This window comes from Lactuca virosa, chromosome 9, assembly GCF_052849685.1.
Source record: "Lactuca virosa cultivar CGN04683 chromosome 9, Lactuca_virosa_CGN04683_v6, whole genome shotgun sequence".
Lineage (NCBI taxonomy): Eukaryota > Viridiplantae > Streptophyta > Magnoliopsida > Asterales > Asteraceae > Lactuca > Lactuca virosa.
In genome coordinates this window covers 31,409,793-31,481,881 of record NC_136434.1, presented here as the reverse complement: position 1 = coordinate 31,481,881, position 72,089 = coordinate 31,409,793, and the positions used below count along the sequence as shown (strand labels likewise).

At 37.2% G+C, this 72,089-nt stretch overlaps 3 protein-coding genes and 1 long non-coding RNA gene across 5 annotated transcripts; 1 reads left to right on the top strand and 3 right to left on the bottom strand.

The window, feature by feature from the left end:
• The first annotated feature begins 39,784 nt into the window (after positions 1 to 39,784).
• LOC145137347 (zinc finger CCCH domain-containing protein 66-like) lies at positions 39,785 to 42,384 on the top strand. The gene is made up of 2 exons (XM_079071490.1): positions 39,785 to 39,932; positions 40,278 to 42,384. Exon 2 carries the CDS (start codon positions 40,320 to 40,322, stop codon positions 41,964 to 41,966), a length of 1,647 nt encoding a protein of 548 aa, XP_078927616.1. The 5' UTR covers positions 39,785 to 39,932; positions 40,278 to 40,319; the 3' UTR covers positions 41,967 to 42,384.
• A 17,935-nt stretch (positions 42,385 to 60,319) lies between these two features.
• LOC145138839 (uncharacterized) lies at positions 60,320 to 61,299 on the bottom strand. The gene is made up of 2 exons (XR_013721757.1): positions 60,833 to 61,299; positions 60,320 to 60,686 (listed from the first exon to the last, which is right to left on the bottom strand). It is a non-coding gene; the product is annotated as an uncharacterized LOC145138839 (long non-coding RNA).
• A 1,163-nt stretch (positions 61,300 to 62,462) lies between these two features.
• LOC145138567 (PHF5-like protein) lies at positions 62,463 to 63,410 on the bottom strand. 2 transcript variants are annotated; one of them, XM_079072632.1, is made up of 3 exons: positions 63,336 to 63,410; positions 63,039 to 63,066; positions 62,463 to 62,906 (listed from the first exon to the last, which is right to left on the bottom strand). In XM_079072632.1, the coding sequence occupies exon 3, from the start codon at positions 62,863 to 62,865 to the stop codon at positions 62,533 to 62,535; it is 333 nt and encodes a 110-aa protein (XP_078928758.1). In that variant the 5' UTR covers positions 62,866 to 62,906; positions 63,039 to 63,066; positions 63,336 to 63,410; the 3' UTR covers positions 62,463 to 62,532. The 2 variants fall into 2 exon arrangements, with proteins under 2 accessions (XP_078928758.1, XP_078928759.1); XM_079072633.1 differs by lacking the exon at positions 63,039 to 63,066 and having other exon boundaries at positions 63,336 to 63,389.
• A 1,439-nt stretch (positions 63,411 to 64,849) lies between these two features.
• LOC145136718 (asparagine synthetase [glutamine-hydrolyzing]) lies at positions 64,850 to 67,890 on the bottom strand. Its single transcript, XM_079070827.1, has 11 exons — positions 67,680 to 67,890; positions 67,419 to 67,557; positions 67,234 to 67,329; positions 67,011 to 67,152; positions 66,726 to 66,916; positions 66,472 to 66,633; positions 66,076 to 66,378; positions 65,843 to 65,977; positions 65,686 to 65,766; positions 65,388 to 65,582; positions 64,850 to 65,301 (listed from the first exon to the last, which is right to left on the bottom strand). The coding sequence occupies exons 1-11, from the start codon at positions 67,757 to 67,759 to the stop codon at positions 65,050 to 65,052; spliced, it is 1,776 nt and encodes a 591-aa protein (XP_078926953.1). The 5' UTR covers positions 67,760 to 67,890; the 3' UTR covers positions 64,850 to 65,049.
• Between the last annotated feature and the right edge of the window lie 4,199 nt (positions 67,891 to 72,089).

Below are 72,089 nucleotides of genomic sequence, written 5' to 3'. Positions count from 1 at the left end.
TTAGTTAGACGACATACCTTTTGGAGTTGTTGAAACCTTGAAGCTTTAAGAGCCTAGCACCAATAATGTGAATGCCTCAAATGGAACCACAAATCACCACCAATAATTGGAAGGACTAGAGGAAGGTTACTTGCACTCAAATTTCATCTAGCACTCTTGTGTGTGTACTTAGTGGCCGATTTCATGCAATAGAGGGTTCCTTATATAGTGTGGCTACATTAGGGTTACACCATGCAAACCCTAATGTGCATGACTTTCAACATTCCTCATGCTCCATGGATTTTAACCTCCATGGAGTATCCATGGGTCACCACATGGGTTTATCCCAACATAAGGAATCATGGATCATTAGCCCACTTTATAAGAATGAATGATTTACACAATCAATCCCCATATATTTTATTAGTCTCTTTTGATCACAAAATTAATTCCAAATTAATTCTTGATCAATATTAATTAAATAATATGATTTCATATTAATATATTAGAACTTATAATATATTAATAAATCATAAATAACCTCTTCTCAAAAGTCCATCCTTACAAATTGTTCCGGTGAAATGCAACCCAAATGGACCATGCTACTCTCGGGTCAAGTACATACCAAATATAGTTATGGACTTAGACACCTTATCCAACAGTCTCCCACTTGGATAAGTCTAATAACTATAGTTGTAAGTATAACTTCAAGATCCGACTAGCAATCGTGGCTCTTAAATGCCTTTGTCGAACTTAAACATACCATTTTAGATAAGTGGTCATAGAATCCTCTGTTCTCAAGATATCAGCCGGACAAACACATGGAACATAGTCATTCTTATTGTCCAGCATTCGTTTCCCGATTTCTGATTTGTTTGACATAGAACTTAATCGAACACATCAATCGAGTTCTGACCGGGCCCGACACATAAGTCAAAACAAAATCACCGAGGGGCCCAAGATATCGCTTTTAATCCTCCAAGGACTAAAAGGAACAGATAAACTTCGACTCATATGCTTGTACTAACTATTCATTGAATCATACACAACAACACATTTTATAGCAATAAATTACTGATGCGGTTTCGCACTATCAATGTACAACCAACTCATATTCAACAACTCATATCTCTTGGTTTGAAGACTATATGATATTATCATCTTACAATCACTCGTGATAAATTCCATGAAGTGATTCAAGTAAGCGCTGGTTGAATCCAATACTCAGACCTTATGAGCACTCATGAATGTTGTAGCAATCCAATCTACAAGCCAAATTCATGACAATCTTGCCTCATTACCTACTTCCAAAGTATGATCGATTGTGGATAGTTTGAATAATTTAAATTATTCTGGAAGTCAAAACATGCAAAATAAAACAATAGTAAACAATTGACATAAGACAGTACCATACTTGTAAATAAAAAACACCTTTTATTCAATCATCAAATGTCAATTACACTTTATCTATTACAAGTTTCCACAAGCTATCTAATTATTAAAACTAATATCGTCCTTCAGCCCGATGCGCCTCGCATGCTGTAAATGCTTAACCCTACTCAGTCCCTTCGTGAGGGGAGCTGTTGGGTTCTCATCTGAAGATACCCACTTTGCTACGAGGATTCCTTCTTCTATTCGGTGTCTTATGAAGTGATATTTTTTGTCGATATGTTTGGATTTGCCATGATCCCTTGGTTCCTTGTATAAGGAAACTGCACTCTCGCTGACACAAAAAATCTCATAGGCTCCTTTATAGTTGGTACAACTCCAAGGTCTCCAATGAAGTTCTTCAGCCATATCGCCTCCTTCGCTGCCTCGCTCGCTGCTATGTACTCTGATTCGCAAGTTGAATTAGCTACTGTCTCCTGCTTGGAACTTTTCCAAGTGATTGCTCCTCCGTTCAGGGTAAAGACCCAGCCCGACTGAGAGCGAAAATTATCTTTGTCGGTCTGAAAGCTGGCGTCACTGTACCCTGTCACTCTTAAGTCATCACTCCCACCGAGGGTAAGGACCCAGTCATTAGTCCTCCGCAGGTACTTAAGAATGTTCTTCACCGCAGTCTAGTGAGCCTTACCAGGATTCCCCTGATATCTGCTGACCATGCTCAATGCAAAGGCCACATCAGGGAGAGTACAAGGCATAGCATACATGATCGAGCCAACAACGGAAGCATATGGCACTCGCCTCATCTCAGCTATCTCAGCCTTTGTACTCGGACTCTGAGCCTTGCTCAGTTTGGCATTGTGTTGGATCGGTAAGTCACCTTTCTTGGAATCCTGCATGTTGAACCTTTTCAACACCTTATCCAAGTAGGTACTTTGACTAATTTCAATTAGTCTCTTACTCATGTCTCTCAATATCCTAATACCCAGAATATAGGCAGCCTCTCCGAGGTCCTTCATAGCGAAACACTTCCCAAGCCAGGACTTAACCTCCTGCAAGGTTGGGATGTCATTTCCTATGAGAAGTATGTCATCCACATACAACACCAGAAAGCTAACTATACTCCCACTAGCTTTGACATATACACAGGACTCATCCTCGCTTCTCGAAAAGTCAAACTCTTTGACTTTCTCATCGAAACAAAGACTCCATCTGCAAGATGCTTGTTTCAATCCATAAATGAATTTCTCAATGTTGGTGCTTTTGTGTTGCGTCTTGGGCTCAATTGTTAGTCCAATTTTGTCACCGGTTTGGGCCTGTCCAGCCGTGTGTTTGTTTTAGGGTTTAGTATATAAGTTGCATGCATGCAATCTTATCATTAACACTTTCATTATTATTTTATCAAGTGTATTGTAAACCCTAGCGCACCTTTACAGCGGAAGTTCTTAATCGAGCTCTGCTGAGGTATGACTACGTTTTAATCATTCGACATACGGATTGATTCATTATGTGTTCCAGTATTTATTGTTCTTGCTTATTTACCTGTTAAAGATCTATCGATCTAAAGAGTTTTTAACTCATCAATTGGTATCAGAGCAGGAGATTGTGTAATCTATACGCATATCTTCTGTCGAAGAAGGTTTCAGGGTTTTCCGCTAATATTGATCTCTGTTAGAAGCCGTCATCCTGTTGTTGACGTAGTTCTTGGATTTCGATTTTACCTTTACTTTGTTTACAAGTCTGATCTTGAACAGGTTTTTCGCAATATCATCATGTCACTCGACGATTCCAACGCAAACCCTATCAATATCTCCAACAGTATTAGATCCACAACTAGGATTCCCATTCTATATACTCAGGATTACGAAGTATGAACACATCACTTTGAAGAATATGTGATCGGTTCTGAAGACAATGGGTATTTAATCTGGGAAGCGATCACTGTAGGTCCGTTCGCTCACACTGGCACAAACCGAATCATAAAGACTCAAAAGGAGTACAACCAACTTGTGGTTGATGTTAAAGATGTTCCTCAAGATGAAAAGTAGAAGTTTGTATGCAATATTAAAGCGCTAAGAATGATCAGATTTGCATTACAGTCTGACACCTTTCGGTTGGTTAGCTCATGCACGACGGCGAAAGAGGTTTGGGACAGGTTGAAAGAGTTGTATTCTACCGATAAGGATCTTGAGCATTCGATCCAGACTCTATTGCTTTTAGAGTTTGGAGACTTCAAGCAGAAACCTGAAGTGAAGCTTATCCAAGCCTTTGATCGCTTTAATCGTCTTCTTAGCAAAATGATAAAGCATGGCATAGAGAGGAAAGTTATTAAGTAGAAGGTCACATTCATGAATGGCCTAAGATCTGAATGGATGGTTGTAGTGTCTACTGTAAAGGCCCATGAACAATTCAAGGCTTACTCTTTGGCGAAGCTGGTGGGTATACTAAAGTCACATGAAGGTGTAGTGACTAAAGAAACGAATGTGGTTTCTAGCATGGGTTCTTTGGCCCTAATTTCCAAAGGTAAGAATGCAGTTGAAGAAGAATAAGATTTAGATCTCTCTGAATTTGATCTGACCAATGAAGAATATGCTTTGATGGTTTCAAACCCAAAGAAGTTCATTCGCAAAAAGTTTCCCATCAATAAGAACCGCAACTGGCAAGGAAACTACATTTCAGAAAAGGCAAAAGAGGAACCGAAGATCACTCCCCAGCAAGAAGAACCGAAGAAGGAGAGCAAGATGTAAAGTGACTCAGGATTTAATTGTCACTTTTGTGGAGGCAAAAACCACTTTGCCAAGGACTGTATGTTGAGGAAGATTACTGAGAAGAATGAGAGTGAAGACGATGAAGCATACCACCTGCGAAAGCTAGAAGAGATTAAGAAGAAGAAAGTTGCTGCAAATAACACTATGAATGTTCTTATTATGCAGGAAAATGTTGCAGATGATGAATTTGATGGTTTTGAAGTCTGGTCTACTGACTCAGAGGATGAAGAAGTGAGAAGGCCTACACATGGTAGAGCTTTCGTGGCAAAAGAAGATGAGTATGTTGCTGAAGGGAAGTGTTTGATGGTGACAGCTGGAGTGTCACAGATGAGGGGTTACACCACTGATGGGGGAGAAGATGAAGCGAAGGAACGAGAAGACAGGTGCTTCGCTGCTAAGCCTGTTGGCGAGCAAATCAATGAGTGCGACCAATTGATCAAGAAGGTACAATCTATTCTCGAATCATTAAAAATCCCTGTCACAAACTATGAAAAGGAATTAAACGGATTAAAATCTAAATTTTCTAGTTTAAGTGGTAGTTTAACCCAAAATCGCCTCACAAATTCTAACCTCACTGATCAACTCAGCAGGGTGTCTTTGAAGAGTGAGGATAGGCGAATGTGGATTGAGCAAAAGGAGAAAGAGTTAATTAAAATTAAGGATGAGACAATTTATTTGCAAAGGGATAATTTGAAGCTTTTAAAACAGAGAAATGTTTTTTGTTTAATTGCTAAACATTTATATTCCAATATCACTCAATTGCATCTGGATTGTGAAATAGGCAGGAAAATTCACAGTATGATTCTTCCTTTCCTTGAATTAAAGGAGGACATAATTGATGTTGATGCTTATGATTGTGAAGTTGTAGTCTCGTCTGATGAAGTTTCTCCTGGCTATAAAATTGGTCTTGACAAAATTGAATCTTTTATCCAGTCCAAAGATCACAAAGACATGCTTAAGAATTTATTGGACGGAAATGATAAATTGAAAATTAAAACCGAAACTATGAAAAAATTTGATTCGTTGAATGCCAAGTTGAGTTCAGAAACAAAAATTAATGCTGAAAATACTTCTGAATTTGATGAGGATGATGATATGAGTGAAATATTTGTAGAAGATGAGGTAGATTGTTCTGAATTTGTCAAGAGCGAACCCGAACATTCCAAAAATCTCATTTCTGAAAACTCGGTTGAATTCGCTCGTTTATCCCAAAATGAGTCCAAAGTTATGAAATAAAAGGTTGTTGTGTATCAGAAGGTACAAACCACGCCAAATCAAGTTTATGCTGTTACCGGCATTACACAGAATCAAACAGCCGAACTCACAGCATTAGTGAATGAAGATAATGCTGATGGATGTGATGAATTTTTATGGTCGGCACCAATAGACAATGCTGATGAAACGGTCGATTTATCTGAGAAAACATCATGGAGGGTTAAAGGCATATATGTGCCAGAACCACTAAACAAGCCTATACATTTTGATGTGCCATCAACCAGTGGTACCAAAAAGATTCCAAGTGAATCAGTTAAGGTGACAAGCGAAACCTCCTCGTTAAAGAGCGAAACTCCAGATAAAAGATCGAAACCGAAGGCCAACATCCATAAAACTCCCAAACAGGTGTCTGAAAAGAAACATCAACGTAACAGGAGATACAAGAAAAATCTCACTGAAAGGAAATAGTTTTGGCGGTCCCAAAACCCAAATTACGTTCAATCAGACAAGAGTTCAACCGGTAAGGATAAAGGAGTGTTAAAGAATCAAGCTACTTCTTGTACTCAATGCTCTTCATGTAGCCAAGCAAACCGAAAGGGAAGTTTCGGTCCTCAAAATAGAAACGAAAGAAACCGAAAGAGTGGTTTCGGCTCTCAACCCAACAACCGAAGGGGAAGTTTCGGTTCCTCATCCACAAGCGAAAGGACCCGAAAGCAAGGTTTCGCTTCTAAAACACATTCCTCTCACTCAAAGCACAATCCTAAAGAAGATGTGAAGGGAAAAGGGAAGATCGTCTCAAGAGATGAAAAGAAGATGAATACTAACCTGAGGAAACAAAACCAAAAGTTAGAAAACAATAAAGATCCAATTCCTAGATCTAAGGTTGAAGCGTCAAAAGATAATAAAATCAAAGTTTTTACAATCAAAAGAAAATATGAAACAACCCTAATAAAACAAACTTACTTGGTTGATTCTTCTATTGTTATATCTTGTTCTGTAAAAGGCTCACATGGACTCAAGAAACTTTGGGTTCCTAAATATGCTTGATTTTTGCAGGTTATGCGTGACGAGCTGTTCGACGACGAATGGTACATTGATAGTGGCTGCTCACGTCACATGACAGGGAGAAGGAAGAGCTTCGGGAGTTTCGAGCTATTAAGGATGGTGGATGTGTCAAATATGGCAACAACTCATTTGGCACAATAAATGGCTATGGAATGATCACAAATGGCGAATTCTCGATCAGAAAAGTAGCATACGTAGAGGGCTTACAGCACAATCTCATCAGTGTTTCACAACTAGTGGTGGGAACTAGACTGAAGGTTTCGTTCGATGACGAAGGGTCTGAAATAGTAGAGAAGAAGACCAAATCAGTTCTATTAAAATCCAAAAGAAAATGAGAAATTTACCCACTGAATCTCAATCCCATTCGAGGGAAGCCAGCTGTGTGTCTGCTAACGAAAGCACACTCAGATGAAAGTTGGTTGTGGCACCGAAGGCTCTCGCACCTCAACTTCAAAGACATCAACAAGCTAGTTCTTGGTGATCATGTGCGAGGACTTACAATACTCAAGTTTGATAAAGAAAATATGTGTGATGCATGTGATATGGGTAAGCAAAGCAGGAAAAGTCATCTAACACGTGTCAAGACGAAGATCATTGAACCACTTGAGCTTCTGCATATAGATTTATGTGGACCTTCGGCTATTGAAAGCATTGGTGGTAACATATATATACTAGTAATAGTAGATGACTTTTCTCGTTTCACCTAGGTATTTTTTCTTAAACAGAAATCAGAGGCTACACCAAAGCTCAAGGTTTTTGTCAAGCAAATAGAGATTCAACTGAGAAAGTTGGTAAGAAATATTCGAAATGACAATGGGTTGGAGTTCAAAAACAATGAATTTGAAGACTTTCTTCCTGAAAAGGGAGTATCTCACAACTTTTCTGGTCCCTACACTCCACAACAAAATGGTGTCGTTGAAAGGCGAAACCGCTCGTTGTGTGAAGCAGCCCGAACCATGCTCAGTTTCGCCTCATTGCCTTTATATTTCTGGGCTGATGCTATTGCTGCTGCCTGCTACACACAGAACATATCTCTTCTCAACAAGCGCTTTTCTGTTACTCCATATGAGATTTTGAACAATCGAAAGCCAAACGTCAAGTTCTTCCATGTGTTCGGTTCCAGATGCTTTATTTTCAATTCAAAGGAGCACCGAAACAAGTTTGATGTCAAAGCTGATGAAGGGATTTTTCTTGGCTACTCCTTAAACTCCAAGGAATATAGGGTTCTGAACAAACGTTCCAAGAAAATTGAAGAAACCTATTATGTCACCTTCGATGTCAGTTACGTCAAAAAGCTTCAAACAACCGAAGGTTCAATGGAGGAAATCTTTCCAACGTCTGGTCAAGTTACTGTTTCCATTTCGAATTTATTTGAGCAATATATGTTATTGTTCGATGAACCAGAGAAAGCCATTCACTCTGAAGCAAAGGCTGCTGACAATAAGATTGATTCCTTGAAGCAAATCATTGATGATGCAGCGAAGGATATGGAAAAAGAACAACCGGGAACTACCGAACAGCCTAGTCCAAGCGAACCTCCAAAAGAAAATTCTACATTTCGGGGGGAGGATTCATCTTCATTCGATAACCCTTAATTATCATTCCAGGGGGAGAACTGTTGGGTTTTTGGTATAATACAACATCCTATGGTGCACATACAACCCTAAATACCTTGGATCTATGTTTTCTCTATTATACATGCAAATATGAAGTTTCCAAGGTATTAGCCTATACTAGCATACAAATATCATATACTACACAAGAATCTAGTTAGGATAACATACATTATGGTGGAGCTTGAAGTCTTGATGTATCAAGCCTTAAGAGCTTAGCCCCAATAGTGTGGAAGCCTCAAGTGGAATCACAACACACCATAGACAAAGGATGAACTTGAGAGAGAATCTCCATGCACCCAAAAACACCCATGAACTCCAAGAACTTCATGTGTAACCACAAGTGGCGTTTTTAGGTCATGATGCATGTATTTATATGTGTGGTATTTCAAGAGTCATGGGTATAACCCAAATCCATACCCATGGGTTTTATGATCCATGGTTCATGTGGCCCAACTCTTTATGTATCCATACATAAACTTGGTCCAACATGGATTATAAGCCCAACACATATAAATATAACTAATTAACATAATTAGTCCCCATAGATTTAATTAGTGTCTTTTGATCACTAAATTAATTCCAAATTAATTCTTGATCAATACTAATTAAAACATATGATTTCATATTAATATATTATAACTTATAATATATTAATAAACCATAAATAACCTTCTCTCAAAAGTCCATCCTAACAAATTGTCCTGATGATATGCAACCCAAATGGATCATCCTACTCTCGGGTCAAGTACATACCAATAATAGTTATGGACTTAGACATCAAATCCAACAATCTCCCACTTGGATAAGTCTAAAACTATTATTACAAGTACGACTTCATAACCCGACTAGCAATCGTAGCTCTTAAAGCTGCTGTCGAACTCTGAACAAATCAAATGACACGTCCATTAGATAAAGGATCATATATTCCTCCATTCTCGATATCATATGGACTGAGACATGGATTATAATCATTCTCTCTATCCATTTGTTGTTTTCCGATTTCCGATTTATGACGACTGACTAATTGAACAAATCAAATCAGTCCAGGCTTGGCCAAGCACTTAGGGGTGTCATCACTAAATCATCGAGGGGCCCACAAATATCGCTTTTATCCCAAAGGTAAAAGGAATGGATAAACTTCGACTCATATGGCTTGTTCTACTACTTGTTGAATCATACACAAAGGCACGTTTTATAACATCGAGTTACCAATGCGTTTTCGTGCAATCAATGTATAACCAACTCATAGTAACAACTCATATCTCTAGGTTTGAAGAATATAAGATATTATCGTCTCATGATCACTCGTGATAAAATCCATGAAGTGATTCAAATGAGCGTGGGTTGAATCCAATACTCAGAACTTATGAGTACTCATGAGTGTTGTAGCAACTCTTGCTATGTCCAACATCTTAGACATCTACAAGCCAACTCATAACAGTCTTGATTCATATCTACTTCCAACATATCACCGACTGTGGATGGTTTGAATAACTTAGTCATCCGGGAAGAATGACATAGTTTATTCTGGAAGTCAAAACATGCAAAGTGAAACACAAGAATAATACTAATCCTATATGGCCCCAACACTTTGAGTGTAAATAAAAACACCTTTTATCTAAGCACCATATTGATTACTCATTATTTATGTTTCGATTAATCAACTTAATACTTGAATAAAAACAATAGTCATGCCATGCTCCAAGCATGCACAATATGTTTGTCCAAACAATAGATATGCCATACTCCAAGTATGCACACTATGTTTGTCTATGGTCCTTACTTTGTGAAATAGATAAATTGAACATGATTCCAATGATGCTCATATCACAATCCCAATACTTATTATAAATGTAAGAATGCCAAACTCTTGCCATTACACTATACTTCCAATTGTCCATGAGCAACCAATCTTTGGTAGACCTCAGATTGTTCTCGACAATTGCTTAATCATTTTAGTCATATGGGACACGAGTCATGCTACAAAATTTTTATTTTCCATGTTCTCACAATTCGAACTATGAAGAGATATGCCGTAATCATAATCGAATTTTGAGGACGCAACATAAATAGAATTTCCTTATGTTGAACCATTCCAACATAATATTCATATATATCCTTGACTAAAGTTGATTAAAATCTCAATCTAAGCTTTTAGAATTGAAATGAAGTATATCCTCTCCCTAAATTATAGCAAAACAACTTTTCAAAACGAATCGAAATTTTTGTTTTCTATAATTAACATTGCTAACTTGCAACACTTAGCATAATAATCATTCTCCCACTAGCACAATGATTATTATCTTACTAGCATAACACTTATGCTCCCACTAGCTTTGACATGTACCCAGAAATCAACTGGACTTCTAAAAATCAATACTTTATTGACTTCCTTACCAAAGTTCAGATTTCTGATACGAGATTGCTTTGACAAGACTTTATCAAAATCATACACCTTATCTTAGATAGCTCACAGGTGTGTCTAAACAATTTCAGAACTATGAAAAGGGATGTCGTAATCATAGTCTCAATTGTTTAGACCTTTTTCATTTCTCATAAGTCCATGTTAGTGTGCCAGTTAACCACGCACGCTCCACTAACGACTTTGAGAATGCAAAGATCACAATTGCTACCTACTTAAAAACTACTTAGTGAAAATGTTTCCTCACCATCATTTTCATGAATCGGAGAGAAACCTTATGATACTTAGATTTTTATGGTGTATGTGTTCCTATCCATGTGAATTTGTCAAAACCATAATCACAAGACTAGGTTAGTGACAAATCCTAACTCATATGGACTGAACTTGTGCAATCTTAACTTCTTTCCACTTGGTAGAACAAGACCTACCATTGCTTCCAAGTAGTTATGCAAACAACTAAGAACATGTAGAACTCAAATGCATAGCCAACTTTAACTGGAATGGGCACAGAAATAAGAATATGTCAACACGATAGGTTATACACCTCTAGTCATGTGCTAGTGATGAAATACATGTTTTATTCTTGATTAGTTCTTGAAACTATTTCAGGATCTTTTAGACTCCCACTATCCTCTTGACATATAAGACTTTCTTTCCAAATATTTTAGAGATAGTGTGGATTCTAATCAAGAAAAACACTTCACACAATTGGCATTAGTTGGTCTTTGTTTTATCCAAAACAACACAACTTACCAATTCCAAATGTACAAGAGTAAGAAACATGTTACTCTACATTTGAAAAGTGTTATAAACCTTTCTTAAAATCATGTCACTAAAGTTACAATCTTAGAGTATGACTCTAAGACTTGTTTTGTTTTGGAACGAAGTATGATTTATCTTTTGATTTAACCATTTCAACAATTCATGATTCCTCTCCTTAGCCAAACAAATGCACTAAGATGTCTTTAGAGGATCAATTGTGATATGGTTTTATAATCATTAAGATAATCATAAAACAATATACTTAAAGTACTCTCCCATCTTTTCAGATTTGAGAAACTTTTATCCTTCTGCCTAATTTGATTCTTCTTATTCGCTCTGTCAATAATTGAAACTTTTCCAATATTTTAGAATTACATTTAAACTTGTAAGCATAACCATATTTACTAAACTTTAGTAAATCATGACGAATAGTCTTATTGATATTTTGTGGTGGACTTTGACTAGTACACAAGAATGTGTACTTGATCCCTTAGTCCTTCACTTGAGTCACATATACATGTGAACAATGACTTAGTCTTAATTTCCCAAAGATGACAATTCTCATTCATCACACAATACAACTTGCATGATTCCAAGTTTCTATCCAACTGAAACTTGGGTGATGAGAATCTTTCCTTATTTGGTAAATTATGACACTACCACAAATGAAAGAATCAAATCCATTTTCCAATATTGCTATCAATGGAAACATGTAAACAACAAATTTTCACAAATGCCATTGTAAGGATACTTAAAATAAATAAATCAAAACTGTTTTTTTTATTTTAAAACTTGCGGAAAAATCTTATCCTTACAATGCAAATACATATGAAAACTATGTTGATATCTATTCCTCAGCAATCTATCGTAACTCTTAAGCAGTTGCTCAAAATTCTGATCACCGAACCAACTTCGCGATCAGAATCAGCATACTCTTTCTTTAAGCTTCCTTTGATTCTCTAAAACATCAAAATGTAATTAGATTACATTATGTATTAGGAATCTCCAAAAGATACTTAATAGAGTTAGATAACGGGCTTTACCCGAAGTAGAGTCAAACTTTTGACTTTACCATATCTTTCAGGTAAATCTGGCAGCTTCGCAACCAATGCCCCCTTCTTTTGGAAAAAGAAACATATGGACTCTTTGGAAATGGTACATGAGACTATCTCAGACTTATCCTTTCTCTTTACCATTAGGTCAAATGACTTGACCATGGCCGATCCCTTTCCATTGGGAAGAGAAAGTTTTTTTTTGGACTTCTAATGTTACCATTGTCAATGTCCATGGAAGTTTGGGAAGTTGATCTTACAATCAAATTTTGCTTTACCAGTTCCCCAAATCATTGTTGATTTAGCAGCATCAAGCAAATAGTTAAGATCATTAAGGGTCATGTCTTGATCTGTCATCAGGGTGTGACTGAAGAACCAAGTCAACAGCCAGCTACCTCGAGACTTCGACACCCGACTCTCCCGGCTTGCCAATAGGGATTGAGTGACCTTGAACTTTTCAAGTATGTGAACTTGTGGGATAGGGAGAATAATTGGAGGAGGTGGAGGAAGTGAAGCATGATTTCCAGTCCCATTAATGCACGACAAAGGGATTAATCTTTCACCTTGATTGCCATGTGAGATATCATCTTCATCAGGAAAGCTTTTTCCTAAAGATTTGGGAAGACCATAGTTGTCTTAACTAGACATCTATAATGGGAGAAATTCAAGTTTAGTTGATTTAAAGTCCTTAATATAACACCCTATATGAAATATTAAGGCTAGGACCAAACAACCTATTTATAACTGGAAGAGGGATGCCGTAATCCAAGTTATAAAATAGTTGAAGGCAGGTAAATGACGATTTACCAATTTCCACCATGAAAAACGAAATATAATTAAGTTTTAATTGGATTTGAAACTCCTAGATCTTTTGAGATACATTGAACTTTCAATGGCATGTTTGAATCTCGATTGTGCCCTCTCAAGTTTGTGACTGGGATGCCGAGGATCACAAACAAGGTGTGAATAACCATGCAAATTAACTTGGTACCATTAACTTTATCACCTAATTGATGTGCCGGTTAACCACACACGCTCCACCAATCTATGATAAACTTAAGTTACCCTTTGTCATACATTGTCAGTTCCATGTTAGTGTGCCGGTTAACCACACACGCTCCACTAACGACTTAACAAAGGTGCAAAGTGCAATTTCATGGGTTAGCACCATTTCACATTTTCCTAAGTAACTAAGATTGGGAATTTATAAGTGTTTAGTTACTTAGTATTTATCATTATACTTTTAATGAAGGGAGAATTATAGTCTTTATCCTACTCGTTCGGCTAACGACCCTCCACCAGTCAAGGAAGCGGTGGGTGAGAGTGGACACCCATTAAACTGCCATTTTATAGGCAGTAACCTTATACCCCCCTTATAGACCGGCTTCGTGAATGAGGCCTACTAATGGTAAAATTGACTTTATCTTATACATATCTATATAATTAAAATTATAATAATAGTATAAGGGTGTATTTTAAACACTTAAAATACTTGCTGGTTTAATCTATTAATTAAACTATACTATTAATTTAATTAAACTTAAACCATGTCTTTATGGAATTATTAACTTTTTTAATTAAACACTTTAATTAATTTAATGAAGTCCATAAAGTTTGAATTTTAACCTTTTAAAATTCTAGGGTTTGGAATTAAAGTGTACATGGGGGGTGACTTTACAAATTCCAAAACTTGAGGACAAGTATTGAAACTTTTCAAAACTTTTCAATTTCATAACATATGAGTTTAATGTTCCTTTAATGGAGTGACTCTTGAAAATCCATAACTTGAGGACAAGTTATGGAAGTCATAAAAAACAATTTATGGAGAAAAGACTCTTCAAGTTTTCTAACCTATGACTTTAATAACACATTTAAAGTAAAAACTCTTGGTTTTCCATAACTTGAGGACAAGTTATGGAGCTCATAAAAACCATTCAGATCAAATATTCTAATTAACACAATAATCAAATAATTTTTCTATGATCTAGATTAAACTCATAAGTAAGATAATTCACATCAATAATTTTCAAGAAATTAGCTAATCCTATAAACTAATACAAATCTTGAAACTTTGACAATTATCCTTTGAAGACTCTTGGAATTCATAACCTAAAGAGTTAATGAATGAGACATTTCACATCCATAACTTATGGAAGTTTCAAAACTCTTAAGATCACAACTTTTAAAAAAATACTTTTGAGCTCCAAAATTTTATGACAAAATTTGTAACTCCTTAAAAACATTTAGATTAAACTTTTAAAACTAATAAAATAATCAAATCATTTTATCTTTTACTAAATTTGACATAATTCAACTCATATAGCAAATGATTCAAATTTTACAAATAGTTGGTTTTTTCACAAAAACAAGTAATTATCTTAAAATTTGACAAACTTCATGTTTTTTCCTTTTTTTCCAACTTTGAAAATCAAACATTTGCATGAATATAACAGAAAACAACCCATGGCTCTGATACCACTGTTGGGTTTTTGGTATAATACAACATCCTATGGTGCACATACAACCCTAAATACCTTGGATCTATGTTTTCTCTATTATACATGCAAATATGAAGTTTCCAAGGTATTAGCCTATACTAGCATACAAATATCATATACTACACAAGAATCTAGTTAGGATAACATACCTTATGGTGGAGCTTGAAGTCTTGATGTATCTAGCCTTAAGAGCTTAGCCCCAATAGTGTGTAAACCTCAAGTGGAATCACAACACACCATGGACAAAGGATGAACTTGAGAGAGAATCTCCATACACCCAAAAACACCCATGAACTCCAAGAACTTCATGTGTAACCATAAGTGGCGTTTTTAGGTCATGATGCATGTATTTATATGTGTGGTATTTCAAGAGTCATGGGTATAACCCAAATCCATACCCATGGGTTTTATGATCCATGGTTCATGTGGCCCAACTCTTTATGTATCCATACATAAACTTGGTCCAACATGGATCATAATCCCAACACATATAAATATAACTAATTAACATAATTAGTCCCCATAGATTTAATTAGTCTCTTTTGATCACTAAATTAATTCCAAATTAATTCTTGATCAATACTAATTAAAACATATGATTTCATATTAATATATTATAACTTATAATATATTAATAAACCATAAATAACCTTCTCTCAAAAGTCAATCCTAACAAATTATCCTGATGATATGCAACCCAAATGGATCATGCTACTCTCGGGTCAAGTACATACCAATAATAGTTATGGACTTAGACATCTAATCCAACAAGAACTCATCAACTACCATATCAACCGAACGTCCAGTTGAGGGGGAGAATTCAATGCCTGAAGGCGAAACTGTCTCATCATTTGAGGGGGAGAATGCAAATACAAATGATGATGATACTCAGTCAGAATTCGAAGAAGAAGTAAATGCTGAGTTGGATCCCCCTTATGATCCAAATTACCCACCTCTCACCAAATGGACAAAAGATCATCCAAAAACCCAAATCATTGGTGATTCATCAGAAAGAGTTCTTACTCGTTCTTAACTAAAAGCGAAGCAAACTGCATTATTCTCTCAAGTGGAATTTTGCATGTTTAATTCGTTTGTCTCCCAAATTGAACCGAAGACTGTCAACACTGCACTCGATCACTCAGATTGGGTACAATCAATGCAAGACGAACTCAACGAGTTTGAGCGAAACAAGGTATGGAGACTGATTCCTGCACCAAAGGATGTATCTGTAGTTGGACTGAAATGGGTATTTCGAAACAAAATGGACAAAGAAAGGAATGTAATTCGTAACAAAGCAAGGATGGTTGTGAAGGGATATTGTCAAGAAGAAGGGATATACTACGAAGAGACCTTCACTCCAGTAGCCAGGTTAGAATCAGTAAGAATCTTTCTGGCCTATGTTGCTCACAAGAACTTCGAAGTATATCAAATGGACGTCAAGTGTGCATTTCTCAATGGAGAATTAGAAGAAACGGTGTATGTAGAGCAACCACCTGGTTTTGTGAACGATAAGTATCCAGATCACTGCTACATTCTAGACAAGGCGGTTTATGGTCTGAAGCAAGCACCAAGAGCATGGTATGAAACATTAACTCGATTTCTAAAAATTTAAAATTTTAATTAAGGTTCGGTTGACCCAACCTTCTTTCGTAAGAAAGAGGGTGACCACCTTATGATTGTTCAAATTTATGTCGATGATATCATATTCGGCTCCACGAATCCTTGCTTAACAGCAGAATTCAGGAATTTGATGGAGACTAAGTTTGAAATGAGCTCAATGGGTCCAATTAACTTTTTCCTTGGCTTAAATATTAGACAGGGACCCGAAGGCATTTTTATTAATCAAGAGGCTTACACGAAGACCTTGCTTGCCAAGTTTGGAATGATGGGAGACTCAAAAGTGAAGGTTCCTATGGCGTTTGGCACGAAGTTAACACCTTCTCTGGACAAACCAGCTGCTGACATGACCCTCCATCGTCAAATGATAGGATCCTTGATGTATCTAATAGCAATTCGACCAGACATAATGTTTTCTGTTTGTTATTGTGCCAGGTTTCAAGCTAATCCACGCGAACCTCACCTGTTGGCTGTGAAGAATATCTTTCGATATTTGAAGCGAACCTCTTCTCTCGGTCTATGGTACCCAGTAAAATCAGGGTTCTTTGTTCAGGCATTCTCTGATGCTGATCTAGGAGGATGTGGACTGGACCAAAAGAGCACTACTAGAGGATGTCAGTTCCTTGATGGCAAACTTGTCAGCTGGCAATCGAAGAAACAAACTTGTGTGTCTCTTTCTACAGCCGAAGCAGAGTATATAGCTGCAGCATCATGTACTTCACATGTCATTTGGATACAAAGTCAACTTCGAGACTATGGCCTGAACAAGAAGAAAATTCCATTATATTGTGACTCTGAAAGTGCAATAAGGATATGTCACAACCCAGTGCAACACTCCAAAACGAAACACATAGCACTGAGGTATCATTTTATTAAGGATCACGTGGAAGACGGTAATGTCGAAATTCATTTTGTAAGAACCACTGATCAATTAGCTGACATCTTTACAAAAGCCTTGCCTGAAGCAAGTTTTAATAAAATCTTACAAGGCTTAGGAATGATGGAAGCTGAATCTGTACTGAAATTGCTTTCGCCTCATTAATAGTTGGAAGCGAAATAGAGTGAACGCTCGGTCTATTTCGGGTCCTGATTTTTCAGGAACCGAAATAAACCGAACGCTCGGTTCATTTCGCCTCACATACAATGGCGACATTTCGGTTATATCTTTTGTACACTTTCTTTTATCTTAATTTATTTTATGTTTTTCTATTTCTTTTCATAAAATTCAAAAATATTTTATTTTCTGTTTTTATTATTTTTCAGAAAATTTCACAAACTCCAAAAATATTATTTTTTTCAGAAAATTCCAAAACTTCAAAAGTATTTTCTTTTTGCGTTTCGTTTTTGTTTCTTTTCTCCCTTAGGTTTGACGATCACAGAAGCTATAACATTGGAGCTAGGGCAGGTATGATATTTCTATCTTTGTACTAGTTTAGTGTCCCTAGAAGCATGCTGTTGTATGTAGACCGAAGCCTCCAAGACTGTGAGTGAAGCCTTAATGATTCGATCGACACCAATCGTTTCTTCCCAATTAGGCTGCTAAATTCACTCTAGTCATGAGTTGCCTTACTCTTTTCATTTTGAGTTAAGAGTTTTCTGCTTTGTCATTCTCAAATAGCAGAGGCACTTACGATTCCTTAACCACCTTATCTTATTTCTCCATCTTGTTTCGCTCCACAATTGTAACCCTTGAGACTCTCAGCAATTACTACTGATGTTTATGGTTGCACAACATTTGTGTTGATGATCTTAGATACGTTTACCACGTGCTAGTGAAACCCAAAATCCAACACCTTAAATGAATTGACGGTGATTGTGTACATGTTCAAGCTATTGCTTGTTATCTCAAGAAATCTCTTTTTATTTTTGCGTGATCTTTATGAAATTGTCATACACCAAGACGTTTCTTCCCATAAGATCCAGTTTCATTTTTGTTTTTGAGATTTCATCTTAACACCCAGTCACTGAAATAGATCCAAACCTACTTGTTTAACAGGCTACACCAGTCTCACAAGTACTTCTTCTACTTTCGGTCTTATGTCAAGTACCCATGGGTGGATTGAAGCGAAAGCCACCCTAATATCTTTATATAAAAGGATGCCTTTCAATATCTCTTTAAAGGCATTTGATCGTAATTCAACGGGAAACCAAACAAGCACTTTGAAGTCTCTCTTGACTTTGAAGGTAGAGATTCGTGCCCAGGATCCACTGTTTTTTATGTCTTCCTAGACATCACATATATCTCACAAATTATTTGCTTTATTTCTTTATCTTTGACACTATCGTGCACGAAAATCTTTGATTTTCCAAAGTCTGGTTCGGTTTCTAATAAGCTAATTTCAGAAATATAGCTTCGGTTCATTATGATGGCATGGAGTCTTTTAAAAAGCAAAAGGATGAGTCCGCGTGAATTTGAAGGGTCTGGAATCTGGAACGATAAGGTTGAGATAAACATGGAAAGGCGCGAGAATTTGAAACGATCGCTGATGTCACGCCTGTCATCGCCTTTTTCGGTGTAACAGTTGTCCAGTCACGATTTTCTAGGGTCGATTGAGTTTTTCTCGCCTGTAATATGATTGCGATTTGTTTCTCTCTCCTGATTGACAGTATAAAGGGTTTTCTCAAATTACCTTTACCCTTTTACTGCTCTCATACTTTTCAAAGACGAATACCGGTAATTCTTCCTCCACTGTTCATCATCTTCTTCATCGTTCTTCAACAATGGCAGAATATTCTTCAGTCCAAGAAACTTCTGCTCGATCGCCTCTTCTCTCTATCAAGGAGAATCAGAACCTTCTGATAGATCTCACACCGTTTGCGTATGATCCATATATGCTCAATATGGTGGAATGCCTCAAGTACTCCCCACTCTTTACCGCATTGACGAAGGTTGAATCTGTCCCAACGTCTTTTCTCTCTCAGGTGTACTCTTCTGCAACATACGACAAGACAAAAGAGAAGGTTTTCTTTGACATTCTCGATCAAAAGACGTCGATTACCAAGAATCGGTTTTGCTCTCTGCTAAGGCTTACTTATGAAGCCTCCATGGTCAACCCTGACTCCGTCATTACTACTTAGCTCTTTTCAATGTTCTACAATATGGGGTAGTCGGAGCTCCTCACGACTGTGACTAAAGTTAAGAAGTCTTGCATTCCTCCTCAATGCAACGGCCTCTTCACTCTGCTGTTCAAAGGCCAGTCTGATAGAGTTGTTGGTTCAGATGGGGCTAGCAAGGTTTTCATGACCCTTCTCTATGGTATCTACGCTGGAATCAACCTGGATTATGGATCTGTTCTTTGGATTCAGTTGGTGCAAAGTCTCTCCTCTGCTTCGCGTCATTCCGAAATCTCATGTGGAAGGTTTTGGACTCTCGTTACTCACTGGGCTATGGATAAGTTTCACGTTCCTATTATGGTAGACTCCTTACTTTCTTCGATTGCTACTTTTCATATGACTAGGATCATAGTCACCGATCCTCTCAAGTTTACAACGGGGCTATTCCAGCCTCTATGTATGCTTGTGTGCCTGATCCAAGCAAACTGTTCCAAGAATACAAGAAACTTCCATCGACTGGGCCAAGGGAGTTAACTCTGGAGATGATCAAGTCCATTGAGGAAGCAAATAAACCAGCGAAAAGGGGCAAAAGGCCTGATTTGAAAAAGAAGGAAAAGGAGGGTCAAGTGTCCAAGGTGACTACTCCAAAGAAGTGAAAGTATGAGAAGGCAGTTGTCTCACAGCCAAAGAAGAAAAAGGTTAATAAAATGGCCAGGCATCCTCGACGTGTTTCCTCCAGTGATTCAGAATGCACTCCTTCAGATCCGCAACCGAACATTCCAACAAGCGAAAGCGAAAGTTCTGACTCTGAAGATGAAGGTTCAGTTCGTGGTGGCACACCTCCGATTTCGCCTATGCATGAAGTACCAGTTCGCTCCCACCCACCTTCACCTCCACCTATCTCCATCCCAAAATTCATACCTCCGATCCCACCTGTTATCACCTCCCAACCCACTACAACTATTCCCATTCCTACTCCAATATTCTCTACAGCAACCACCGTCACTGCTACCCACACTACCGACCTGAGGTTCGTGCCAATGTATCTGATACGGGGGTTCGTACCTCAGTGGCTGAAACCCCTGTTATCTCAAAACCTCTCTCTCATACACCATCAACAGAAACCGCCACAATTCTTGGGGGTGCAGAAGTCGAATTTGACTATTTCTATTATAGTCCCTACAGGGTGCAAAGCGATGATGATGATGATGCCCCTGTCACCAAGCGGCATCTCCAGGAGCTGAATGACAAGCTAGACAATCTTATGACCTCCTCATCTACTCAGGATTCTCTTTTTGAATCTGTCATTCAAGGCATGATGGCCACCTGGGTTAAGGAACACGAAGCTTCAATCACAAAAGCCACTTCAGTTATTGATGCTTCCACTAAAGTCTTCACCAAGGCGACCGAAAAAGTCGATAAACTAATTTCTAATGCTAATCTTTTATTTGAGTCTTTACAGGGTGCTGCAGAGCAAAGTGCCAACAAAGTCAATGCCTTGATTCAGACCCTAAATCAATCTCTTCGACAAGAGAAAGAGCACTTTGAGGCGTTACGACAGAACCTCACCTCTGATCTCATCAAGCATTAAGTCTCTGTCTCTGAGCGTTTGAATAAACTTTAGGCATATCTCGCCTTGGAAAGCAGAGTGAAGGATGAACTTGCTCTAACAACCACTCAACTCAAAACCCAGACTCCGACGCTCAATCAAGAGAACAAGGAACTTGAAGCACTACATTCAGAGCGGTCTATGGTAAAAAGCTCAGTTGGTGATGTACACTCGAGTCTTCTTCATCTTCTCGAAGCCCACGATTCCGTTCTTACGATCTCGGTTAGACGTCATCTGGATGAGAAGTTGCGGCCTGCTCTTGACATTCTAAGTCGAATTGAGGGTGTTCCGGAGTCCGTTGTCCTTCCGCAACAAGGGGTAGAAGTCATGAAGCTTTCATCTCAACCACCGAAACCTCAACAACCGAAGGTGGTTACTGAACCGAAGGGGAAAGAAGCTTCGGGTTCTGGTATACAAAATAAAGGAAAAGACATTGATGTTGATGATCAGGACGATATTGATGATATAGAAGAAACGGCTCCTAAATCAAGTCCTCACAAAGTCAAGCCCACCGTTCAAGAGATTAAAGATAAAGTTAACAAAGCGATTTGTCAGGTGAATGAAACGAGAGAAGCGAATTTGCTTAAACAAAGGAAATTGAAGTTTCCTCTGTGGTCGTTGGAAAGGCTTCGAAAGGAGGTTATTGAAGCTCCAAGCTCACATTGGCTAGAGCCTGTTCTTTCATTCGATGTTGAGAATTCTAAAGATTCTCAATTTGATATGCCAATCACTCGTAAGGCTTCCATCTTTCATTGCTTTGAGTCTACAGTGGCGATTCCTTCTCCTGACCCGAGGGTTGATCAAGACTTGCTCGAGTACTATCATGAGTTCTCTCAACCACAGTAGCTGACTTGGAGTAGCAAGAAGATCACAAAAGTTAAAGTAATGAAGCCTACTGCAGCAGGGAAGTTCATTAACATCAAGCTCAAAGTAACCAGAGGATCAAACGGTTCGGTTCATACAATCTATCTTGTTGATTTACCGAATCTGAATCCACATGATTGGATTCTCCTGAACAACATCTTACTTTCCAACCCGAAGGAGTATGAGCCAATTATAGGTCACATCAAGCGTATGTTGGTGTGTTACATTCATGAAGTAGCAAAGATGGATGAGGAGATTGCCACTGCTATAAGAAAGAAGCCCTTAATCAAGCCAATCGGGAAGGCTGGTGACGTTAAGTTGATGGTGAAGGGTAAAATAGACCCACAGTTTTCACACTGTTATGTTTCTTAGTGGCGAGGGTCAAAGGTGTCTATTTTCTCTTGTTGATAAACACCTATTCTCTAATTCCTGCTTGGAGCACATTCTTGAGATTGTCCATGGGTGTGATGAAAACAGTGAGGCAGACAAGAAGTTGTTTTCAGATATGCTTCGGTGGTATATGGCTTTCAGACAGACTCTACTTGCCATCATTCCAAAGTTGTTCAAGGTTGTGAAGCGAACTTTTCAACCTCCACCGAAGTGAAGTCTCGCCCCAATTGACGCAAAGGGGGAGATTGTGGGGGCTTTTGTGTTGCGTCTTGGGCTCGGTTGTTAGTCCAGTTTTGTCACCGGTTTGGGCCTGTCCAGCCGTGTGTTTGTTTTAGGGTTTAGTATATAAGTTGCATGCATGCAATCTTATCATTAACGCTTTCATTATTATTTTATCAAGTGTATTGTAAACCCTAGCGCACCTTTACAACGGAAGTTCTTAATCGAGCTCTGCTGAGGTGTGACTACGTTTTAATCATTCGACATACGGATTGATTCATTGTGTGTTCCAGTATTTATTATTCTTGCTTATTTACCTGTTAAAGATCTATCGATCTAAAGAGTTTTTAACTCATCACTCAAGCTTACACACTCTATTAGGGTACTTCGCATCGACAAAACCCTTTGGCTGATTCATGTAAACTTCCTCATCCAACTTCCCATTAAGGAAAACGGTTTTGACATCCATTTGCCATATTTCATAGTCATGAAATGCAGCAATGGCTATCATAACCCTAATAGACTTAATCTTCGCTACTGGTGAGAAGGTCTCATCATAGTTAACTCCCGGAGTTTGAGTAAAGCCCTTTGCAACCAGTCGCGCCTTGTATGTGTGTACTTTCCCATCCATGTCGGTCTTCGTCTTGAAGATCCACTTGCACCTGGCTGTCTTACGACCCGATGCATTGTCAACTAAGTTCCAAACTTGATTGTCATACATGGACTGAATCTCGTTGTCCATAGCCTCTTTCCATTTAGCAGACTTGGGGCCTGCCATGGCTTCCTAGTAGTTGTTAGGTTCATCCAAATTTACCAGTGTTCTATCACTGATAAACGTATCACCTTCTGCAGTAATATGGAAACCATAAAACTCAGGTGGAACTCTAACTCTACCGGAACGCCTCAGAGGTACGGATTCGTCAATCGGCTCAACAGGAGTTTCCTCCTCAAGTTGATCGCTAGTGTTTGAGGTTCCTTCACCACTCGGTCTGTAGAAGAGATAACCAAAGGACTTTTGCGGGTAGCCGATGAAAATACATCGCTCACTTCGAGGTTCGAGCTTGCCATGAGTCTCGCGTCTCACGAAAGCCTCGCAACCCCAAACCTTGATGTGGTCTAATGTGGGAACCTTCCCAGTCCACATCTCGGAGGTGTTTTGGCAACCTTCTTGGTAGGGACTAGATTAAGGATATGGGCGGCAGTCTCTAAGGCATACCCCCAGAATGAGATTGGTAACGAATCTCGACTCATCATGGAACGAACCATGTCCAACAAGGTTCGGCTGTGCCTCTCAGCCACACCATTAAGCTGTGGTGTCCTGGGTGGCGTCAAATGTGAAATAATTCCACACTCCTTAAGACAGTCTATGAACTTGATACTAATATACTCACCACCCCGATCAGATCGGAGCATCTTTATCTTCCTACCCAACTGATTCTCCACTTCTTACTTAAACTCTTTAAATTTCTCAAAGGTTTCTGACTTATGCTTGATTAAGTAGATATAGCCATATCTGCTGTAATCATCAGTAAAAGTCACATAGAAGCGGTTAGCATCCCTTGTGGCGGTTCTGAAGGGCCCACACACATCGGTGTGTATGAGATCCAACAAACCTCACCCTTTTCACAAGAACCAGTGAAGGGTGACTTATACATTTTTCCAAGCAAACATGACTCGCAAGTGTCATCCATCCTTAAGTCGAATGACTCCAAAACTCCAGCCTTCTGGAGTTGGCCTATGCGCTTCTTGTTGACATGTCCAAGACGACAATGCTACAAGGATGCCTTATCCAAATCATTAGAAGAATCGATATGCAACACATTATTTCCTAAGTTGTCTACAACCATCACAGTTTCATATACACCATTACAAGGTAATGCTCTAAAATAAAAAACACCATTATAATAAGCATTTATTGCACCAATTTCATTATCAAACGAAAATGTGAAACCTTGTTTGTACAAACCACGAAAGGAAATAATATTTCTCGCCATATTAGACGAGTAGAAACAATTATTCAAATCTATTTCTAACCCACTAATAAGCAATAAAGAATAAACTCCAATCTTGGTGACAAGTGAAACCTTCTTATTCCCCATGATCAAGTTTATCTTCCTGTGCTCCACATCCTTAATTCTTTTTAGTCCCTGCACATCAGAACAAATGTGAAATCCACAACCTGTATCAAGGACCCAAGAGTTAGTATGTGATGAGTTTTTAGATATAATAGTGTAAATACCTACATGGGTGGGTTTAACATTCCCATCCTTAACATCTTGCAAGAACTTGGGGCAGCTTTGCTTCCAACGCCCCTGTTCATGGCAATAGAAACACTCTGCTTCCTTTGGGATGGTCGAGGGAGTAGCAGAACCTCCTTTGGTTCCACTTGAAGAGAATCCATCAAGAAACTTTCCCTTGCGGCTCTTGGAAGGAGCCTTCCTCTTCTTCCCTTTACCTTGCCCAATTGCCAGAATAGGGGCGGTGGTAGGAGTAGTAACAACCGAATTACCTTTGAGACCACTTTCGGCAGTCCTCAAAAGTCCTTGAAGTTTGTTAAGTGTGACCTCCTCCTTGTTCATATGATAGGTCATGCGAAACTGATCATAACATGGAGGTAATGAGTGTAGTATCATATCAATAGCCAGCTCCTAAGGGAAGTTCACATTAAACTTTAGCAATCGGTCCACAAACCTTTGCATTTTCTGCAAATGGCCCATGATGGCTTCACCATCCTTCATCCTGGTTGTTATCATGGAAGAGATGATTTCATACCTCTCTTGACGAGCACTCTGATGGTATCTTTCCATCAGGTCCTGGTGCATCTCAAAAGGGTAGAAGTCCTCATAGGACTTTTGGATTTCAGGAGACATGGTGGCAAGCATGATACAAGCTACCTTGGTGGCATCTTTTTCATGTGCCCTAAAATCAGCAATCTCCTGAGGAGTAGCAGCAGACTCATCGATTTCCTTAAGCTCCTTGTCGATGACATATTCATTGTCCTCGTAGCGAGTGACCATCCTGATGTTCCTAATCCAATCATTAAAATTAGTCCCATCAAAGATGACTCTCCCACAAAGGTTCATGAGAGAGAATGAGCCAGTGGGGTTTGAGCCAGAAGCAGCATTGGTCGGAGACATCTGAAAAAGAAAAGAACAAAGTTTAGATTAGATAAGAGTCCTTAATATAACACCTAAATGAATTATTAAGGCTAGGACCCAACACAATATTTTACAAACTTGAAGAGGAATGTCGTAATCCAACTTGAAAAATATTTGAAGGTAGGTACATGATGATTTACCAATTTCCACCATGAAAAATTAAATTATAATTAAGTTTTAATTGGATTGAAATTCCTAGATCCATTGAGATTCATTGAACAATTCAATGGCATGTTTAAATTTCGATTATGCCCTTTCAGGTTTGTGACTGGGATACCAAGGATCACAGACAAGGTGTGAATAACCATGCAAATGTACTTGGTACTCTTAATGTCAATTATCACCTTAATCAATGTGTCGGTTAACCACACACGCTCCATTGACCTTATGATAAACATTAAGCTACCCTTTGCCACCCTTACTAGTCCAAGTTAATGTGTCGGTTAACCATACACGCTCCATCAACGAATTGGTAAGGTGCAAAGTGTAATTTCATGGATTAGCATCAATTTCACATTTTCCTAAAGTAATTAAGAATGGGAATTTATAAAAGCTTAGTTACTTTATAATTATCATTATACTTTTAATGAGAATTAGAGTCTTTGCCCTACCCGTTCGGCTAACGACCCTCCACCGGTCAAGGAAGCGGTGGGTGAGAGTGGACACCCATTAAACCACCATTTTATAGGCAGTAACCTTATACCCCCCTTATAGACCGGCTTCGTGAATGAGGCCTACTAACGGTAAAACTGACTTGTCTTATACATATATATAAATATTAATCCTATAATATTATAATAGTATAAGGGTTGAATTTTAACTTTTAAAATTCTAAGGTTTGGAATTAAAGTTTCATTTAGTGAGACTTTACAAATTCCAAAACTTGAAGGCAAGTTTTGAAACTTGTCAAAACTCTTCAAGTCCATAACATGTGAGTTTAATGATATATTTAATAGAAAAAACCTTTCATGTTCCATAACATCCATAACTTGAGGACAAGTTATGGAGTCCATTAAAAGCATTTAAAACATTATTTAACTAACGCAATAATCAAATAATTTCATACAAGATACAATCAAACTCATATGATCAAGATAATTCATATCAAACAAATTTCATGTAATTAGCCTAATCATATAAACTAATACAAAACATGAAACTTTGACAATTATCTTCCAAATTGGATAAGCATGATCATTACCACATCAAAAACATGTTTATAAGTTCAAAAACAGTTTAGGGTAATGATCCTAGTCCAATTCCATCCTTAAAACTCGAAAATCTGCACTCTGGAGCACCAACTCGTCGAGTACATGAACTGACTCGGCGAGTTGGTCAGTTTTGTGAGGGGACTCGGCGAGTTCACCAGTAGACTCGGCGAGTTCACTGTCCAGAGAGCAAAAAATCGATTTTTTTTCAGCATTACACAATAAGTAGCATCAAGTATATTTGAAAACAATCCTCGGCTCTGATACCACTGATGGGTTTTGAGCATTCTAACACTCCTATGGTGTACATGCAACCCTAGATGCTTTAGATCTATGTTTTCTCTAATATACATGCAAAATTTCAAATTTCCAAAGCATCATCCTAACTAGCATACTATGGAGTATCTATACTACAAAAATCTAGTTAGACGACATACCTTTTGGAGTTGTTGAAACCTTGAAGCTTTAAGAGTCTAGCACCAATAATGTGAATGCCTCAAATGGAACCACAAATCACCACCAACAATTGGAAGGACTAGAGAAAGGTTACTTGCACTCAAATTTCGTCTAGCACTCTTGTGTGTGTACTTAGTGGCCGATTTCATGCAATAGAGGGTTCCTTATATAGTGTGGCTACATTAGGGTTACACCATGCAAACCCTAATGTGCATGACTTTCAACATTCCTCATGCTCCATGGGTTTTAACCTCCATGGAGTATCCATGGGTCACCACATGGGTTTAGCCCAACATAAGGAATCATGGATCATTAGCCCACTTTATAAGAATGAATGATTTACACAATCAATCCCCATATATTTTATTAGTCTCTTTTGATCACAAAATTAATTCCAAATTAATTCTTGATCAATATTAATTAAATAATATGATTTCATATTAATATATTAGAACTTATAATATATTAATAAATCATAAATAACCTCTTCTCAAAAGTCCATCCTTACAAAGTGTTCCGGTGAAATGCAACCCAAATGGACCATGCTACTCTCGGGTCAAGTACATACCAAATATAGTTATGGACTTAGACACCTTATCCAACATATAGCTAGCCCTCACCTTAGCCTTTAGCATAAAGCTAGTCCGCCTGAGTCTATTGGCCTTCAGCACGAAGTAGGTCCGTCCTCAACTCCCCACATAATATATTAACAAATATAGCAAACTACATTCCATAACTACATGCAACTAACTAATTTAGTCTAATTGCCTAAGTTTTACTACATGGAAACTATATCCTAACATCTAGATGATACATACTAGAGTATACAATATAGTGAGATAAACTCACATGGACAATTACTCAGAAGATTGACAATTATCTGGCCGATCCAACTGACGATAACGCACTCCACAAGTATTAACCTATAGTATTTCAACCTAATAATCCCTAGAGAAAACTGGTGTGGAAATCTAGATCCTTCACTAATCCCAATGAATACCGAGAGTTCTATCAAATAAGGTGTAACGACGTAAATTTCCAAAACAATTTTTCATTTTTAAATCATACTTTCAATCACACGATAATCACAAAACATAATGTATCCATTGTGTCATAATAAAACATGTCCCGGAATCTCAATAACATAAACTTTATAAGTGTGTACGGATCACGCCGGCGCCTTCCCGCGATCATCACTAGTACCTGAAACACATAATATAACAACTGTAAGCATAAATGCTTAGTGAGTTCCCCAAGATACCACATACAACACATACGCCTTTCCAGGCCATAACTCTATAGGATCTTCCGATCCATGTGTCTCAGGGAACTTCCGTCCCGAATCCCGGTAGACCTTCCGGTCCTACCCGTATCGACCTTCCGGTCCGTAACCACTTGACCTTCCAGTCCATATCATCTTGACCTTCCGGTCCATATCATCTTGACCTTCCGGTCCTTATCGTACATAACATACATAACACATACATATCACATAACAACATACAGCTCATACATCTCATAGCATATAAGACCTTCCGGTCACACATAGGTACCCTTCCAGGTACAGTATAGTGAGAAGACTCACCTCAATGAAGTCGGATAAACTTTCGTGCTCAACGTCCCGACTTAGCCTCCTCCTATTATTCAAATAACATCCCCGATCAATATTCTCTCGTGATCTCATCTCTACAGATTGGGTAGAAGGCCATTCTACCCTTCCCTGAACTCTCTTGAATCAGTCTTGACCAGAACCCTAAGGTCAACGAAAGTCAACGGTCAAACTTTGACCCGACTCGTCGAGTGCACAAGGGCGACTCGGCGAGTCCATGCGGGTCCTCTGAATCCTTTCAGCCTCTCTTGGCTCGTCGAGTCATCCTTCCACTCGATGGGTTACACCTGTCACGAATCGCAGGGCAACCCCGACTCGACTCGTTGAGTCCACTTATGGACTCGGCGAGTTGCTCCCATAACAACTCTCAAATGACCTTATGAGGTCAGATCTGCTTCTCTAAACTATAGATCTGGCCTTCAAAGTGCTCAAAGGTCACGTAAAGGTGCAACCTTTACGTGCATGCAACCCACATCAAGTCATAAATGGAGAAATAACTCTAAAAATGGCAACCTAGTCTCCAATCCTCCATGAACAAGCATAAAGCAGAATGGGAAAGGTTCTCTGGACCTCTATGGGTCCAGATCTGAGGTCTAACCCAGCAAGGGACCATAACCTCAACCTTTCAAGCCTAAAAAGGTTTATAGAAAACCCTAAATCATAGATCTTAACCCAAAACAGAAGGGAAGTTCGATTTGATACCTCAATAGTGTAGATCTGAACTTGAAAACCCTGGATCCATAGCTCCCTTGACCTCCTCTTGTTGGAAACTACTTCTCTTTTGCTAAAACACACAAGAAATGGTGAATTAGCCTTCCTCTTGCACCAAAAACGTTCTCTTTCTCTCTCTAGGGTTTCTCAGGGGTGAAGTGGCCGCAATGGAGGCTATAAAGGCCTTTAAATAGGGCACAGGCCCCGAGAATTAGGGTTTCACTTAACAGCGCGGACTCGCCGAGTCCACGCATCGACTCGTCGAGTCCTTCATTATATCAGACCAGAAATGCGCGATCCCACTCGACGAGTCTGAGCGCCTACTCGCCGAGTCCCTCTCTAAAATTCAATATAAATACTTAAAATAAGATACCTGGGAATCCAGATGTTACATAAGGATCAACCATGCAGGACAGTTGGGAGGCAGGATCATTCAGCATATAGCTTTTCTGAAATCCAACAACCAAGCCAACATGACCATTCTAGACACCTCTATCGTAAGTAGATTAGTCAATATTATGACCATAATTACTTATAAATATAATTTATAGGTCCATAATAACAATTATGACTATAAATATAAGTTACACTTTAATTACGATAAATGCAACTTAACTTATAGAGATTTTGACGAAAACCGGGAACTGTGCCGGCAGAATTCTAACTCGCGAGCGGGCTGGAAGAATTCGACTGCGTTTGGGTCGATCCATTTTGTCATGGGCTTTTGTGGTGACATCCTTATTGAGATTGCTATCAGTTTATTTGAGCTCCAACACCGGAGGTTTCAAGCGTACATTGATTTCTGTTCACCGCCGTCTTCTATCGATTTGAGTTCACCGCTCCAGCTGCCATCCCCATTCTATTCTATTGCACAATAGAAATCCTAATCGCTATTATGTATCAATTCACCGCCATCTTCTATCGATTTGTGTTCACCGCTCCAACGACCATCACCATTCTATTCTATTGCACAATAGAAATCCTAATCGCTATTATGTATCAATTTTGAGAGTATTTACTGCTTCTATGGTCACCGCAACCGCTTACCACATATGTCTCCCTCCATCGCCATTACCTCCCATGAAGTGATACCCACGATCTGATTATACATTGGACTAATTCTCATGTTTTCTTTTTCCATTATGCATGTTTGCCACATTTCCCTTTTCTTAGGAATATCATGCTAGCTCTTTCCTTCACATAGTTTACAATTCATAGTTAGTTGCAATCTTTCCTATAAATACATTGTAAGTTGCATTGGATAATATAGGAGAAAATTGTCTAAAATATCAGTTGTTTATCTATCTCTCGTATCTAGTTTCTACAGGGGACTCGCCATCCATAATTGGTTGTATCAATTGGTGCTTTCATCCTTTGTTCTCATGGCTCCCAAATCAGAAAACATGGCTCCACCTCCGACAACCCCAAGGTCGCCAACACCGATAATTCCATTGTTGCCCTTCATGTTCATCTCCTCCACATTGCTCAAATTAACACCAATACCAACGCCAAACTGGATCAATTGATCCAACTTATGACCGACCAACACTTCACTGGGGATGCTCTTAGCTGGTACAAGCATCTCGCTAACAACCATTTATTGACCACATGGCCAGAATTCTGTCGGGCACTCGAACTTTGTTTCGGTCCGTCTTCCTACAACAACCATCAAACCAATCTTTTCAAACTTCAGCAGACATCAACGGTGGCATCCTATCAAGCCGCTTTCGAAAAACTCAGCAATTGTGTTAATGGCTTATCACCGGAAGCTCTTTGTAATTGCTTCATTTCTGGTCTCCGGTCATACATCCAAAATGAGATAGCTATACATAACCCACCTACCCTTCACCAAACATATGGTCTTACCAAACTCATTGAGGACAAGCTCCGTGTTCCACTTCTTCCTGCTGATGGGAACTCTGAACCGCCACCAACGAATCCACCCTTATTGTCTACCTCCCGCTTCCCTACCACTCCCGATGAAGAAACTGACCCCCACTGAAATGCAAAAGCGTCGGGCTGAAGGCCTTTGTTATAATTTCCCCACCAAATATCAACCGGGCCACCATTGCAACTCACCGAAATTCCTCCTCCTTCAGTCAGAGACCGATCCACCTTGGCCTTACATGACACAAAACGATATCAGCATTGAGGACAAGGCCATTTTTCAGGGGCGGAGTATTGATACGAACCCATGAAGTGATACCCACGATCTGATGATACATTGGACTAATTCTCATGTTTTCTTTTTCTATTATGCATGTTTGCCACATTTCCCTTTTCTTAGGAATATCATGCTAGCTCTTTCCTTCACATAGTTTACAATTCATAGTTAGTTGCAATCTTTCCTATAAATACATTATAAGTTGTCGTAACTCTGCACGCTTACAATTTATAGTTAGTTGCAATCTTTCCTATAAATACATTGTAAGTTGCATCTACTATAATAAATGAAGGTTTTTTTGCCACATGTCCTCTTCTCTTTCATTTGGACACAAAGAAGTTTGAATTTGACATGTGATTCTTGCTCTTAAACTTTGGTTATGATTTATTTCATAACTCTTGAATTTGACTGGACCTCCATGTTATCTGCGATTTGATGATTGCGCTGAATTGAAACTACATAACTCTAGGATTTTCTGACATGTTCTTTTTGTTTACTTCTGAATTTTTAGATGATCATATTATTTCCTAACTCTTGAATTTGACATGTGATTCTTTAAAGAAATTTACAAACTACATAACATCTACAAACTTCTTTCATAACTGTTGAATTTGACATGTGATTCTTTAAAGAAGTTTGAAGAAAGAGGAATAGTCACACGTTTGACGTTTTATCATTGGCAGAAGGTTTTCCTACGTGTTGATGAGTTTTTAAATTAGATTTTAGAATGGTGTACTGCAATTTATAGTTGATTACCTGAGATGCTTTTATATGCTCTAAAAAAAACTTGTGTCCCTAAACATATGGATATGGAATACAAAAACAATTTGTACATCAAATAAAACAAACACCCAAAAACACCTCTACTCCATTCTACCCTAGTTGTTCAACACAGGTTGATTTTTATTTTGCATATATTTTAAGTAGGGCTGTGCATGGGTCGATTTGGGTCGGTTTTAGACCCAAACCCAACCCAACCCATAAATGGTCGGTTTCTGGTTTTCAGAACCCAATGGGATCGGTTTCTGGTCGGTTCGGTTTCTCGGGTTCTAAGATCGGTTTGGGTGGTTTTTCGGTTTCTTGGGTTCAACCCATGCACTCAACAGTTTCTGCATTTACCTGAGACCTTTCCATCTATATAGAAAAAAAATGCAATCAACATCAACAGTTTCTGGAATTACCAAAAAATTTTGTTTTTAGATCATACACGAAAAAAAAATTCTGAAATTCAGCATCAAAAATCATAAGCAAACATCCAATAACATCATAATTCATAAGCAAACAACAACAATATTTCAACAACAATAATCTATATCGTAGGTTCATTCAGCTCTAAAATCACTAAATCAGCTACTGTTAAAATCAAACAACAACCATAATTTGCTGAATATTTATGTCCCTCTTTCTCTAGATGAACTATGAAGGTTATAATCAAACATTCAAACTCTAGATGAACCATGAAGGTTAATCAATGTTATAATCCTTAAGAGAAATTAGAAAACGAAATTGAGAAGTGAGAAGCGAGAACGGAGCATCGAAGGCAGCGGTTTGGAAGAGTGGCGTCGACGGTTTGGGAATGGGGTTGTTGGAGTCGGAACTCGGCGGAGCAGCGGAGCTCCTGCTGTTGCTGGTTGCGTCGTCGATTTCGATCGGGGAAGGGGAGACGAGAAAATACGAATGACGATAATGAGAATGGAAGACAGAAGTGGGAAACTGAGACCCCGATTTCGATTTAGTGATTTAGGGTTGTTATATTTTCTTTCCTTTTTTAATATATATATATATATATATATATATATATATATATATATATATATATAGAGAGAGAGAGAGAGAGAGAGGAAGGATCATTTGAGAACTCATAGTTTCCCGAGAACCCGAGAACCAAAAGTGGAGCGTTGGATCAAAAAAAGGGATGGTCAAGATGTATTGTGGCATTTTTGTAAATAAGTGGAAAAGTAAAGTGACGGGGGCATCAAAATTAAATGGAATTAGGGGCATTTTAGGGTTATAGAAATTGACTCGTACACAATCACCATTCCTTATCAGATCTCTCTCTCTCTCTCTCTCTCTCTCTCTCTCTCTCCACCGTATCTAATTCTCCTCGTCTCCATCTTCCCTGCAATCGCACATCGGATTGTCTGAAACTTCCCAAATCGGCTCGATTTGTTGAAAATAGAAGCTAGGGTTTCGAAATTGAGCGACTCCACCAAGAAGAATTTCAAATCCGCCTCCCGTTTCGAAATTGCTCATTCACGTTCTTCCTTGGCGTCTTCTTTCTGCCTCCAGATTAATATCCACCATCAATTCATCTGAAATCTACCACTGATCAATGCTTCATTATTATTGATTATAAACAAGATGAAGGTGCGATCTGTTAACTGCTTCATGGGCAACTTTAATCCATTTACACCCGCAGCTGAAATATCGAAATTCCAGATGGTATGTATGACAATTTCGTGTTGATTTAGTTTTTGTATGTATATCGTGAATCTATTGGAGAATTAATTTGTTTCTCTGTCATATTCGTTGCGAAGACTTCATTCACACAATAATCCATTTGTTTGACAGCTGAAACTTTTGAATCGAGATTGATTGTATATTTATTGCGTACTGATTTTGTTTTCCGATGTATATCATGAATCTGTGTGGAATTAATCTGTTTGTTAAATTTATTATGAGATTTCCACATAAACACACATCATAGTCGTATAAAGTTCTTTAGATTTTCGAGTCATAAACAGTAACTTCCAATGTCTCAAATTCACCATTCTCATCTTTCGACTTTTGCCTCAGGGAAAAACTAAAACAATTAAACTGATTTAGTTGAAGGTTTGGAACTGAATGGCAGATGGAATCAAATGCATTTTCATATGATTCTCTTTATTGTAAAACTTAAACATAATAATAGCTCACTAAACCTCATAATGCCCTCGATTTGATCAGAGACCAGGAAGTTCTCCAGGAGGAAGCAAAAGCCTCGTCGATTTCATCAACAATCACCACACATTTCAATCGGATGCACATGTAACACAGGTATGATTTATTTTGTAAATTCATATAATTCATCTTTATTTTGTAAATTCATACACTTGAAATTGTCCAAATTGACACTAGAGCCTGATTCAATCAACAAACCGTTTTTCATGGTTGTATTGTTTGTAGACAATAGGGATGGGACATACACTGGCTTCTACATGGCAATGAATGTTGGAACTTACAAGATATGTGCTTCATTTGATGGAATGAGTATCTCCCCATGTCCCTTTGAGGTGGCTACTTACAACAGTAAGTTTAATTAGGAGTTGAATATTTAAATAGAAATAGAATATGTGTCCATATGACCTATATTTCTTTTGTTCTTCAGGGGAGTACTTTCCTATAGCTTATGGTCTTGATGTCTCTGTTTGGGAGGATGAATCCATTGTTTTTAATGCTCTAGTAAATTATTACTTTGTTGGTGGAAAGGCAAAAGTCGTTGAATATAAAAGTGTATGTTATTTACTATTTAGTTTTTAATTAAACATCGATCATCATAATTGTTTTTAATGTTTGAAAAGTTCAAAATACTACTAGTATTCAACTGAAATTTTATTACTGAATGAAATATATTTTGTATTGGCAGGCTGCCTGAACTGCTACAATAGGTCTTCATTATGTAAAAGGGCAGTTGCAGAGCTACCAGTTACCAAAATATAAACATCAAAACGGGTCATTGTTAGCTGGAACATTATTAGCAGTCAGCCCTGTCTCACTTGTGATGGCTCCCATGGGAGTTGCACAGAATGCAACAAAGGAACTTCTTGATTCTATTCTAGATGCTATTGTTCGGATATTTGGTTAGTATAACTATATAAGTTACTAATCATGTAATCATCATCTGTGATTGTGACTGAGTGAGTATATTTTGCAGATAACCATGTGGTTGTTGGAGAGCTTCTTGAGTCAAAATCTTCTCAAAAAGCACCAATGAACACACCGAAATCCATGGTGACTGAGATTTCTGGGAACCCTGATTCTGAATCATCTAAGGATACAGGAGGCTACACTATTGGCTTTTCCATGACTGTTCTGCAGGTAATTACTTCTTTACTCTTTTTACTATCTTATGAATATTCATTATATAGTTCGTGATCTTTAACTGTATATATGATAGAGTGAATGCCAACAACTTATTTGTGAGATTCTACGAGCAACTCCTGAAGCTGCATCTGTTGATGCTGCTGTTCAAACAGCTAGACTTGCAAATAAGGCTCCTTCAAAAGAAAAGGGGTAAGCAAATATACTCTCTTTTTTTCTGACCTTTTCCATTCCCAGCTTTTGTATAGCTCATTTTTCTGTTTTGTTATTTATAATAATACTTTTGTTAACATGGATAAGACAGAAGATGGCCTTACATTCGCCTTTCGCTTCACTGATGCTTCAGTATCCAGCCAAGGTACATGAAAGACTCTACTCTTTGACTTTATATTACATATTACTACTTATATTTGCAAAGTGTTTTAACTTTTGTGTGGTCTGACTTATGTAATTCACATATGAATTACATGTGATTCACATGTAAATCACATGTAATTCACATATGAATTATATGTAATTCACATGTAAATTACATCTGATTCACATGTAAATCACATATGAATTACATGTGATTCACATGTAATTCATATACGAATTACATGTAAATCACATATGAATTACATGTGATTCACATGTAATCACATGTAATTCCCATGTAAATCACATATAATTCACATGTAATTCAAATATGAATTACATATGATTCATATGTAATTCGCATATGAATTACATATGATTCACATGTAATTCACATATGAAGTATATGTAATTCACATGTAAATTACACCTGATTCACATGTAAATCACATATAAATTACATGTGATTCACATGTAAATCACATGTAATTCATATATGAATTACATGTAAATCACATATGAATTACATGTGATTCACATGTTAATCACATGTGATTCACATGTTAATCACATGTAATTCCCATGTAAATCACATATAATTCACATGTAATTCAAATATGAATTACATGTGATTCATATATAATTCACATATGAATTACATGTGATTCACATATGAATCGCATATGAATTACATGTGATTCACATGTAATTCACATATTAACTACATGTGATTCACATCACATATTAACTACATGTGATTCACATGTAATTCACATATGAATTACATGAGATTCACATGTAAATCACATATACATCATATGTAAATCATACGTGAATTGTCTGTGATTCATATGTTAATCTCATATGTATTTTTGTGAGTGTTTTTTGCATCATCAATTTTTTTTTAATTTTTTTGTAGATTTGGAAGAAATTGTGGTGAATATTGAAGAGGTGAAGATGATAAATTGAAGAAAAATATGGAAATATTGACACGAAGATATAAAAACGCTTTGAAATTTTGTACATTTTTTTTGTTTTTAATATTTTTTTTGTATCGAATAAAATACTTATTCTATTGTGTTTATAGATTGGTAAATATAATAAGTTTTTTATGATTTATTTACGAATATTATAATATAAAAAATATGAATATATGCATTTGAAAAAATATGCATATATGCACCTAAATTTTTTTTTTTTTAAATGCAGTTTTTTTTTTTGAAAAAAATGTAAATTTTTTCAAAAAACTTGCAGTTTTTTTATTAAAAAATGTAGTTTTTTTTTTAAAAAAAATTGCAGTTTTTTTAAAAAAAATACAGTTTTTTTTTTTGAAAAAAATGCAGTTTGTTTTTAAAAAAAATTGCAGTTTTTTTGAAAAAAAAAATACAGTTTTTTTGAAAAAAAAATGCATTTTTTTTTAAAAAATTGCAGTTTTTTAAAAAAAATATTTTTTTGATATTTTTTTCAAAAGTACATGTTTTCTATAAAAAATAAAAAAATCTGCATTTAAAAAAAACGAAAAATACTATTTTAAAAAAATCTGAAATTTTGATTTATAATGTAAATTTTTAGACATTTATATTAATATATTAAATAACACAAAAAAATTAAACATTAAATGAAATTGGTAAGATGACGATCATGTCCTTAACGAATTACTTTTGATCAAACGCTCCACTTTTAGTTCTCGGGTTCTCGAAAAACTTTGAGTTCTCAACCGATCTCAACCATATATATATATATATATATATATATATATATATATATATATATATATATATATATATATGGGTCGGTTTCTGGGTAAAAACCGAAACCGAACCTGATTTTTCGGTTTTTAAAAAATCTAAACCCTACCCGTCGGTTTTGCTTCGGTTTCGGTTTTTTCGGTTTTAATCGGTTTCTCGGTTTCTTGGTTTAGGTTTGCTCACCCCTAATTTTAAGTAGGGCGAGTATAGGGGTACACATTTAGACTCGTAACCTGGAACGGGACCAGGACTTGGGCCGGTACCATGTTGTCGGGCCGGTTCTTGGTTTTTGAATTCTTAAATTTCCGGTTTGGTTTTTTGACAGGTTCAGTTTGGCCGGTTCCAAGTATTGGACTGGGAATTGAAACATACGCAATGAATGTTGTACCGTCAAACACAATGAATGTACCATATGCTTCATCGACTTGTACCATATGCATGAAATGTTATACCGGTCCAAGAATTGGAAAAATCGGTATCGGCACCAGTAGGCCACAATTGGTCTGGTCCACGGTCGGTAGAATCCTTCCAAACCAGTCTGGTTCAGTTCAAATGCTCACCCTTAGGTGAGCATTATTTTGTTTCCGCTTCTTAATGTAAAAAAAATTGTTTTTCTATTAAGGTGCAACATTCGAAAAAAATTAGTGTCACTATTATTTTTTGACGCCATTACTATCGGAAATTTCTACATCCACCACTAATTATATCATAATATTGTTAAAAAATATAACTGCTTCTTGATTAAAAACTCATATTTCAATGTACTAGGAACGTGCAAGATAACCGAAACCAAAAAACCGAACCGTTTGAAAAACCAACGGTTTGGTTTTTGCTATTTATAAAAACCGATTTTTTTCGGTTTGGATTGGTTTTTTAAAATATAAAAACCGAAAAAACCGAACCGAACCAAACTACCAAATATATGTTTTAGTCTACTTCGACGATGAATTTGACTATGATGTTTTTCATGAAAATCTTACTATGATGTTCTTCAAAGAACTATGTCGATGTTTTTTTATCAACAAACTCTTCGACTTTCATGCAATAAAGTATTTATAATATTGAGATTATTTTTATATTAGGCTTGAATAAAATACTCATAAGCACATTACATGTATATAAATTTAACGTATGTTGTGTAATACTTATATAAAGTCTCATATCCGTTGAGGTTATAAGTAAAGTAAAAAAAGAGAAAAGTATAAGAAAGATACACAACTTGCAAGGTTGTCTAATTATATATTAGTGAGTCATTCTAACATGTGAAAGAGGTTTCGACATAAATTAAAAGGTATTTCTAATAATTCATAAACATGTATGGGGAGTATTTGTTGATGTCTACCAAAAGTTGTTTTTATGTTATTTGTTAACGGAAAAAACCGAAAACCGAAATAAAAAACCAAAAAACCGATAGAAAACAGGAAAACCAAAACCGAAAAAAACCGACAGTTTGGTTTCTCTAAAATAAAAAACCGAAACTATTGGTTCGGTTTCAATTTGAATCAAAAACTAAACAAAACCAAACCATACTCATGTACTAGTATTAAAACTCGTTACAATACTTTTAGTATAAAAATGAACAAGAATATTATTCAGCCGGTCGCCGGTGCAAGATATTTTATATATGGGTTGACACGTGTCACGACCACAGGAGGAGTCGAGGGCCGTTCACGAATAAAACTTGGTTCTAGAAATTTCCACTTTTGGTGGGCCAACGCTAATACCAAGCATTACCAACCCTTTCCAAATTTAAAACTTCATTTGCATTTGCATTTGCATTTGAGTTTCATTTCGGAGGGAAAAATAAGATGGAAATTTAGAAGAAAAGGCGCTTTTGAGTTCGTCTTTTTTGACTCCGCAAATTCTTCTGTAGAAAAGCATTCCCGCGAATTCATCTTCGTTTCTAACCGCTGACCGAAGAAATCAAGGTATGTTCTGTGTGAATCTATGTTAAGTGTCTGTGAATTTGATATTTTAGTGCGTTTGTTTCAATAACCATGGATAATCATCAATCTGCAAAGAAAATAGACTGATTTTGTTTGGCGTGGACTTAGATATAGGTTAATTTCAGTTCTGCATCACTATCCACTTACTTTGTTTAGTTTCTGATTGATAGAGGAAAATTTCCGATAAAATATACTGAACTTGTTTCGTTCATGATTGATAGATGTTGACTTCAATTCTACATCGTTTATGCAGATACGTTGTTTATGCTTAGGGTTCTGATGGTTGAATATTTGCGTTTGTCCTAATTTTACTCTGTTATTTTGTAGGAAGCGAGTGTTTGATCGCGAAACAGTCGTAAGCAAAAAAATATGTGCACTGGCGATGTGGTTGTGGACTATGCTGAAGGTCAGAAGCAAGATAGAATCGTTAGTAATATTTCAATTTTGCTAGAATTAGCGGCTGCGGATGATTTAGATGGATTTAGGTCAGCGGTTGAACAAGATTGTTTCGATGTCAACGATTCTGGTTTATGGTATGGTAGATCGATAGGTTCGAAGAAGATGAGGCTAGAGGAAAGAACACCGCTTATGATTGCCTCCATGTTTGGTAGCAAACAGGTTCTGAAGTTCATTCTTGGATTAAATCGTGTTGATGTTAACAAAGCTTGTGGCTCCGATAGGGCAACTGCTTTACACATGGCTGTTGCTGGTGGATCCAAGTCATCCGTTGAAGTGGTCAAGCTTTTGATCAACGCTTCTGCTGATATCAGTTGTCTCGATGTTCACGGGAATCTACCTGTTGACTTAATCCCTCTGGTCTTCGGTTCTTCTTTCAGTTCAAAAAAGAAATTCTTGGAGCTTCTGTTAAACGGTGAAGAACTTACAGACGATGATCATATCGAAGAACACAAGTTTTCCCCTATTTTGATTTCATCAAAAGAATCCCCCGAGAAGAAAGAGTATCCAATCGACCTCTCTCTTCCTGACATGAAAAACGGGATATACAACACAGACGAGTTCCGAATGTATACTTTCAAAATCAAACCATGTTCAAGAGCTTACTCCCACGATTGGACAGAATGCCCTTTTGTTCATCCAGGTGAGAACGCTAGAAGACGGGATCCACGTAAGTATCACTACAGTTGTGTCCCATGTCCAGAGTTTCGTAAAGGATCTTGCAGACAAGGAGATGCTTGTGAATACGCTCATGGAATCTTCGAATGTTGGCTTCATCCTGCTCAATATAGAACCCGTTTGTGTAAAGATGAAATAGGATGCAACAGAAAGGTATGTTTTTTTGCTCATAAACCAGAAGAGCTACGCCCATTACACCCTTCAACAGGTTCTGCTGTACTTTCTCCTAGATCTTTATCTTTCTCTTCTGATATTTCATCAATAAGTCCTTTCTCTCTTTCTTCCCCATCAATCATGATACCTCCTACCTCAAACTCCCCGGTTTCTTCCCCGTTATGGTCAAACCAGTCGTCCCCTACCATGAAGGGTGTCAGTAGCAGGTTTAGTAGGGCTACAAGTAGTCGTGATTTGGACCTTGAATCTGAGTTAATTAGGGCGGATATTTATCGTCAGCAACAACTGATCGATAGCTTTAGCAACCCTAGTTTTGGTAGCGATTATTTTGAAGAAATTGAAGCGAGAATTAATCCATTACACCAGAACATGAACTATTCTTCTGGGCTTCCATCATCACCACTGCGAATGTCCTCTCAGATTATGAATTCAAGATCGGCTGCGTTTGCAAAGAGGAGTCAAAGTTTTATTGACCGTGGAACAGCCAACCGCCAGTTGGGGGTTCCGACAATGGCGGCTTCGAAGCTTTCAGATTGGGGGTCTCCTGATGGGAAGTTGAATTGGGGTATTCAGAAAGATGAGCTTAATAAGTTAAGAAAATCTGCTTCTTTTGGGGTACTTGGAAGTGGCACAAGCTACGAGAATAATGTTACATCGGAAGAAGATCAATATTTTTCGCCATGGGTGGAAGATCAGCTGGTTGCTTGATTACATCAACATCCACTTGGTTACTTTATATGACTATTTAACGTGATTTATCGTTTAATTCAGTGAATTTAACTTCTAAATCTCTACTTATTAAATGCCGGAAAAATGAAGATAAGAGGATTAAAGATACACATGATTATCATGTCGATTTGTTTCGAGGAGATTCAGAAGCTTGAAAGCATCCATCTGATCATATATCAATATATTCTTTATAAGTTCAGGTTCATTTTTTTTAATGTATTACGATTTACGTATTATTGTCATTGGTTTTATATTTCACCAAAGTTCGTTTTCAGGTATAAATAAGTTACAGGAGTTATTTATAGAGACTTGACCTCGTAAATTTTTTATGTTGTTAATGTGAACACGTCTATGTATTTACAATTCATATGGTCAATCTACTATTAATAGTTTAATACGCACTTTGATTTCATAACTTAATTTGTTATATACATATGGCCATTTGATGATTTTAGCCTGTGGATTTGGTTTGTCCAAAGTACCCGAGTACCTGAGCCCAGTTACATTAGATAACGGGCTAAAAAAGTGAAGTTTTTGCCTTTTTGGTACAAGTTTAAATGGATCGGCCACGAAATACTTGTTTTTACATTTATTTTTTATTTTATATATATTTAGTGTTGGGTATAGTTAAAAACTTAAAATAGGTGTGAACATTTGGACCGGACCGGCTATTGGACTGGACCGGACCGGCTATTGGACTGGACCGGTTTCTGAGAATATTGTGGACCATAGACCATGAACCGGTACGACTTAACATGCATACGGGACAACTCGGTAAAACATGTTTATGGGTTTGATACGGTACAACTCGTAAAAATAAATACATTTTTGTTTTTTGTATCTGTTGGACCGATCAAACTTTGATTGTTTATATCATTTGTTTGAATTTTGAATCACATAAGTTATGAATTTATCATATCATATTTCAGCTTTAATATATCCAAACTTTGAACGATTATAATTCATTAAATATAACATCAAAAATGACATAATTGTAGTTTAAAATCATTTACAAACTCTAAATTACACGTTAGAAAAAAACCGCATGTTAATCCATGAATGAGATATGTTTGTTTAAAGATTTTTACAGAATACAAAGTTTAAAATAATAGCTGAAAAGCTGAAATATTTTAGCTTTGACGTCTTAACTTTAAAAGATTGTAATTCAATGAATTTAACACAAAAAGTGAAAATTATACTCTAAAATCCTATACAAACTCTAAATTACATTTTGGAAAAAACTGTATGTCTATCCTACTTAAAAAGAATGATATATGTTTGTTTAAAGATTTTCACAAAATACAAAAATTTAAAATAATAGCTGAAAAGCTAAAATATTTTAGCTTTGACATCTCAACTTTAAAAATTTGTAATTCAATGAATTTAACACCAAAAATGAAAACTATACTCTAAAATCCTATACAAACTCTAAATTACATGTTGGAAAAAACTAAATGTCACTCCGACTTATAACGAATGAGATATTCTTGTTCAAAGATTTTCACAGAATACAAAAGTTTAAAATAATAACTGAAAAACTGAAATATTTTAGTTTTGATATCCCAACTTAAAAGATTTCAATTCATTGAATGTAACACCAAAAACAATAAAATTGCAGTCTAAAATCATGTACAAACTCTAAATTACACGTTGGAAAAAATCGAATGTCAATCCAAATTAAAACGAATGAGATATACTTGTTTAAAGATTTTTTTTTTTTAAATCAGGTCCAAAACCGGTTTTTACCTGAACCAGTTGGACCGAATCGGTAAAAAAACCGAGTTGGTTTTGATTAATTCCTAGAACTGAGAACCGACCCGAAGGTCTAAAAAAGGGTCTATATCTAGGTCTGATCCACCGGTCCAAATGTTCACCCCTAAGTTAAAATACTACTCTTATAATATGAGTAATTTTATTTTCAAAAAAAAAAACCATATGAGTAGTTCTTCATATCATAGATATATCTTTAGTATTTTTACCTATTTAATATGTTGTTATTGTTTTATTATTTTGATTTTTTTCCCTTGCAAGGACAATGATGAATATATGTTAAGTACGAAGTATTTTAGTTATGTTGTATAATAGGATAAATAAATCAGACTTCACAAGTGAGCAAGAACACTTGCATCAATGGTTTTAACCGTCAATTAAGTTAAATTGTATTTAAAGGCTAATCCTAAATTCAATGCTATCTAAACCTTAAACCATAAACCCTGAACCATTTTAATACTTGACCCTTGTAGACATTTTCTCACATACGAATGTTCAACCCCACGATCATTCATTTCGGTACCTCGCTAAAACAATTCATGCCTTACTATCTAACTATGCTGTGTCGATTAACTATGTAACATCCCAAAAATCAAGACCAAAAATTTCATTTTAATTAGTTAATAAAACCATAAGTTATCAAACATTTCATCAAATCATTGTCATCAGAGTTCCATATAAAAAATCAGAGTAAAACATCCAAGGCTAAACATCATGGTGTGTGCGATGCAGTCATCCCGAGCTCTTCCCTCCGCTACCGGAAGTACCTGAAACCAAAACTGAAAACCGTAAGCACGAAGTTTAGTGAGTTCCCCAACCTACCACATACCATACACAAAACCACATACTGGCCCCCCGCCCACTGCATCGGGACTTGCCCGACATTGGACTCGCTCCAGCATCGGGCCCCGCCCGGCATCAAGCTCCGCCTGGCATCTAGCCCCGCTCGGTATACAGATCTGTTTCTCTTAGGCCCCGCCTGTCTCTAGGCCTCACCCACTAGCCACATACAATAACATAAACATACTATCACAATAAACAACCATACTCTACTGTATTCATGTTCTAAGGCCTCGCCTATGTTGGGCCCCGCCCCTGTCCTGCTACTGAAGAGTCATGGAAGCCCGTCCATACTCCTGCTAATGGTGAGATACGGGCCCCCGCCCACACTCACCTCTCTCCTGACCCGGGCCCCGCCCCTGCTCTACTAATAATGAGATACGGAACCCCGTCCGTACTCAGCTAGTGGTGAGATATGGGACCTCGCCCACACTCACCTCCCTACCAGGCACATACATGTATCACAAAGACAACAAGTATAACTACTATGCAACATATAACATTCCTCAGGCTTACCCCGACATCAGACCCTAATCCGGAATCATACTACCATATAAACATACCTCGGACTTTCCCTGGAATCGGACCCCTGGTCCGGAATCTATCGTACCGACACATGCAAGAATCACAAAGACCTCTAGCATACTAACATACGTCGGGTCTCGCCCGACATCGGATCGTAATCCGTAACATATATCATAAAAATGCCTAGGGCTAACCCCCGAGTCTTCCTACTATATACAAACATAATGGGCCGACATTGTGGTCGTAGACCCATGCACACAATGAGGAGACTCACCTCGCACTGCTGAAGACTTGCTGATACTCTTCTGGCTGCTAGCTAGCAATTCCCCGAACTGCTGCTCCTTCGGCTCCCCGAGCTACCAATACCAAAATAACACTTAGGCCAAAATACCCTCAACAGTCAAACTAGGTCAACCTTGGTCCGAGTCAAAGTCAACGGTCAATGGTCAAAGTCAACGCTCCGAGTTGACTCAACTCGCCGAGTTGCTTCATCAACTCGTCGAGTTCTAAAAACTCAGAACTCTGAAATCCTGAACCAACTCGTCGAGTCAACCCCTGACTCGTCGAGTTCCCTGGTTACTCAGACTCGTGTTAAACCGCATCAACTCGTCGAGTCATCCTCAGACTCGTCGAGTTCCATAGAACTCAGAACCATGCAAAACCTTGGTCAACTCACCGAGTTGTTCCATCAACTCGTCGAGCACATGCAAAATCCATAATCGAGAAAACTCTATCCAATCGTCGAGTCACCATATCGACTCGCTAAGTTCATGCAGTAAACAAACACGAGAAAACCCTCTTCAACTCGCCGAGTTGGCTATCCAACTCGCCGAGTTCGTTCAGTCCACTTCTCATTCAGACGATTCTAAGCCAAACAATTGCTCCCAAAGGTAGATCCAACCTCCTAGAGCATGCTTTCCATGTAAAGTTGCAACCTTTACGTGTAAACAATTCCCAAAAGCCAAAACTAAACTACAAGGAAGGGTTTTGATATGGAGGAGGGCTTCAAGCCTCAAAAGTTTGAGACTTTAATACATAGGGATCTTGGAGAGTCCAGATCTGAAGTTGCAACTTCAGATTGTGTTCCATGCAAGCACTAGTCCACAAATGTGCTAGGAACGGCCATGAAGCTCAAGATGAAGAGATCTATCAAATGAATGCTCAAGGTAACGACTTGTTACCTTCTATTAGCTGCCAAACTGTAATGTCCGTGTTTCTAGGCTAGGCATTAATATTGAGATTATAGTCTAGGTTAACCTTTGTAACTCATTTTAAAGAAATGAAAATGAATTATGTGAATATTACGTGAATTATGTGTTTTATACTTAATTATTAGGGATTAATTAATTAAGAATAAAAATAAGCGTCAAAAATAAATATTATATAAAGCCGATATCTATTAAGAAACTTGAAGTGGGTGTGACAAGGATTACGGATATATAAAGAATGCCGAAATCTGAGTTATAACGAAGAAATTATGACCTGTCGAAGTTTCGCGACAAAACCGGCACAGGGCCGAATGTCGTAAAAAGTGAGTTTTTGATAAACTACTTTTTAGCCTTAGTGATCTAAATGAAACTCGTAGTGTTCGTTAAACCGAGAGTAGGTATAGAAAGAACGCCCAGATCTGACTTCGTATGAGGAAGTTATGATTTTTCGAAGTTTCAGCTTAGCAGTAGACAACAAAAAACTCGAATTTTAGATCGAGTGATTTTTAGCCAACGCGACCTAAACGAGAATCGAAGGTCTTGTCAATAGTAGCGCAACGGTAAAAAGACAGACGAAAACGGACGTCGGATGAAGAAGTTATGAATTTTTAACGGATTTCCTGTCCCGGTCTGTTAAAAATAATAATTTGAAAATTAAAGTCAAAATTAGCCGACGAAATCTAAACAAAAGTTGTAGAGCATAATTTTCACTACGCGTGCATATAAAGAACGTCAAAAACGGAGCTCGTATGCGACAGTTATGGATTTTAGAAGTTTTGGCGCTAAAACCGATAAATTTCGCATAGGTGGCTTCGGCCACGTCACCTTTGCTTAGAACATGCCACGTGTCCGAAATTTTGGCTGAGTCATCCAAGCTGCTGAGTCATCCGAAGTGGTCCACTAGGAGTCCGACGCGTGTCCCATTCCTCGTGTCTGAGTCTCGCAGGAGGAGCCACGTCCGAAGCCTCGGACTAGACCGCGGTCCAATCAGAGGCCGACACCGAGCCCCTCGCACGCGCAGCCCATGTGCGAGCCACCTGCGCACCCTCGCCCAGCAGCTGCCACGTACCCTCGCCTGATGACTCCTTCTTTCTAAGACCGACTTCGGACCCCTATAAATAATAGGGCATGCGAGCCTTCTCGGATACATTTGGGAATTTGCCACTTTTAGCCCCTTTCTTCGTATTTTCTTCATATTAACATCCCCCAAAGCCCCGGTATCGATTATAACCCCCGGAATACGCCACGAAGAGCCCGAGAAGCCCGGAAAATTTATCTTTTCGGTTTCGAAGCCCGACCCTCGTAGAGCCCGGTTTCTGAATAAAACTCCCGGTTTTATTAGAAACGAACGTTTTAGGAAACGGATTGCTGCCCGATTTTCATCAAATCATGTGAGTGTATAGTCACCTTCATCTTACACCTAGATATGAAGTATTTTATATAAAATACGTGCTACGTGTAATTATATTAATTGTTTAATTGAGGTGATTGTTGAATTGATGTTTTATACAAGTTTTTAACTGTATATGTATTTTTATCTACAAATATGTTGGGTAAAACATGGGTTGATAGTTGATGTGTGATGAGATAAAATGACGAGAGACCTCGATGTGATTTGTGATCCAGTCATCTAGCGGAGTTTGGATGACGATCACGGACTTTCTAGACAGTCCAGTGGAAACGCTAGCAGGCCCGCAACCTGTAGGTGTTAATGAACTTGGGTGTTTATTCGCTGTACTCCATCCCCCTCATGGTTGCCTTTAGGACATGTATGGCTGAGGTAACCCCTTAGCAGTAGTGTTTATCCCGATGATATTCTTTAGGCTAGGTCCCTTGTGTTAAGTGTTTAGGGACGTAAAGTGAGGATAACGGGAAATGGGTAATCAGGGTTATTGTTGATTGATGAACTTAATAAGTTATTTATTACTGTGGGTTGAAAACCCTATATGCTCACCAGGCTCCCAAGCCTGACCCACTCAGCTTTTTATGTTACAGGTAGTGGACCCCGAGCATAGTCGGAGGACGATGAGAGATTTTTGGATTATAGGCCAGTAGTTGTAAATAACTGTTGAAAGGCTTATAATGTCTTGTTTATGTTTTTGATCTGTATCGGAACATGACATCCCGAGGTTTTGATATGAAATGAAATTATATATTTCTTAAAGAAAGGTTTTGACAAACTTTTATCATATTTTGTATTGGGGACCAATTCCGCAACATCTTTTAAAAAGATTTCTCTGATTTTATTTTAAAAAGCATAAATTAAACCGGTCTTTTCTGGCCGAGAAATTAGGGGATGTCACAGTTGGTATCAGAGCATTAGTTTAAGCGAACTAAGAAATTATAGGATTTCTAGACTTAAACTTAGAATGCTAAGTGATGATTGTGAGATGAGTGTCTACTATATTTTAGACACGAGCACTAGTTTATTTTAGGAAAGATGCCTAAAATGTTTTTATGTGCTAAATGTTATATGTTTGCCATATATGCCATTATTTCTTCGGATCTATGGTCTGTTGCCGACCGGATCTGGAAACCTTATGTGTGTAGGATTCTAAGCGTACGATTACGACATTAGAACTAACATGTAAACGTTTCGGAGTGATAAGGGAATTTAAATGCCTAACAAGGATAAAGACCTAAATTTGCCTTATTCGGTATATAGATTGTAATGGCAATAACTCGTAGTGGAGTTGCAAATGCAAACGGAAACAGGGATCAACAGCCTCAACCTCAAGTAGTTGAGCAAGTACCTGTTGTAGGAGCTGCACCTGAGCCAATGACGATGGCTGGGGTACAAGCAATGATACAAACGATGCTGGATCGCCAAATGGAAGAGACGAGGTGATTACTATAACAGAATAGGGAAGAAACTACGATACCTGTTGAACAGCCCGTATTGAATGAAGGGCAATCAGTAGGAGGGAACTATAGTGGGACTCTTGGTCAAGCCAACCCACCGATAGTTAGACAAAACAACCAGGATGGAGGAGTTGATGGAAGCGGATGCAAATACAAAGATTTCATGGCATCTAAACCACCATGTCTATCTGGAAGTCCGACACCGGTGGAAGTCATGAATTGGATCTCCGAAATAGAGACGATGTTTGAAAGTTGTGAGTGCAGCAACAAACAGAAGACCTCACTTGCAATTCCTCTGTTAAAGTCTGGTGTATTGAGCTGGTGGAAGCTACTAGCTGATTCGATGATCAAGGGAGAAGCTAGTAAGATGTCTTGGAGAGATTTTGTGGTACAACTGAAAATGCAGTACCGCTCTGAGCAGGATCTTCTGGAAATTAATAATGAGTTCCAGAATTTAAAGAAGGGGAAGATGAGCGTTACTGAATACGCTGCTAGTTTTATGGAAAAGATGAATCTCGTTCCTCATCTAGTTCCAACTGAACTCTCTAAGGTCAACAAGTTTGCCCTCGGATTACCAGCGGACTTTGGTCCGATGGTCAAGCAAGCAACCACTTTGAAAGCCGCCATCTGGGCTGCTAAGAATGTTGAGGTTCAGATCAGAGAGAAGGGTCTGGAGAGGGCAGAAGTTGGTGAAAAGAGAAAGTTTGAAGGGACTTCAGGTTCCAACAAGAAAAACAAATTTTCTAAGTCTAAGAAGTTTGTAGGAGGAGGAGGTGAAGTGAAATGGTGTGAGAAGTGCAAGAAAAAGCACTTTGGGAAATGTAGTGAGGGGGTGACTTGCTACAAATGTGGAAAGACTGGGCATTATGCCAACGTGTGTCCGTCCGACAAGAGGGTATGTTTTGAGTGCCGTGAAGAAGGGCATGTTTTTAAAGACTGTCCAAAAAGGAAGGATGCAGCAAAGCCCAATCTACCACCAAAGCCGAAGGCGAGAGCCTTTCAGATGACACTTGAGGCTGCAAAAGAAGAAGTCAATGTTGCTTCAGGTACCTTTCTCGTAAACGAATTGCCTGCCCAAATTTTGTTTGATTCTGGAGCCAATTACTCCTTTATTTCGCATGAATTTGGTAGAAAACTAGTTTTGCCTGTAGATAGACTAGTTAATGCTATAATAGTCGAGATTGCTAGTGGCAAGTTTGTACCTGTTAGCCATCGTATGAAAAACATCCTCATTGACTTGGATGGGAATAACTTCCACGAGGAATTATTGCCTATCGAGTTAAATGGATTCGACATAGTTTTAGGAATGGATTGGCTTAGCGCCAATGACGCCGAAATATTGTGTAGGAAGAAGATAGTAAAAGTAAACCCGCCAGGGAGAGAGTCGTTTATGGTGTATGGAGACAAACGTAGAGTAAACTCTGGAATCATTTCCTTAATGAAAACCAGAAAGTGTTTGGCCAAGGGATGTACATCATATCTAGCGTTCGTGATCGATGCTCAGAAGGAAAAGAAGGAGGTGCAAAATATTCCGGTGGTGTGTGATTATCCGGAAGTCTTTCCCAAAGATCTTCCCGGATTACCCCCTGATCGACAAGTAGAATTTCGTATCGACTTGTTACCAGGAACGACGCCGATAGCAAAAGCACCGTATCGATTAGCACCAACAGAGATGAAAGAACTTATGACACAACTTCAGGAGTTATTGGACAAAGGTTTCATTCAACCTAGTTCATCGCCCTGGGGAGCCCCTGTGTTGTTTGTAAAGAAGAAAGACGGGAGCATGAGAATGTGCATCGATTACAGAGAGCTGAACAATGCGACGATAAAGAACAAGTATCCGTTGCCGATGATCGATGACCTGTTCGACCAGTTGCAAGGCTCGAGCTATTTCTCAAAGATCGATCTTAGGTCGGGATACCATCAACTAAAGGTGAGAGAGCAGGATATCGAGAAGACTGCGTTCAGAACAAGATATGGACACTATGAATTTTTGGTTATGTCGTTCGGACTAACCAATGCCCCAGCAGCTTTCATGGATTTGATGAACAGGGTTTGTAAATCATACCTTGGTAAATCCGTGATAGTATTCATATACGATATCTTGATCTATTCGAAAAGCAAGCAGGAGCACGAAAAACATCTGCGTGAGGTGCTAGAAGTTTTGAAAAAGGAGAAGCTGTATGCAAAGTTCTCCAAATGTGAATTTTGGATTCAAGAAGTCCAATTTTTAGGTCATGTGGTTAACCAAGAAGGAATAATGGTTGACCCAGCAAAGATTGAAGCTGTAATGAAGTGGGAACAACCAAAAAGTCCTACGGAGATTCGAAGCTTTTTAGGATTAGCCGGATATTATCGCCGATTTATCCAAGGCTTTTCTTCGATTGCTACTCCATTAACAACTTTGACCCACAAAGGAGCTACTTATGCTTGGAATGAGAAGCATAAGGAAGCCTTTGAAAAGTTAAAGAAGAGATTGTGTGAAGCACCGATTCTTTCGTTACCGGAAGGAGTTGATGACTTCGTAGTCTATAGTGATGCCTCTGGAGTTGGGTTAGGATGTGTTCTGACCCAAAGGGATAAAGTGATAGCGTATGCATCGAGGCAATTGAAAGAACATGAAAAGAACTACCCCACTCATGATCTGGAGTTGGCAGCGGTAGTATTCGCCTTAAAGATATGGAGGCACTATCTTTATGGTACTAAATGCAAACTTTTCACTGATCATAAGAGTCTTCAATATCTATTTAATCAGAAGGAATTGAACATGAGGCAACGGTGCTGACTGGAATTACTCAAGGACTACGACTGTGAGATACTTTACCACCCTGGTAAAGCAAATGTTGTTGCTGATGCTCTCAGTCGGAAGGTGAATCTTGAAAAGAAAAGGCCAAGAGCGTTGAGAATTGAAGTTGTCTCGACAATTGTTGAAAGTATAAAGAAAGCTCAAGAGGAAGCTTTACAGAAAAATGACCGGAAGGAGGAACGTTTGGGTAAAACGTTGGTGTTTGATACAAACGGCCAGGGATTGAAGGTATTCAAAGATAGGATTTGGGTACCTAGGACGGGAGGAGTAAGAGGTCTTCTGATGGAAGAAGCTCACAAAACCATGTACTCGATTCATCCCGGCAGTACGAAAATGTATAAGGATCTAAAACCCTATTATTGGTGGCCGACGATGAAGCTCGATGTTGCTAAGTATGTGGCCGAGTGTGTAACTTGTGCTAGGGTTAAGGCACAACATCAGAAACCGTACGGGAGTTTAGAACCTTTACCTGTACCCATGGATAAATGGGAGGACATTACCATGGATTTTGTGACTAAACTGCCCAGAACAAGGAACGATCACGACATGATTTGGGTGGTCGTTGATCGCTTCACTAAGAGTGCGCATTTCATAGCCGCTAACGAGAAATGGTCTATGGATAAACTTGCGAATTCTTATGTGAAGGAAATTGTGAGGCTTCACGGTGTTCCGTTAACGATTGTATCCGATCGTGATAGCCGTTTTACCTCAAGGTTTTGGAGAAGTCTACAAGAGGAATTGGGTACCAAGTTGTGTTTGAGTACAGCTTACCATCCTCAAACCGATGGTCAAAGCGAACGAACGATTCAAACATTGGAGGATATGCTGAGAGCATGTACCCTAGAATTCCAAGGTAACTGGGATGAACACTTACCTCTAGTAGAATTTTCCTATAATAATAGTTTCCACTCAAGCATCAAGATGGCACCTTATCACGCTTTGTATGGGGAAAAGTGTCGAACGCCGTCATGTTGGCTGGAAGCTGGGGAAAAGCAGTTTATGGGACCTGAAATAGTCCATCAGACTGCTGAAAAGTTAAAAGTGATAAGGGAAAGGATGTTAGCTGCTCAAGATCGACAAAAGAGTTATACTGACAAGAAAAGACAACCGATATCCTTCGAAGTTGGAGATTCGGTTTTACTTAAAGTCTCGCCGTGGAAGGGACTTATAAGATTTGGTAAAAGGGGAAAGTTGAGTCCAATGTTTATTGGATCATTTAAAGTTCTTCAGAGAATCGGGAATCAAGCTTACAAACTAGGATTACCGGAAGAACTGGAGGGTATTCATAACACATTTCATGTGTGTTATTTGAGAAAGTTCACGGGAGATGTGCCCGACATAATTCTCATTTCTGAATTAAGGTTGGATGAAAACAAGAGGTTGATTGAAGAACCTGAGGCAATCGTTGACCGTAAGACTAAGAAGCTGAGACGCAAGATGGTCGATTTAGTGCTGGTGCGTTGGAAACATACGAATGGGCCAAATCTCACCTGGGAGACGGAGAGTGACATGATGAGTCGCTACCCGCATTTGTTTGCTTATGTGTGATTCCGGGGACGGAATCATCCTAAGGGGGAGAGAATTGTAATTCCCGTGTTTCTAGGCTAGGCATTAATATTGACATTATAGTCTAGGTTAACCTTTGTAACTCATTTTAAAGAAATGAAAAGGAATTATGTGAATATTATGTGAATTATGTGTTTTATGCTTAATTATTAGGGTTTAATTAATTAAGAATAAAAATAAGCGTCAAAAATAAAAATTAGATAAAGCCGATATCTATTAAGAAACTTGTAGTGGGCGTGACAAGGATTACGGATATATAAAGAATGCCGAAATCCGAGTTATAACGAAGAAATTATGACCTGTCGAAGTTTCGCGACAAAACCGGCACAGGGCCGAATGTCGTAAAAAGTGAGTTTTTGATAAACTACTTTTTAGCCTTAGTGATCTAAATGAAACTCGTAGTGTTCGTTAAACCGAGAGTAGGTATAGAAAGAACGCCCAGATCTGACTTCGTATGAGGAAGTTATGATTTTTCGAAGTTTCAGCTTAGCAGTAGACAACAAAAAACTCGAATTTTAGATCGAGTGATTTTTAGCCAACGCGACCTAAACGAGAATCGAAGGTCTTGTCAATAGTAGCGCAACGGTAAAAAGACAGACGAAAACGGACGTCGGATGAAGAAGTTATGAATTTTTAACGGATTTCCTGTCCCGGTCTGTTAAAAATAATAATTTGAAAATTAAAGTCAAAATTAGCCGACGAAATCTAAACAAAAGTTGTAGAGCATAATTTTACCTACACGTGCATATAAAGAACGTCAAAAACGGAGCTCGTATGCGACAGTTATGGATTTTAGAAGTTTTGGCGCTAAAACCGATAAATTTCGCATAGGTGGCTTCGGCCACGTCACCTTCGCTTAGAACATGCCACGTGTCCGAAATTTTGGCTGAGTCATCCAAGCTGCTGAGTCATCCGAAGTGGTCCACTAGGAGTCCGACGCGTGTCCCATTCCTCGTGTCTGAGTCTCGCAGGAGGAGCCACGTCCGAAGCCTCGGACTAGACCGCGGTCCAATCAGAGGTCGACACCGAGCCCCTCGCACGCGCAGCCCATGTGCGAGCCACCTGCGCACCCTCGCCCAGCAGCTGCCACGTACCCTCGCCTGATGACTCCTTCTTTCTAAGACCGACTTCGGACCCCTATAAATAATAGGGCATACGAGCCTTCTCGGATACATTTGGGAATTTGCCACTTTTAGCCCCTTTCTTCATATTTTCTTCATATTAACATCCCCCAAAGCCCCGGTATCGATTATAACCCCCGGAATACGCCACGAAGAGCCCGGGAAGCCCGAAAAATTTATCTTTTCGGTTTCGAAGCCCGACCCTCGTAGAGCCCGGTTTCTAAATAAAACTCCCGGTTTTATTAGAAACGAACGTTTTAGGAAACGGATTGCTGCCCGATTTTCATCAAATCATGTGAGTGTATAGTCACCTTCATCTTACACCTAGATATGAAGTATTTTATATAAAATACGTGCTACGTGTAATTTTATTAATTGTTTAATTGCGGTGACTGTTGAATTGATGTTTTATACAAGTTTTTAACTGTATATGTATTTTTATCTACAAATATGTTGGGTAAAACATGGGTAGATAGTTGATGTGTGATGAGATAAAATGATGAGAGGCCTCGATGTGATTTGTGATCCAGTCATCTAGCGGAGTTTGGATGACAACCACAGACTTTCTAGACAGTCCAGTGGAAACGCTACCAGGCCCGCAACCTGTAGGTGTTAATGAACTTGGGTGTTTATTCGCTGTACTCCACCCCCTCATGGTTGCCTTTAGGACATGTATGGCTGAGGTAACCCCTTAGCAGTAGTGTCCATCCCGATGATATTCTTTAGGCTAGGTCCCTTGTGTTAAGTGTTTAGGGACGTAAAGTGAGGATAACGGGAAATGGGTAATCAGGGTTATTGTTGATTGATGAACTTAATAAGTTATTTATTACTGTGGGTTGAAAACCCTATATGCTCACCAGGCTCCCAAGCCTGACCCACTCAGCTTTTTATGTTACAGGTAGTGGACCCCGAGCATAGTCGGAGGACGATGAGAGATTTTTGGATTATAGGCCAGTAGTTGTAAATAACTGTTGAAAGGCTTATAATGTCTTGTTTATACTTTTGATCTGTATCGGAACATGACATCCCGAGGTTTTGATATGAAATGAAATTATATATTTCTTAAAGAAAGGTTTTGACAAACTTTTATCATATTTTGTATTGGGGACCAATTCCGCAACATCTTTTAAAAAGATTTCTCTGATTTTATTTTAAAAAGCATAAATTAAATCGGTCTTTTTTGGCCGAGAAGTTAGGGGATGTCACACAAACTGAAGTAAGAGCTGGATCTACACTTCCTTCCTTGATCCTTGCTTCCAATCCTCCAAGATGTACACTCCAAATGAACCTTTATCTTCACAAAGCTCAAGAAATGAAGTTAGGTGGCTAGGGTTCCGTTTATGGACTTGAGAGGGTAGTAAGGGGGCTGGGTGAGAGGCCTCATGTTCTTTAAATAGGGTACAAGGCCCGAATTTAGGGTTTCCCAAACGCTGACCAACTCGTCGAGTTGGTCCTCCGACTCGTCGAGTCGGTCACTTAATCCGTGACTTAAAAATCCGCTCCTACTCGTCGAGTTCCTCCCTGGACTCGATGAGTAGACCTCTTGACTTGGAGCTTTTCTTTCTTTTCTTGACCTTCTGGATTCCGGGTGTTACAAACTACTAGTGTATGAATTTTTCCTTAGGGAATCCATTCAAACTGGTTATACACAGTGGCAGACAAGACATAATGTTAGGGGTATCACACATGATTTTAGGGGTAGTTCGTCGGAAAATTTACATTATGCCGAAAAGTTCCCCAAAAAATTTACATTGCTGCTAATTTTGAGGGGTTGCATCGACTACTCTAAGAACCCCCTATGTTCGCCCGTGGTGATACACATCATTTCCTACTCGGCCATTTTGAGAAGCCAGGGATGAAAGAAGGTCATTTGACAAGACATTAGTTGTTGTGGGTGCATTGGTTTTAAAGCTGGGTTTTGTAATTTTGACATAAATGCATACAAACACTATCGGTTTGGAAATCATGTGTGAAATTTTAGACAGTTACAAATGACTACATATTGGCCATCTGCTACCTATTTCACGTGGCAATGGTTTTAACATTGTGAAACAGAAGACCACGATGTCCACAACCACATGTTTGTCACCTTTTGACACTTCAACCGGTGATGTTCAACTATTAAACCACTTGTCGGCCACCTGGAGATGGCGACCAAGTATTGGTTTTCAACTAATATGTTTTCTTTAAATACATGATTTTAGTCTTTTTAGGGCTAATTTTAATCTTTTCTCTTTGGCGTTTTTTGAAGACAAATTTGGTTTTGTTTTATTTATTTATTTATTTCATTTTGGTCAAGTGTAAGTGATTTGTAAAACCATTTGATTGTTGGTCAATAATATAACTCGTCGGTTTTCCTTGTGGATGCACACAATCACCCCGAATGTAGAACCACATTAAATGCTTATGTCTCGTGGCATTGTATTCTAGATCTGAAAGTGTGATCCTCAACTACTACTCAGTTTTAAGATTATTAACTCCGTGACTTTGTTTTCATGTGTTTGTGAAGAAGAAGATAAGAATGATTGGGGTTTATGACAATGGCTAGGATTAGGGATGAGCAAAGGAACCGACCCGAACCGGACCCGGGAACCGAAGTCGGCCGAAATTAAGAACCGAACCGGATCGCCGGTTCTACCGGTTCCCGGTTCCTACCAGTTCTTGTCGTGTCTTCAATATTGGAACCGATCCTCGAGAAATAGCAACACACGGTTTCGGTTTTTGCCGGTTCCACCGGTTCCGGCTCTACCGGTTCCTAGTTCCAAAAATCCACAAAAATATTGTCCCGGTCCCAGCCCGATCGATTCTATCCGGTTCCGGTTCCGGTACCGGTTTCGACCGGTTCCCCGGTCCAAATGCTCATCCCTAGCTAGGATGGCGTGGTGCTTTGGGTATTGTCGCTAATATCAACTACCATGTGAAATCTACTAAATTTGTCAAACTAAGGCTTAATGGTGTGGTGATTGTTTTTTCAATGGTAAAAGTGTGACACATAGATGCCATAAAGGATTTTACCATTTTTGCCACAATTTGCCTATGAATAGGGTGTGATGATATTTTTACCTTTGAAATAAATAAAAAAACTTAAATTTGCAATGACCAACTAGGAAACAAAAAAATGTTTACCATTAAGATTTGTCATTGGTGAAAGTTCACCATTGAAATTTACCATTGGCAAAAAAAGAAAAAGGTTGGGATGTGGTATTCACCGTCGACAAAATTGCCACATAAGGCCTAAACCTTCTAAGTTAACTACTTAGGCTGGTGAGTGTGGTGTCACACTTGCCACGGTTCATATCAGCGCCACATCATATTTGCCACACTGCATGCCACATTTGCCATTTAGAAGGCGTGGGTTGCCACATTTGTAATTCTTTCTTTTTTTAATTTTTTGTAAATTAATTATATTAAAAATAATTAATTTAAACAAGTTATTTTAAAACTAAAGAGTATTATAATAATTAACTTATATTTTTGGGATATAATAATAATTAACTTAAATAGAAGGGATTTATTTAAATTAATAAAGAGTATTAAACATTAAATGAAAGGAAATAAATCTAAATGTTAATTCTTATAAAGTTAAAGGGTAAATATAGTATTTTTATTTTAAGTTTGGGTAAAAAGTGTATCAAAAAAGAATTTTCAGGGATCATTATTGTAACTTTCAGTTCAAAAAGTGTTTCTCTCTCGGTAGATATATACCGACTTATATTGCCGAGTGTTTGCCATGGACACGGAGAGCAGTGTTCACCGAAGTCATGTCAGCTTTGTCAAACTCTTTGCTGAACCACACCCACCAGCCTTATTACCGTTCTAAAACAAAGTTCCTAAAACGGAAAAATTAATTAGTTAACACGGACTCTGGGATTTTGACGCAATTAAAAGGTTTAAATGAAAATCTATGTAAAACATAAAGTTTTCATAAATTTCCAAATATAAAACTACCAATCACTTTCATTTTTTAAAATTGAACAGATGTAGAGGCGGAGCTAAGAGAGGGCCAGGGGGGGCCATGGCCCCCCTGATTTTTGGCATTCTAATACATATGTTATATATATAATAATAGATTTATCAGTTTCCTAACGTCTTGGCCCCTGCGATGTATTATATATAGTAAGGATACTCCGTAATTGAAAAAATTATTTAAAAAAGTAATTAACTATGAATATTAAATAATCAGCAAATCGGTTATCTTCGATTATTACGCACGATAAATCGGTTCCAACAGAAGCCAGAAGTTTGATGAAAAAAATCAATAACAATTCTAATAAAACTAAGATACTGAACTGATTTTAGGAAACTAGACTCTATAAAAGAAAACAAACAACAAATTTAACATCCAAATTATTCACAAGATAAGAGATCATCAAATTTGCTTTTGCCGGAAATCATACCCACCACCGGAGTGCTCATCCGTTTGAGTCGCCCAAAAATCCACCGCCTAAGTTAGCACAGGAAAAAACCCATTGCCGGAAAACGTACCCATTGGGTCTCCGGTTGACACCGCCCTTGCTGATTTCTGTTACTCCGACCAACATTGCCTTGATATCTTCTGTGTTTCCGACCACAAATCGCTACAGTACCAGCCACTGCCGCCGCCGGAATGCTTAAGTGACGCCCTTTCTGACTTCTGCGTCTCCGGCCACCGATAGATCGATCTCCGACTAGACGGTGCGACTCTTCAATCTCTCCGATCGGCTATCCCCTTGTAAGCTTCTTGGTTCTCTCTCCAGTCTCCTTCTTTCTTTCTCTTTCTCTCTCTATAATATCATAAGGACGTTTGTGTTTCTCTTTCTATAATGTTGATGTTTGAAACTAATATCTTCTGTATTAGCTGTCAAATTATAATTTTTAATTGATTACTACTATTAGCTGTCAAATTAATAGGCTATAATTTTTAATTGTATAATACTATTATCTATCATTTGTTTTTTGATAAAACCTTTTAGAATAAGTCTTGTTTTTTAATTGTATAATACTATTATCTATCATTTTCAATGAGTCTTGTTAAAACAAGGCTACGAAATAAAATGGAAGATGAATTTTTGAACAATTCGTTGGTTTTATACTTCGAAAAGGAGCTTGCAGAAAAGATTACTTTAGAGACGATTGTGCAAGACTTTAAAGACGTTAAATATCGACGGATTCCACTTTAATGAGCGATGTTAGAATATTTTATATTAATTTTTTTGTTTGATTTTTTATATTTTATGACGTTGAATCGAATAAATATATTTTAGTGCTTCTTTTAAAAATTTAGTTTCGGCCCCCCGGTATAACTTTTCGTGTTCCGCTCCTGAACAGATGTCAGGAAAACATAATTTATTACAAGAAATCAAGACATTACAAAACATTTGGTACAGTACATACGGATGGATTCAAATAATTGGGGTTTTAAGGAGTCAAAGTTTTTATTTTATTTTATTGATGAACATAAATAGATCACTTATTATATTTTTTTTATATATACGGGTTACTTGATTTACTTCAATAAAATTCGCATTATAGGCTGGACATTTACCCTTAATAATTTTGTAAAGGCTAATTATATAATTCTATTCTATTAATCCATACAATAATCACTATAAAAAACGAATAAAATGCCCCATAAATATCAAAACACCTTATGGATAAAACGTAAACTTAAATTGTTTTATATTTAAAACTGCGAGAAAATTTTACTAAAACAGGAAAAGCCAGCGAGGAGCTGGAAAGAGTACATACACAGAAAAAGAAAGAAAAACAGACAGGACAACCACACTACACTTCTTCAAGAGTGGGCTATTTGTGAGCAACACCACCCATTAAATTAGTTGAAAACTACAATTATAATAAGTGAAGACTCAAAATATGTATACTAACTCCAGAACCAATTGATCAAAAAATTCCAAATCGAAATCAACATTTGCACCTTCTTTCAACACCCCATTTGACTTCTTCTTTGATCCATCATGTTCTAATAATTTCCTCCTAGAATCCGATCTTGAATCTCCTTTACCTGAAATTGTTCATCTAAATCATCATCAACAAACGTTTTATTCGAATTCATGATCTGGGAATTCAACAAAATCAAGAACAGAAACCGTGATTCAATTTCCAGAGTCAAATTCTGTGAATTGGGACAAATTAATGATCACTCCTCACCTTTACATCCTGCTTCGAGACCAAGGATGAAGAATTTTCTTTTTTCAAGCTCTAAAACCATTGGTGTTTTACTGATGGATTGGCTTCTGGAATTGGAATTTCTGTGATCTTGTTGACGATGAACTGAAGTAATCCTTTGTGGGATTGACTCCAGTCCCATTAGCTTCGCCACGATTCCGGGATTATATGAAGTGCAACGAAGCTCTGTTGATTCCTTGATGCGGTGGTGCTGTGTGGCAGCAAGACCACGGAAGCAGGACAGGCGGCGTAGAACTCCGGGAAGACAGCAGCCGGTGGCATGTTTGAAATTGGATAATCGGGTTTCAGATCGAAAGAATTTCATGGTGGTTTGATGATTACAATTGAATTCAGAGTAGTAATGATTTGAAAACTGAAAGGAAAAGAGATGTAAAGAAAGAATACCAGAAAAGGGAACAGGGAAAAAAAGTGTGGCGGGATATTCATTTGAATGTTGAGGGAAAGTACTTTAATTTATGTTTTTATGATCCTCTATATTGTATATTGAAAAAAAATCTTTATTCAATTATGGTGTTATATTATATCGTAATTATGCGTTAATTTGTTTAACTTTAAAAAATGTAATTTTTTTTGAAAACGACATGTAAGACTATAAGGATTTATGTAATTAGGTTATGAGACTATGCGTATGTATAATAAAATAATAGTTTCGGTTACCTAATATAGAAATTGATTTTTGTAATTAATCAAGCATTTTACCAATATAGAAATTGAATTTTGTTATTAGTTGAGGCTTTTATCTTATGAGTTTATAAGACATGACGCTAAATAGTAAATATTGATTTTAAAAGTATGTTCCCATTTTTTTACTGAAAATGTGCCTTTTCATTTTTGTGCAACAATAACATAAAATATCAATATCAATACATGTAATATTTTGATTCTACTCACGTTAACCGAGTATCTTAAACATGATTATGAGACTTTTACGTACTTAACAAAGTATTTGCATATTAATCGTTTGAAAATTATTAACAATAGTTGAGATTTTAATATCTTTTTTTTTTCTTATAACTAATAGTGTAATTGGATATTTATACTAGCTAAAAGGGGTAACATCATTCATGGGAGTCTGCCATATCAAAAGAGCAATGAATGTGATGTACATACATGAAATGGGACCTCATTTACATTTACTCATGTAGTCAGTCATAATTCTCTTTTTCTCACTTATAGTAACAAAATAATTGCAAAAAGTATGAAACTTTGATCTCCCAGTTATAAGTTACAAGGACCAAAATTATAATTAATGCAAAATTAAAAACTACAAGATCCAAAACTGTAATCAAATAGGGAACATTATATGTTTTTTTAGACACTTAGAAAACTGAGAAGAAAATTCAAATGAAACTAAATTTTTTGGAAGTTGGGACAACTATAGGGAGGGAGATGCTTATTATGTCGACATGATATGTTTAAAAATAAATGCCCTTCTGAGGCATAAACATATATGCTAAAAAAACATGGCCTACAGATGGCATGTCAAAGATAATAAAGTCTTGCAAATACATATAATACACAAACAAGTTATTCAAAGAGGATAATAACCAACTATAGAATGTATAACATCTAATACACAAACAAGACCAAATACTTAAATGCCTAAATGGTTATATGTTAAGGTTTTACAAGCAAATGATATTATATAGGCAATTTATAGATCATCTTTTCTTAAACCCATATTTTTTCCGTTCATAAAACAGATCTGTTTTTGCACTACCTAAATTCACAATTTTTGGGCACCCATCTCGATCTTTCTCCTGTTGTGTGCACTCTTTACAATAGTATGCATCAGAAATGCCTACACCTCCACATATAACACAACGACCCTGAAATGAACCATAGTTGCACTCATCACACACACGTACAAGCGTGCAAGGACGCACATAAGAATCACATATCACACACTTTCCATCACATTTTTCACAAAGCCTTCCAATTGCAATTCCTGGCTGCTTTCGGCACATGATCAAATCAGGATGATGCTTCGCCATTCTTTCCTTTCCCTTACAATTTTTTTTTAAGTTATCACAACCTGCATTCAACAATAGTATCGTTTTTTATTATTATTAGAGTTCAACTTAATAACTACAAATCCAACAAACACAACAATTGGATTTTGATAATTATAACCAAAAGGATTTACAATCAAACATTATTTCCTCACCATACGAATCACAGGCACATCTTCACATCTGCAAAACGGATATTTTATTCAATCACATAAAAAATTCAACAAATTCCTACAATTTCGTCAAAAACTGCTTAATCTTTCCCAACCTCAACATGAAAAAATCATAAGATATGGAACCCTAGCAGAGCATCCATCCATAAAAAATAATACAGACGAAGAACTCAAAAACATTTTAAGCCAACTAAGATTCATACAACCACCTTTAAGAACACGCACGCATAAATAAAAATAAAGACAGAAACACGCAAGCTTATTAAACGAAAATCTAACCTGATGACAACTGAGACGCCCACGAAGAAACCCACCAGAAAGATGCACAACGAGTCGATGCATCTATTAAAACTGGATTCCTCTACAACCTTATAGAAGCAAGCAAACCGACATAAGGCCCAGATTCTAACAAGCCCAAAACATAAGGTATCTAAATATCAAAAACAAGTTATTTTATACTAGTATTTATATGTTATATTCACTAAAATGAAATGATAGGAAGGCATATAAATCCAATACTTTTGTTTTTAACTTCTATCGTAAAATAATTATGTATTTCGCCAAAAATTTCCCATGAATACATCCTTTTTCCTCTCTAATAAATAATGTATTTTTTGTCACTTGTCACACTCTCATTCAATTTGTCATATGCCATTTTTTGGTTATTTTGAATTAAATTTTTTTTCCACATGTCATTATATGAGTTTTTCTATTTTATTAAATTTCACATAATATTTTAATGTAATAATTACAATAAATGTAGTAATAAATGGATATTAATTTCACTAATAAACTTACATTTTTATTTCAAAATTCTCAAAATTAAAACTCATTAGTTTCTTTTATTTATTTAAATTATTTGTTTAAATTTAAAAGATAAAAAACATTTTCATTGTAATAAATTATTATTTTTCTTATTTTCTTATAAATTCAAAGTTCTCAAATATTTTGACATTTATATTTAACTTTTTTTTAATTAACTCATGTACTACATGAGTCTCACAACTAGTGAAGTAACATTTTTCGGTGAAAATAATATTGTTAAGACATTTACTTAATTTAGATTTCATATTTTGGCCAAAAAACTTTCCTATGTTGATAGGTTTTGTCCATGGACTTTCGTATATTAACATTTTCCATCCCTACTTTGTACAATGACATTTTCCACCATGTCAAATTTGGACAACAACATTTTCCACCATTTACCTTTCATACATCATTTTATAAGAATTAACGCTACTCCTCCAAGGTATATTTTATTTTTAAAACATGCGAAAAAAAGACTATAAAATAAAATTAACACTAAATCAAATTACGTCCCCCTCCCCGCAAATCATGCACATAGTAAACAAAATCTTGCTTACGTCCCCAAAAAGTAGGAAGAAAGCAATTTCTAGTATATACTAAGTTTTATGAAGTTTTATGAGTCAAAAGACTACAGACACAAATATATCAAGTAGGGTCGAATGAGCCTTCGAATTCTATACTAGTCATTGCAACCCGAGACACATATTAGAGCTCAAATTTTGGCTTTTGAGTTGCACATGGGTTACCGTTTTGTGCAACTCTGAGCCATGTCCCCTTAACAGTCAAGTTGGGGAGATCGACTAAAGCCAAACTAAAATTCTCAATTTACGACGAGCCAAAGCTCGGACCCGTTTCATTTTGGTGGTGGGCTTTTTAGTTTTTAGAAAGGTCGGTTAGGCCCAATGGCCCGTAGCCCGAGACAATAAATTTCTCATCCTTTAGTTCAGGATTCCATTCCATATAATAAACTACTAAAAACAATGTCCTTAAGAAACCAAGCTTTACAAAGCTACAAATACATTATACATCAAATGTTACGAGAGTCTATAAACAACGATACATTCGAGTTATTATCACACAATTAAAACAAAACCACAACCTAACAATACAATACAGCAACATATCATAAAAGCCATGCTGCTAACTCGTAATAACTTACTTAATTATACAACAATAACACCAATTTTTATCCCCGAATGACAACCCCAGGAGCCTGGATATCCATCGTCCTTGGCACATCATCAATCAAACTTGTCGCCAAATTCCCTGCAGCAGCAATAGAAGCCACCTTCTGCTGCTTATACGCATCGTTATGAACCCCTAATGCAGCCCTTCCTGATGGGTCAAGATTCTTTGCCCAAGATGCATCCCACTCGATTGCTTTCTCAGTACTACAAGCTATACTCGCTCCACCTGGAACAGTCAACTTTGCAGAATTCTGGAAAAAGGAAACGTGTAAAGATTCAAGGTACTTGACTTATTGCATGATGTACAAGTCATAAGAACTAAGAACAAAGAACTTGCCTGAGGGAAAAATCGCTCGAAGATCATTCTGTAGTAGTAGGCTTCTTTTGTGACTGGAGTGTTGAAAGGGAAGATATGTGCAGCGTTAAGCATCATCTTGTCTGTTACGTGGAGTTCAGCATGTGCTTTGAGTCCATCGATCCAGCTGTATCCGACTCCATCACTGAACTGTTCTTTCTGTCTGTATAAAATATGCTGTAGGTAGGAGATGATACATAACATGTTAAAAGGAGAAACTTAATTATGGTTCGAAACTCGAAACAGAGTTTATTTTTATAAAAAGATTGATTTTGGAGACCTTTGGCAAGTACGGGTGATCTTCATCGTCGAAAGCCCGTCGAAGAATCCATTTTTCAATCCGTTTTTCATCCATGTTGATCTGCAAATAAGTTCATGAAGCTTGTTGGTATCGTAAACTTTCAATTATAGGGGAAAAAAAAAGCTCTGTTCTTTACCATTTTCGCTTCAGGGTCTATGCTCATGGCAACGTTGATGAATTCTTTATCTAAAAATGGGACTCGAGCTTCCAAACCCCAAGCGGATGTTGACTTGTTTGCTCTCAAACAATCGTATTGGTGAAGTGCTTTTATCTGCGTTATGTAAATCACGATTCCGGCGAACTTAATTAACGACCTGATTAGGAAAAAAAATAAAAACTTAAGGGTTTGAGGGTCAACGATGAAGATACCTTGCGACAGGTTTCGCGATGGAGCTCTTCCTTGTTGGGTGCCTTGTGAAAGTACAAATACCCGCCAAAAATCTCGTCGGAGCCTTCACCGGAGATAACCATTTTCACCCCCAATGACTTGATCTTCCGTGACATCAGGAACATAGGTGTGCTAGCTCTGATTGTTGTCACATCGTATGTTTCGATATGGTAAATTACATCTTCAATTGCATCAATACCATCTTGTACAGTGAAGGTAAACTCGTGATGAACAGTTCCCAAATAATCAGCTACTTCTCTTGCTGCCTTGAGATCCGGTGAACCCTGTTTTATAGGTCAAAAAAGTGGAATCAGAAGAGTTCTAATCACTAATTCAAGTTTCCAAATGGAAAGAAAAGCTTTATGTTAGTATGTTACCTCTAAGCCGACACAGAAGGAATGAAGCTGAGCTCCCCACTGCTTAGCAGCTTTTGTGCCGGATAAATGACGGGCGGTGATAGATGCCACCAATGACGAGTCTAGCCCACCGGAGAGGAGAACTCCGAAGGGTACATCGGTCATTAATCTCTTGATCACGGCCTACAGTTCACGTTTATAGTTTTCTCAGTCATTTGATCGTGATATAAGTATAAAATTATATGTATGGAAAACATTAAAGAAAGAAATCTCACGTCTTCGAACGCACGCCTGAGAACGAGAGGATCATATGGCGTAGAAGGAATAGCTTCGGAGAACCATGGTGGGTTGTACCACCGCCGGAATCCGCCGGTTTTGCTAGAGTACAAGTGGCCCGGCGGAAACACCTCAAAGTGCTCGCAGTCGTCGTTCAAACCTTTTAGTTCAGACGAAATCCAAACGGAACCTGAACAAGAATAAGAACAAGAGGACTACTGTTACTAATTTACTCTATAATCAATGAAAAAAAAACAGTATGATCGAAAGCATTTGATAATCACCATCGAGTCCCCAACCAATGTAGAGCGAGGTGATCCCGATAGCATCACGAGCAGCAATGTAAGTGTTATCGCGTGTATCAAGTAAAACGAACGAAAACATTCCGTCCAACATATCGATGAAGTTTTCGCCATGTTCTTCGTACTACAAAACGTCAACAACCTCGATTACATTCAAATCCAAAATCTAAACCATAATTTTATAAAACAATTCGAAATTACTCACTAAATGCGCAATAACGTCACAATCACTCCCCGTTTTGAACTTGTGACCGGTCAAGCTTTCTCGGAGCTGCTCGTGGTTGTATATCTCACCGTTAACCTGCATTTCCGATCGAAATTAGAGCTAAAATTTAAGGGTTTGATAATCTAACAAACTGATTCATCGATCATTAATGTCACTCTACCCACCGTTACAACGATCGTTTCGTCTTCGTTATAGAGGGGTTGATCACCGGAAGCAGGATCGATGATGGCGAGACGTTGATGCGCCAGATAACAATCACCGTGCTGATATAACCCACTCCAATCTGGGCCACGGTGCTTCAATCTGTACAAAGTTCACATACATATAAACAACGTTGAGAAGATTTTTTGGTAATCGATTTCATCTCCTATGAGAATTTTGGTTTTTAAATAATATAAAATTAAGTATGGGAAACATGAACATGCCTGCGAGAGAGCTCGAGGACACGGACCCTTTTGGCCTGAGAGTCATCGGAGCAACCCAAGACGGCTAGTATTCCACACATGGCTACCGTACAAGTAACGATGCACAAATTACAAGCTTTGACGGCGAGAGAAAATTAAGGAGGTGAAGAGCGAAGAAGAAGAAGATGAGGAAAATGTGGAGGATGAGAGTGAATGAATTGGTAAGTTATGACGGTTTCATTCGCCGCTAATTTATAGACGGTTCCGGCGACTCCTTCATTCGTCTTTTTTTATTCAAATATCTTTATTTTATTTTATTTTATTTTTTAAGCGGCGACGTTTCTCACAGTTTTGGTCTTTTTATTTTATATTTTCGCTATGTATCGCGTTTAGAAGTACGTCACTAATTAGATAATTAGATTATTGACATATAGATGCTTATATCATTATCTCCGATGGTGAGCACTAAGCATATGCGATTTAAAGTTATTGTAGCTCGTCGTTTCATTGATTTTTTTGATGTTTAATTATTTTACATCTCCAAGGATAAATTTAATTAGATCATCATTATTTATCTAAAAGATTTTATAAATTTTTTCTATTTAATTAATATTATATATTATCTATCAATCCTCCTCCTCCTACCTAATAAATAAATAACTTTTTACCACATGTCCTCTTCTCCTTCGTTTCGACACATGACATTTTTCTAGAATTTTTAAATTTTCTATTTTCCACTTCTCATTTTATTGAATTAAAATTTCACATTTAATATCTAAGGTAATATATATATGTAAGGTATTTATTAGAAATGGTTTATATATGCAATGTATTCAATACATTAAAGCCGCATTAAATTTAATAATTCAAAAATTTTCTTATTTTTTCTTATAAATTCAAACTTATCAAATTGTTAAAATTTTATATTTAATTTTTTTTAAATAAACTCATGTAATACATGAGTCTCACATCTAGTAATTTAATAAACAAGGGTTGTATTAAATTTTATTCTAGCTTGTAATATATAAATATTTGTAAAATTTAATATAAATAATTATGTATTAAAGAAATAAAATTATTTAAAAGTAAAATAAAATTATAAGTATAAAATAAAATATTATTAAAGAAAAATAGGTTAGATAACAAAATATTATATTAACCAATAATATATAATTTATTGACCAATCAATGGATATTAAAATTATTAATAAAACAATAATGATGTAAAGTAATATTTATCGGTTAAATTCAATAAAAAGACTTGCGTTGGATATGTTTTTAGAATAAATATAAGCGTATATAAATAATTTTTTTTATAAAAAACAAATACATTATTAATATGTAATAAATAATATATAAAATTGTAATTATTTTGAATCATATTTTAACATAAACCATTTATTAGAATCATATCATGTACGTGTTACGTTCAATTGCATTCGAATAAAACTATATATGACTCTTGATTGGGTTATGATTTTTTCAGAGTTTTTTTTTTATAAACGGAAGAAAAACTTATAATGACAATTCTGTTCTATAATTTAATTAAAAAATAATGAAGAGAGAGAAAGATCCTAATTTCCAAATGACAAACAAAGACGAACGACAAAAACAACGTTTCCTCCTTCCTCATTCGTAGAAGCTTCTTCAGTCGGTGTTGCTTCTTCGCTCTTCAATGACTGCTTCTTCATCCCACTTTCAAACGGAGTGAACTTATATACATCTATGTTGCTTCATCCTCCCGTTCCAGCACCACTCAGTGACCTAGAATTCTCGTTGGTATGCACCAAAAACTGACGATCTCCTTTCATAATTCATCCATAAATTGATCGGTGGATGTGTGTGTTCTTGTCATATGATCCAATCAATCAGTGTGTATGTGTGTTCATTTGCAATTCCCATCGGTTTACACCAGTTGAATGGCCCTCCTTAACCTAGAATACTCGTCGGTGTGTCTCTACAAATTTGTGTGTGTTCATCGGCAATTAATGATCAGTATCTATATGTGTTTGTGTGTTCATCTAAAAATCATTTGATTAGATAGGTTGTTCTTTAATTATTCAGAAGTTTCTTTTTAACATCTAATTGTTGTTCTTATTTGATTTATTACCGATCAATATTGCTTTCTTGTTCAATGTTGACTTTGTGCATGTAGACTGCAATCAATTCTGTAGTTATTTTGCATTAGTAAATTTCTTAAGTGATGAACCTCTGAATTGTTACTGATGGTGAATTTTTGAACTTGATGGATTGAATTGTTTGTTATGTGTATTTGTTTTGTGATTATGTAAAGAAATCTCCCATGGAATAATGGCTAAATGGTATAAAAAGGAAACCGATGATCTTTCTTCTTTATTGTTTATTAATCGTTAATTATGTTGAGGGGTATAAATGTCGATAAACACCTTTTTAGTGGATTGATAAAAATCTTCAGTGGACTAATCAGCCCCCTTTGACTCTCTCTCTCTCTCTCTCTATATATATATATATATATATATATATATATATATATATATATATATATATATATATATATATATATATATATATATATAAAAGTAGGTTTAAATTTATTTAGAAATAAAAATAGTCTTTTAATATATTTAACTTTATTTGATATTTTGATTATATTTAGATTTAACATCATATATATATATATATATATATATATATATATATATATATATATATATATATATATAGGTTTAAATTTATTTAGAAATAAAAATATTCTTTTAATATATTTAACTTTATTTGATATTTTAATTATATTTAGATTTAACATCATTTTTAAATTAATAGATTAAATATGTTATATTGATAATGTAAAAAGTCTATCATTAACATGATAATATTTACATTCAATAACATATTTAAATTGATAAATTAAATATATTATGTTGAAAGCGGCAAAGTGAGGTGGGTTTCAAATACATATAAGAATATGGATTTTTTATAAGATAGGAGTATGTTTTGTACATGTTAAAATTTTGACAAATATATTTTTTTGAAAATGTTTGTCATTAACATTAAATATTAATTTTTTATCATTAGTTGATATATAAAACTGTAATGCTTTTGAACAGTATGATAAGATTAATATATATTAAAATCACTTAATAACCTCTAACTACAACTTGTATATGAATAAATTTATATATAATTCTTGATTTGATGTTACTTTCAAATATTGTTATGATTAATTAATTTAAAAATTATTTACTTAGACCATATTTTAATTTAAATCATGATGTTTATATAAGATATCAACCATTGTTTTTAAGATAATGTAACATAACTTAGAATTTTATGTTACTATTGTAACACCCGTTTCCAGAATGGGTCAGGTGAGGGCTTGATGGGATCAGAGATCATATTTTTTTTTGGGAAAAACTAGGTGTCACGACGTGGTGATTGGAGCACCACAATGTGGCGTATTTTATGCATGATCGCACACTTAGCTGGTCGCCACGATGTGGGAAGGGAAGGCCACGACGTGGCAGCTGTGGCAGCCCAAGCCCATGATTTTTAGGCTTTCCTCCATATTTAAACACCTAATCTCAAGGATTAAGGTATCCTTTTCAGCCTCCAAGCCTTTCAAACGAAACCCTAGCCTCATTGGAGTGAAGCTTTAGCTTTCATTTTGGAATGATGAGGGGTGTGATTGCTAGTTAGAAGAATGCATCACTTCAAATCTTACACTTTATGCATCTTGTGGAGCTTTGGAAGGTACAAAGCCTCCACCTTTTTGGTTCTTCCTTCATAGATCTAAGATTTTTTTTGCATTTATTGGCTTATATTTGAGTTTGGGTTGGTTTGATGAGATAAAGTTTGCAACTTTATATCTCATCTTGGTCCCTTGGTCACTAAATCTTTTGGATCTGAAGTTTGATTTAAATATGGATTAGAAGTGAGAAGTCCTTCTAGAAGTTATGGATTTGTAGCTTTGATTGTTAAGAGTTTTATGGCTGAGTCCATGCCTTAAGTTGTCTGTAAGAATCTAGGTTTAAGAGATTTAGACTCTTTGGATGTCTTAATGGGTAAAGTTGGCATCAAGACCTTGGGAAGAACTAGATCTGAGCTTTAGAGCTCTTGAGGTTGAAGGAAAACAGCTTAATTTGTTAAGCTGTTGAGACCCAGTTCCCACGACATGGCAAAGGGAGGCCACGACATGGCGATTGGGGGATGCCTGATTATTTAGTCGATTTTCTCCCACATCGTGGCTAATGGGTGGCCACAATGTGGCCATCTGCTGAAGTGGACTTTGACTGTTGATCGTTGACTTTTTGACAAGTTTGACTTTTAGTCAAACTTAGAGAAGTGTTGAGTTATAGCCTGAGATTTAACATGATTGGTTTAGGAGGATCATGTAGCTGATCCTGTGGGACTATGAGTAGGGGGTCTCAACTCTTTATTTAGGTGAGTCCTCTC

What these genes read in the sequence shown, in the direction of transcription:
- LOC145138567 (XM_079072632.1), bottom strand. Translation starts at nt 62,865, where the DNA reads ATGGCGAAGCATCATCCTGATTTGATCATGTGCCGAAAGCAGCCAGGA.
- LOC145137347 (XM_079071490.1), top strand. Translation starts at nt 40,320, where the DNA reads ATGTGCACTGGCGATGTGGTTGTGGACTATGCTGAAGGTCAGAAGCAA.
- LOC145136718 (XM_079070827.1), bottom strand. Translation starts at nt 67,759, where the DNA reads ATGTGTGGAATACTAGCCGTCTTGGGTTGCTCCGATGACTCTCAGGCC. An exon ending in ACGAAACGATCGTTGTAACG is followed by an intron (nt 67,330 to 67,418) that starts GTGGGTAGAGTG and finishes TCGGAAATGCAG; the next exon opens with GTTAACGGTGAGATATACAA. An exon ending in TAGACCCTGAAGCGAAAATG is followed by an intron (nt 65,767 to 65,842) that starts GTAAAGAACAGA and finishes ACTTATTTGCAG; the next exon opens with ATCAACATGGATGAAAAACG.